This window comes from Macrosteles quadrilineatus, unplaced genomic scaffold, assembly GCF_028750875.1.
Source record: "Macrosteles quadrilineatus isolate MER2022 unplaced genomic scaffold, UCM_ALF_1.0 Scaffold_2__2_contigs__length_208266976, whole genome shotgun sequence".
NCBI classification, from domain to species: Eukaryota; Metazoa; Arthropoda; class Insecta; order Hemiptera; family Cicadellidae; genus Macrosteles; species Macrosteles quadrilineatus.
This window is the reverse complement of record NW_026542595.1, coordinates 46,760,655-46,821,602: the sequence shown is the minus strand read 5'-3', so window position 1 is coordinate 46,821,602 and position 60,948 is coordinate 46,760,655. Positions and strand designations below refer to the sequence as shown.

The following is a 60,948-nucleotide window of genomic DNA, read 5'->3' as shown; positions in this document are numbered from 1 at the left end:
AACGGTGGCGCTATCTGTTCACATTAGATCAAAGCATCAAACTCAATTCCCTTTGTTTACAACTAAACATATGGAGGTAGTTTGAAATAGTTTGTAAGGTTAACCACAGACTGTATTACTTCCGGTGGGGCACACAGAAGATTTCTCAGGTGCCGTTTGACGTCACTAACTGCTGACGTCACTAACTGCTGCGTCTGAAGAAACAGACAATTTTATAATTTTCTATTATTAAATTAAACTGTCATAACCTAACCAAACTAACCAAAGGTGCTGAAAATGGAAAAATCGAATAAAAGGTTTACTAATCTAAAAAATAGTTTTTTCATAAAATAAAATTATAATTGCCTAAAAATCAATTTTATAATTTTTTAATTATAAAATTAAACTGTCATAACCTAACCAAACCAACCAAACTTGCTGATATGAAAATTGTTGATAAAAAGTTAGTGCCGCCGGCGGGATTTGAACCCGGAATATTTGGATTATCAGCCCGCAGCGCTATCCACTGCACCACCGAGGCCGATGGCTCATACCGTATCGTTGCGGTAATGGTGTTCCCTCAAAGTGACGTCAGCAGTTAGTGACGTCAAACGACACCTGAGAAATCTTCCGTGTGCCGTTTCGGTATTACTTCCAGAGTAAAGCCTATTTTTATTTTAACATCTGTTAATTTAAATAAAGAGTTTCTCCTAACAAGTACAGGGTGGGGCAGCATAACTTCCTTTTTTTAAAGCTTAATAAAACGCATTGTATGAGTCAGACAAACTTTATTTGGTTTTTACAATGTAAGTACATTCCTAAAGTTTTGTTTTACGTAGTTTTGAAGAGTAAATCATGCAGGTGTTGTCCCCCATTCTAGATACATTGAGTATACCGATTTTTTGCGATTTCTAGTGTCTTCCATTACCCTTTCAAGCATAGCAGGCGTCATGTTGGCAATTTCTTCCTGGATCTTGTTTTTTTTTAAATCTTGAAGGGTCCCTGGGCTGTCCACATAAACTCGGGACTTCAAAAAACCCCATAGAAAAAGTCGCAAGAGGAAAAATCAAAAGAGATTGAGCCGGCCATTGCAAATCGCCCCTGATTAACATAAGGCGTTTTGACAGTTCCTGCTCAATCACCATCTTTTATGGATGGAATTGTAGGTCATCATGGAGAATTCTCGTTACAGAACGATTGGAAAGTCCAAGTTTGAGGAGACTCATGTTTGAGCGCACAAGACAAAAACACGCTTCTGTTTGAGCGCGTGTCTTGGTGTTTGCAACATTGAAGCTCTCACTGCCTCAATGTTCTCAGTGAACTAATGGGACTCCAGTTTTTCGTTTTGTAGCACTTGCAGTTTGTCTAAACGTATTGAACCACATAACAATTGATTTGCGGTCCGGTACAAGGGCCAATGGGGCTAAATAAAACTGATTCTGAAAGGCGCGCTGGGTTACGATCACTGAACATCCACTCAAAAGGTAGGCCTGATCGGCAAACAAATGCTCTTCACTGTTCCAACGCCTCTCAAACGAGACTGCTAGCTCTTCGCTATGACATGAACAAACAAAATGGCGCACATTTAAAAAAAGGAAGTTATGCTGCCCCACCCTGTATAATAACAAGTATATAATAACAAAGTAGTGGATACATAGGGCTGCTGAGGAGTGACGTCACAAGAGCCATGTGGTGGTTAATTGACGGTTAAGCATCTGGTGGTAATGGTGCGTGACCTAGCACGTGGTGTGGTGGGTTACGGTATGGTGACGTCATGATGACGACATGCTGAGGTGTGAAAGTTAGGTGGATCGATATTTTCAAGGTTATTGTTGTGGTTTAAAAAAAACAGCATATCGGTAAAGGGATAAGTACCGATATGCTGATTTTTAAATTCTTTATTGAAAAATCAAAATTGACATACGAGGAATATAATTGTTTTCAAACTTAAACCTAATACAGATCTAAGCTAAACTAAACATTTGGATCATAGAGTTAGGTCTACTACAGTAACAACAGTTGTCAAATTGTCATCCACACATGTCGCAAGCGAAACAGTGTTTGCATTGGTAAGAAGAGTAAATTACGATTTTTTTGTCCATGCATATTATACACTCAAAGTTTGCTTCTTTTATTGGAAACATAGTAGGAATTTTGTTAAATTTGAGAAATTAGCTATATATACGACATAAAACTGTTGGAGATAACTATTTGTACATGTTACCTTTGCAATGTTTGCGATATAATTTGTTGTTAATGAGATGTTGTCTTTAGCTAGTTCCACTACAGACTAATGAGAGACCCATCATACACATTCTTTTATGCTGTTTATGATTGCTATCTGGTATACAGCAAACATTCGCAATTGAAATATTTCCACTTTTGTCTTTGCATTTTATAAGATCGTCAAGTGAAAAGTTTGTTATTATGTACATATTACGAAAAGTGTTTGGATTTTGGTTTGCAATGTTTCTGTGAGAAAACTTATTAAAAACCACTATTTTATTATGTCACCATTATAAACATAAATTCAGAACTAAACTAAAATATCACTTTAATCCTGCAAGGTGTATCAGCTATTTAACTGGTATGGAAAAGTAATGTACACAGTGTTTCTACTTCTTCGTGAACAGTTGGCGGTACATGCGGGCAGATCATTGTTCCACTAATTACAACCATGTGCCACATTTGCAACATAGTACCTTATATTTCTAAGACTTGTTTATTCATTCAAATCGTTATGTTTTTGAATGATTTTTTAAAATAACAAACATTTGGTATATTGCACATTGCTTAATGTTAGACGTACAAACGATCAAGCTATAAAAAAACAAATTCCCCACTCTTTACTCTATAATTTACTATTTATTTAAAGCAAATGTTGACTCTCATTAAATACTCTTGGTTGTATTGTAACCCAACGTATTTCTGTTTATCGTTTGTCCTTTTGTGAAACTGTTTGAATGTTTTTTTATTGCTAGTTGTAGTACAGAAAACTATTCAATTTAACTAATTTCACTGTTAAATATGTTCAAATGTTAGGTAAGGCTTCTTTCACCGTCAACCAGTCTTTCTAATATATCCATCACTTCCTTGCTAAATATGGATCCTTTTTACACTGGATGATATTATATAAGCATCGGTGCATGACCTAGCACGTGACCTAGGACATGGTGTAGTGGGTTACGTCATGGTGACGTGTCAGAGCTAGGGTGGATCGATATTTTCAAGGTCGTTGTTTGGGTTTAAAAAAAATCAGCATATCGGTAGTGGGATGAATACCGATATGCTGATTTTTGTTAATTCTTTATTGAAAATTTAAAATACACACAATATAAGGAATATAGCTGTTTTAAAAACTTAAACCTAATACAGATCTAAACTAAAAACACTTGGATCATAGAAATTATAGGAGCTCTACAGTAACAACAGTTATCGAATCTCCATCCGCATATGTCACAAGCGAAACAGTGTTTGCATGGCAAGAAGAGTAGATTACGATTTTTGTTCATGCATATTATACACTCGATGTTTGATTCTTCTATCGGTGGGGGTACAGCAATGTTGTTTGTTGGAATCCTTTTCTTTTGTAGGGCGTTTCTTTCGGTTCTGGATCTCATTTCGTTGACGAAATCTTGTCCTTTGTGTACCAATACGAACGGACACTTGGGAAACCATTTCGCGTGTTCTTCCCAAGGATCATCGATATCTTGCCAATGGTGTAGTCCACCACCGCAGTAAAAACAAATCGTTTGGTCCTTTTTTCCTGCGTAGAAGAATCCTGCTTCAGCGAGTTCGATTCTACATTCGCTAACAAAACTTCTCGTTCGGGCGTGTATGTACGAGTTGATCCTATCATTTTCTTTTGAATATTCAGGATGTTTTATACACCACGACATGTTACTTCGAGCTCCGATGAGAGTAAAGTGGATAGTAGTAGGTCTCGCATCGTCCTTTTATGCGGTAGGTACCTTATTTTCGTGGAATGAAAACCAGCTTCTGATTGGTTGATTACAGCAGACGTTGCAATGTTCAAGGTCATCCAAAGTAAATTTTAAAAAACAACATATCGGTATTGAAACAAAATACCGATACGATCTAGCTTTTATTTTTCCCATATTTATTTCAAACATTTAGATAAACATATTTACAATAAACATTATTTTGACTACGCTAAATTATTACATTTGCAAAAACTAAACCTAAGATACAAATCAAATGAAGGTGAGGTGTAATGAAGAGGGTTCCCGATGATGGTGGTGTAGAATGCTCCTGTTTTGACTTGTGGTCAGGTCGTAAATTTATGGAGTTATTTCGTACTGAAGGAGTAGATTGATTGTGTTTAGTCTCGTTGCAAAGATTAGGTGTAATGGTGTAGACTTCTGATTGTAGCGGTGGGGTAGAGCACTCCTCGTCGTAGTCAGACCCGTTGTAATCACTAAAGTTCATAAATGGTAAATATTGTCCATGCTCCTTTAAGAATATCCCCCTCGTTTGTTGATGTTCAAATATTAAATTCCAATCTAAATGATCTTTGTAGTTTTCGATAAAACTTTCAGAAAGGTTTTGATATTTACAAATTTCCTTCCAACAGCAGTTGTTGAAAGTAGGAATCATCTCTACGAGTATTTCTTCTGAGAACCGTTGTCTTTTTAAAACGTGAAACCAATTCACCCTGTGAAAGTACATCCTCAACATTTCTATAGTGAAAATGTAGTGCAAAGAAAGAAGTTCCCAGTCCATAAACGTGTCGAAACGTTGCACAAAACTATCGGATAACACTCCGTGAGGAAATCGAGGTTCTTGCGAGATTAAACTCCAAGCACTCACGTTGGTACCCATCGTGTTATCGTGAACCTTAGAGTGTGCAAACTGAACGCTGGAATACTGTGGCAACCCTTTTATGTGATTGTAACAAACTTAGGTGTAGTGATGTTTGCAGATTTAAATTTGAAAATTTAAACCTAGAGATATTTTTTTGTTATTCAGATGATCTGGTTTCATATGGTTTGAGAACCAAAGCTAGCTCATTAAGTAAACGTGTGATGTTACTTCTGTTTAAGCCAATGCTACAACAAACACAAGTATCGGGACCACAAGTTGCATCATCGTTTGACCATGGACATTCCTTATAATGCTCACCATATTTGGACTTTGTTTTTGCTGACAAACCATGCCTATCTATTTTTCTCTGGATTTCAATAATGTTTTTGATTATTCTTTCGAACTTCAGTACAGCTTCTAAATTCCAACTCACCAACCCTAGTGCAGGATGTGTTAAAACTCGATACAATTCGTTGTTCATGATGGGTTTCCTTTAGCTGGTTCTACTTCAGACTGATGAGCGACCGATGTTACACCCCCCTTTTATGTTGTAAAGTTCAAGGTCATCCAAATTTGTTAAAAAAAAACAGCATATCGGTATCAAAACAAATACCGATATGCTGTTTTTTTACTCTTTATTTATTTATTAAATCTTTTACAAAAGTACATTCTACAAACAGAACTTAAATCTAAGGACGTTGTGTCATGTGAAGAGATAATTCTGTAGAGTTGTTTCCGCTTGACCCACGAGACACCAGGTACAGGGATCCGGGTTCGATGCTTCTCAGATCTTCATTTTGTAGTAGATGTACAAATCGTTTAGGTAGAAATACTTGAAACTTCGGTTCATCCCCCGAAGTAAATGGTGCATCACTTAAAGAAACCACGATGGCATCCCCGATGGAAGTGTCAATCTTCTTGATATTGTGAATTGTATAATGTTTGTTTTCTTTTAGTTCTGAACACTTTTTAGTAAGTAAACAGTTTGATTTGGACTGTGCGTTGAATTGATCAACAAACGTTTGTAGGAAATGTGAACTCATGATTTATTTAGTTCGTCGTTGTTGCTAGCTTGGAGTCTAGAGTAATACTCATGCATTGTCAAGGTTTGCTCTTCGTATTTATACCCCTCGCTACCCCCACCACTCCTCATTGGCTCCAAAAAAGCTGCTAATCGGTATACATTTTTCAATGCGCACTGTGATTGTGTATGTTGTTTGTTTTTTACTAGTCGACATATATTTTCCAACTTGGGAGATTCGAAATTCTTATCCAATATCACGTCGTAAACTTGCCGAGTCGTATATGCTTGTATCCAATTACGTTTTTCTAATCCTCTTGTGTATACAGTTGTAAACTCATTACAAAAATGATACATAATATTTTCGAGACTCTTGTAGTTTGTAAACCCTTCACACCAATCGATACTATGGAAGTATCTCGTAGTCCATTTATTGGTTCTTTTCGTTTTACTGTTGAGATTATTAAATGCGAATGGAGGTTCAAATAGAAATGGAAAGACAATTCCTGTATTTAAATCTAGGAATACTAGTTCCTTTATGATATATTCATTTTTGTTTCCTCGAAAAGCTTGAAATTCCACTACACAAGGTTTTTCTTGAATCTCTTCAACTCTGTCAGCGAAGGAAATCTTCCTCTCCATATCGTTTTAAGATAACAACTGGTTTCCACACCACGGTAGATCCCTTTTTTATAGATCAGGCCGTACAGTTGTCAGCGCGTTGGTGTATATTTAACGTGGGCACCTTCCCCCCAGTAGGCCTACCCCACGTGATGTTAACATATTTGCTGTCCTGTTTACATCGGCTACAGCTTATCTGTTGTTTCCTTTTTTATTTCTTCTATTTTTCTCCGTCTTGCAAATTCATTACACCTTTAACATCACTCGTCTGTTCTGCTACTGTTGAAATTGTTTCGTGGTTTTCCTCCGTCACTTGTTCCTCCGTTACACTCACAGAACTAGATCCTTCTATCTTTTCTTCGTCGATGTTTTCCCTCTGTTCCAACGCGTTAACTTGTCTCCACATTTCCACCTCTTCTGGTATCCGGTTGAATATCGATGTATCCACAGGTCCATGCAATATCTGAACGTCGGGTTGTTTTTCCATCGTTTCCACTAAGTAATCTTTCACGACAGGGGAAGAAAAAACTAGCTGCCTCATGTATCTTGTTATCGATGATGTAGAACAACTCAATAAATAAAATTCAGAATTGGTAAGTAAAATTCTTTCATCGTGTTTGGTTAGCTCCCTAAATCTAACTTGCTGCTCCCCTCGCTGTTTAACAACATCTATCTCGATGTCGCAGTCTGAGAGCCTGATTGCAGTTTTTCTTCCAAACAGATTGTTCTCCAAATAACATTCTATCAAATGCAAATGTTTAATAAACGATTCCCAAGCATTTTCCGAAAACAACAAAGTTTTAGCACCATGGTTCAATAGCACTGTTGGAGAATAATCCAACGGTTTGTACATACCGATAGATATAATTTTTGTCATACATCTTGAAACTGGATATGATATACGAAGAAATACTTCTATCAACTTGTGTAGTGGCATTTCCTCTTCTTGTTTCCTCTTCCTTTTTCCGATTACCTTCGTTACGATGTTGGTGTTTACATCATTTTCTGTACGTGATTCTTCTTCGTTAAAAGATAAAAATTCAGATACTGCTTCTTTACATTGGTTTTTGTTTTTTTCATCTTTTAATAACATTGTTGTTGTTGTATCCGTTGCACACTGCGATGATCCCATCTTTGAAAGCGATGTTTTCCGTACTGAGAGTATGGATAAACTGAAGCTTTCCGATTACTCTGAGTTTTATTTATACCCTCCCGCAACGAGTGTTTCCATCTACAACACTACTTTTACAATTCCTTTTAGAGGTGTGTATGTTACAGTCTTATCATGCAGAATCAAACAATAAGCGGATATTCCTTCGTTTGTATTTTCATTCAACTCCAATTACAACTTTATATCCACGCTTGAAGATTTTACAGATTAATTTTGTTTGGAACAATCTATAACCACGACTGGAGCTTTTGAGACACCTAATTTGTTAGAGATCTTCTTCACTATCCACCACTACGGTCTTAAATTTTGATAGATTTTTTCTTTGTTCACCATCATACAAAGGTGTGATATAGCGTTTTTCCTCATTCCAAACAAACTTTGACCCCCTGTGTGTTATAAGCTTTCCACCAACTCGATATACGTGTGTGCGAAACTTGTAATCTCCACCACGATATGTTGCAAATCCACTCATACTTGTAGCTTTTGCTATTACTACAGGTTTTGAAGGACTATTTACAACCAAATCAAATTCAACATCACCACATTTAAATATATCTTTTTCGAAATCATATGTCAACGTTTGACTGACAGTGCTTACATCATCTTTGTTAATACCTTTGGCTACATGAGTAATTCTTTTATTTTTACCATCGTAGCAACATCCTTCTGGAGGAAAAACAGCTTCCTTGACTTCTTTTACTGTTAACTTAAGGTCATTATTGGAGGATTTCAAGTTTTCAGTTAATGTTGAAAAACCATTACTCATTTCCTGCAGTTTTTCCAACTTTTTATTTAGGTCACTAAGTCTTTCTTCCAATCCTTTCAATTCCAGTTTATTAATATAGTAACGGGTTAAATAACCTCTTGTTACTGCTTGACGTGCGGTTTCAGGATCCGACGAAACCCTAAACCGTTTAGTATCTTCATCGTCATAATCTTCGTATTCATCTTCCAAATCTTTTCTTTCTCGTTTTTGGGTGTACAGAGAGTGGCCAAACTTATCAATAATGTGATGTTTTATCATTGGAGATGTTTACTGTAGAGTATATGTAAACCAAATAAGTATAATCCGAGAACCTAGCAATACTTATACTCCAATAAAAATATTGGACAGATAAGAATGATTTTTCTACTTAAGCTATTTTTAATAAGTGTTTACTTGATCTTGTTCAAATGAAGACAAACTGTTATTCTCTCGTTTCTAAAATCAACTAGTCTGTTATCTTGATCCATAATTTTGAGCGTAATATTACTAATTGTCTGGGTTGTTAATGGCAAGTAAATGACAGGATTAGGTATTTCAACTAGTTTATAGCCGGGTGGTACAGCAGGAAAGAATTGATAAATCACATGAGATTGTTCGTTGTTTAGATATGAGCCTGTCGTTACATTACAAATAACTCTTATTGTGTTTACCTTAAAAATGTCTACAATGTTTTCAGAATAATAACTGATTCCGGGTTTAGCTACAATATTTCCAAATCCTAAAAGTTTTCCAATTGAATTAGGCATAGAAAAATCTACTTCCACAGTACATTTGATCATTGATTGTAAAGTATTGTTGTTAGTTCCTAGTTGAATGTAGTATTTCTTTTCCTTTGTTGTTATTTTGTGAAACTTCTCTTGTATGTAATCTCTTATATCCTGCACCTCATATGCACCTTTTGGAATAGTAATCACTTTATCACCATCAAAATGAAATTGGTTGTTTGTTTCATCAACGTTTGGTATTGAGTTGTACGATTCAAAACTAAGAAGACCTATTTCATATTCATCAATATTTCCTATTTCAATAGGTGGGAAATAATTTACGGAGAGCACTGAGCTCCTACCTGAAAGTGTCAGTGTCTTGGACATAACTGATGACTAATAAGCATAACAATATTTATTTATAGATGGCTAGTGCTTTTACTAAAAAAATGAAACATAAATTACCACAGATCAACATATCATCTAGTGGTTGTTGTCTATTATAATTATAAAATACGTTCTTGACTGGTTTAAAGTATTTAGAAATATTTTCGAAGTTCCTTTGAAGTTACTGATAATTCTGCTGCTTTTTCTCAAATACTACCATTACTAGAGTAATTTACAAGTTTCCAAGCTTTCTTAGCGAGTAGTTTGTCTGCAATTGATCTGTCTAAAGATTTTAAAAACTCTGAATACGTGATATCGTGTTGTTTGCACGCTTAATTTACGTTATTTTCCCTATATAGATGTTTTGAAAGCTTTGTTCCAGAACCATACTATTTGGTATTCTCTGGTGAAATTCAATTCCACAGGTAGCAAAATCAATAGCTTTAATAACTATGATCCAAACGGTTTCGAGTTAAAGTCCGGTATCCTCTTTTCTTTTTTCTTCTATAAATTGGATCAATATCGACTTATTACATTGTTCTTCGTTTAACTCTTCTGACTTCTGATGTAAACATTCCAGATATGATATTTGTGTATTTTACAGATCTATTCCTAAGTATTGATAAATTTGAGTTATATGCTTTTTCTGTGAAGGTTTGTTCTACTACAGATATTCTTAAACAAAACTAAAAGACGAAAACAGATTTTATCGGAAATAGCCGAAACAATTATAATAAAGATTTAGTATGTTGTAGCTACCCTTTAAATTCTGAACAAAATAGTAGAACCTTTGATTATATGGGGTGTTTTTTTTAAGTGTGCCACCATTGGGATCTCAGTAACTAATGATTCTACAGCAAACTTTAAATGCAGAAGATTCCCTTGTTTTTAAAGACATTCAAAAATTATTTAATAATATTTTTTGTAAATGGTCACCATTTTCCAATATGGCGGTCAACTTTGAAATTTCTTATAGGACACCCCCCTATATTTTATCATGTCTTCGGATAGAACATGCAATTTAAAAACTTTATCATCATTGACATTTTTTCGATAAACCCACTTGTTTAGGAGTTAAAGCCTATGGAACAATAACTTCCGATGTACATTTTACATCATGTAGCTCCTAAACAAGTAGGTTTGTAGCGAAAATGCGAAGTGTAAGTAAGTCAAATAAGTCCTAAAACTGCACCCACATTCCATAAAGACCATAAAAAACGTTAAAAATATTCATTCTATTATTTCAAAAATGGCGACCATTTTTTGCAAAATGGTGACAAACTTGAAAAGTGGAAAACTGTGTATATTTTATGGTCTTATGTATTTTATGTATAGCATTAACTAATGTTATATGGTCAATGGTAGAACATCCATTCCTGTAACAATTACGGTCCATAAACTATTGTAACTTAAATTATTATTTTCCTATAAAACTACATGAAATAAAAACAAAAAATGGATTTGATAAAAACCGTTTATGTTTGAATTACTACATTTGTGATCCTTATGGTATTTAAACAACATGGTGCAACTCCAACATAGTCGCTAGATGTCGATGTAATCGGTAGCAAAACGTATGTATATTTAAAAGAATAACTTATACAAACTGTTGACATTTTGTTTTTAAGACGCAAGAACTACAAAATGATCTATTCTCCACTCTGTATTTTTTTTAGTCTAGTGTTTTCATAAAATTTATTCAGACGGTTTCGAAAGCAATAAAACGAAAACTATAATATTAGTCAATGTAAATAGTTCAATTTATTGGTAAAAACTGTTTCGGCCTAATTAGGCCTCATCAGGTGGAGATAGACAAACAGCTTAAATATATAAATTGTAAACTGTGTAAATATTGGAAGTTTACAATTTAACATTTAACAGCTGTAAAATGTCACTCACACGACAGTTTTTTTTTGTTTTTTTTTGTGTTTTTTGTGTTTTAGCGAATTTCCCATATAGGGAATAAGCTATTACCGTAGTACTCATGGTAAGACCTGGACGCGGGACCGATTTTTTTTTTCGTTTTGAGGTCCCTAGAGGCCAAAAACACCATCCGTTCAAATTCATATATATATATATATTTATATATTTATATATATATATATATATGTGTCCGTCAGCACGATAACTCGAGCAAAAATGATCCGATTTTGATGAAATTTGGTACAAACGTGTAAACCTACGTTTATTTGAACGAGTTCGCGATCCAGCATGATCGGACCATGGGAACGGGTGTTTACGGGGGGTTTTATGGGGTAAAAATAGGTTTTTCCCATTTTTGACCCAAAAAACATAAAATTTAGCAATTTATTTTCAAACCATTTTGTAGAGCTTAAAAAAACAAATAATTTAGTATATTGAAGCGTTATTATGCGCCTAATGGTTACGGAGAAAATTCCAAAAAATTGTAAATTTAAAATTCCCATGTTTTTCTTATGGAGTCTACTGTTGTAGTTTGCTTGTTTATGAACATATTTTGATCAAATTTGGAAAATGTTTTTATTTCTTACTAACTATTAACATTTTACAAAAAAAAAACAGTTTTACCCTCCCTGATGCAGCAAACCTAAGTACTTGTTAAACTAATTCTATTTAAATCGGGAATAAATTTTATATTTTTAAGTAGACATTTCAGTGTAAATCCAATCAGTCAAATGGAAATTCGCTTAGTCTGCAGGTTTGCTGCGGCGGGGGTATTTTTAATGTAATTGCGAACATAAACCAACAAATTATCTATTACCCGCTCTGCGTTCTTTTCGCTTTAACTTTAGTATCAGTTTTAATCATCATCTACAGTTAAGGATAACACTCCTATGAGTCCAGCATTGACAGTATCGATCATAAAAGTTTGGTATTCCATTAAATCCTCTCGGAGAGACGCATTATATATTCGATCTTCGAATATCGGGGATAATGTTTCTTCACTAAAAATGCCAAATCGAAATATGCATCCAAAAAAAGGAGAACCATGGACTGCCAGGTCAAAGAAACTCTCACATACACCATCCATATTGTAAATCATCTTGTTGATCTGCATTGTAGGTGTAGGTGCCAAAGGGAGAATGATATCATACAGTTTAAGCTGTGCTTTTATACGTAACAGTGGAAGAGAAGGGGGTTGAGAGGAAAATGGGGGGGGGGGGGGGGGATTAATAGGTATATATGCTATGCAATTGGACGCAACAAGTTTTGCAACGTTTGATGATTTTTAATGCGTTTTACCACAGCTTTAAACTGTTTTAAAATATTTTTTCATTCCCGTATACGTACATTTTATTTGTAATTCAAAAATGGTGTGGTTTAAATAAATATTGTATAAGAAATGAACAACTAAATTTTTTAGGTTCTAATTCCATTTCTATCATCACTCAAAGAATACAAAACCAATACTTGCTAAGCATTTTTACTGCCATGTCAAAAGTAAAAACCCAAATCTTTAATTAAAATACCATCCTATAAAAAAATATCGGTTAAACGTTAATCCAGTATAATGATTCAATGCTTCACTAGAATTGTGATGTCAGTTAACAAAACCTGTATGACAATTATTAGTTATAACATCTTTTAATTAGATGACATACATCTGTCATTAGACCTTAAATGGTGAATGTAGTTTGGATTACTTAAATGTTATTTGTTCCTTTACTACATAAATAGATTCTAGGTCAAGAGTAGATTACTGGTCAAAATAGATTCAAACCAGACTAAAAAAATGTTGACCGAATGAGGTGAATCCATAACACGAACCACGGTGTTCCATCATTCGGTTAAATTTGCACTTACTTTTGCTGCATTAGCCTTACTTTTAACATGGGTATACAAATTATAAATGCTGCAGCAGCAAATGATTATTACTGTTAAAACAGCAAAAGAAAGTTCGACCAATGTCTCTTAATAATTAATTAAAAAATTGGTTAGTTTTTAAGTTACCTCTCTTAATACAAAATTTAAATAAGAATAGCAAACTCTTTCTGCAATATTGAAACACTCCTGATGTTAGTAAAAATTAATAAAAACAAATTTAAATGTTTCTTAAAAAATAGAAAAAATAAGATAAAATATATATGATTAGTCAACTTTTATAGATTAATTTATTGGTAAAAACTGTTTCGGCCTTTTTGGGCCTCTTCAGGCGGAGATAGACAAACAGCTTAAATATATAAATTGTAAACTGCGTAAAATATTGGAAGTTTACAATTTAACATTTAACAGCTGTAAAATGTCACTCACACGACAGTTTTTTTTGTTTTTTTTTTTGTTTTTTCTACTTTTTTTACATTTTTATACATTTTAAATATTTCATTCTAGTTTCTTGAATTGATTGGCAATCACTATTCAAATTTGAACTTATTATCATTTTTGTCATATTTAAATAATTTGTTTAATAGTTCGTTTGGTTCAGATGTTCTTAATGATTTCGGAAGCTTAATCCATACAGTTTTTTCTGCCGATTGAAATTTTGCATTACCATTTGCGTCGTAATTGACCAATTTATAGATAAAATTTTTATTTAGCTTGTGCAGCTTCTTTACTTTTTTCTGACTGTTATTTACAGCATTGTTTTGTGGAGTACTTGAAAGACTTGTTTGTATCATTGTTAATTTTTTTTCAATTTCATTAATCTTCTTTTTCAAATCTTCATTATTGTTTTTAGTTCGAAGCAAATGCTCAACTTTTGACTCCAATTCTTGAGAATGAGTCTGAATGTTTCTTAAGTTTTCATCAATTTTGCTATAATTTGTTTTAGGTTTTTTCTCTTCTTCTTTTTTTGTGTGTATGGTACAGAATTCTCCTCTCGTCCAAGTTTGGCATCTTTCACCTTTCTTAGGTTTTTTCACATAGATGTATTTACAAAGATTTTTTGTTGGTTGAGGGGAAATTACAATAATTTTTCTTTTTTCTTCTACCGGTTTGTCTTTTTTTGAAATTTCATTTGCTTTTTCTTTAGCCCTTTCATTTGTGGATTTAACGTCATCTTCATCTTCAGAAGATGATGATAAAACGAACTCGTTACTTGTAAATTTAGATTTTTTTTTGTCTGATGGTTTTTCTTCTTCTATAGTTACTGCTTCCTCAACAATAATATCAAGTAAATTTTGCACTGATGTGCTAGTTTCTACATCACTAACTTCTAAATCTTCTTCTAATTGAGTTTTCTTCTTTTTAGGAATTGATTCTTCAGCTTGTTCTTGTAGCCTCTTCATTGGTGCTAATACTGGCCTGGGCAATGTTCTTTTTCTAAGGCATGGGTCTTCATCCATTTTTATCGAAACGGAACGCTCTGAAACACAGCACACAATGACAAGAGAGCTACCTATGCTGTGTTATATATGATTCCCTCACTTCCCCCACCCTCAACACAAAGGGTTTTTATAAAATGTAAGGATTAAAACTCACATATTTCAGAAATCATTGTTTATCAAAACATTAGAATTAACTTAACTTATTAACTTATGTAATAGTTTAGTTTATCATTATTTGTTTCTTTTGTCTATAAAATGAATCTAGGTCAAGGTCACTCCAGACTTAAAAAAATAAAACCCGAATGAGGTGGATCCGTAACACAAACCACCGTGTTCCTCATTCGGGTTAAAAGTATTCTTACTTTTGCTGATTTTAACTTTATTTTAAATGATAGTATAATAAACAAATGGTGCACCAGAAAATGTTAATTAACAGCAAAAGAAAGATTACTCAGTGCCCCTAAAAGACTAATATAATTTACTGTAACAGTCGTTTAGTTTTTATTAAATTAGGTAATTTAACTTTATTATATTCGATTTGGATATATAATGTTTTGATAATAGTAATTAAGTTATATCCAAAAGCATAAATGACTAGTATAAATTATATCAAAGAACGCGCATTTGTAAAATAATCCTGATGTTTTTTTATTTGAGAAATTTAAAATCTGTATTTTGTATTTCTAATTTTAGGGTTTTAGACAAGGATTAACACTGTTTCATTCAAAAATAATTTTACTTTTGATGTGAGTTGGAACTATTCATGTTTCAAAGATCACAGTTAACGTACAAACTGCTAGAGCTATGTTTCCACAGAATATTTGCCCACATGAATTATTGTTTTACTTTTTAATTTTGTTAAACAATTTCAAAGATATGTTAGTATTTCTCTATGTTGATAAACCACTGGTCACTAAAAATCGCTAAGGATTTTTTTTAGATCCGCTGGGTTTTAGACAAGGATTAACACTGTTTTACTTTTTAATTTTGTTAAACAATTTCAAAGATATGTTAGTATTTCTCCATGTTGATAAACCACTGGTCACTTAAAATCGCTAAGGATTTTTTTTTTTTAGATCCGCTGGGTTTTAGACAAGGATTAACACTGTTTCATTCAAAAATAATTCTACTTTTGATGTGAGTTGGAACTATTCATGTTTCAAAGATCACAGTTAACGTACAAACTGCTAGAGCTACGTTTCCACAGAATATTTCTCACATGAATTATTGTTTTACTTTTTAATTTTGTTAAACAATTTCAAAGATATGTTAGTATTTCTCCATGTTGATAAACCACTGGTCACTTAAAATCGCTAAGGATTTTTTTAGATCCGCTGGGTTTTAGACAAGGATTAACACTGTTTTACTTTTTAATTTTGTTAAACAATTTCAAAGATATGTTAGTGTTTCACCATGTTGATAAACCACTGGTCACTTAAAATCGCTAAGGATTTTTTTAGATCCGCTGGGTTTTAGACAAGGATTAACACTGTTTCATTCAAAAATAATTCTACTTTTGATGTGAGTTGGAACTATTCATGTTTCAAAGATCACAGTTAACGTACAAACTGCTAGAGCTACGTTTCCACAGAATATTTCTCACATGAATTATTGTTTTACTTTTTAATTTTGTTAAACAATTTCAAAGATATGTTAGTATTTCTCCATGTTGATAAACCACTGGTCACTTAAAATCGCTAAGGATTTTTTTAGATCCGCTGGGTTTTAGACAAGGATTAACACTGTTTTACTTTTTAATTTTGTTAAACAATTTCAAAGATATGTTAGTGTTTCACCATGTTGATAAACCACTGGTCACTTAAAATCGCTAAGGATTTTTTTAGATCCGCTGGGTTTTAGACAAGGATTAACACTGTTTCATTCAAAAATAATTCTACTTTTGATGTGAGTTGGAACTATTCATGTTTCAAAGATCACAGTTAACGTACAAACTGCTAGAGCTACGTTTCCACAGAATATTTCTCACATGAATTATTGTTTTACTTTTTAATTTTGTTAAACAATTTCAAAGATATGTTAGTATTTCTCCATGTTGATAAACCACTGGTCACTTAAAATCGCTAAGGATTATTTTAGATCCGCTGGGTTTTAGACAAGGATTAACACTGTTTTACTTTTTAATTTTGTTAAACAATTTCAAAGATATGTTAGTGTTTCACCATGTTGATAAACCACTGGTCACTTAAAATCGCTAAGGATTTTTTTAGATCCGCTGGGTTTTAGACAAGGATTAACACTGTTTTACTTTTTAATTTTGTTAAACAATTTCAAAGATATGTTAGTGTTTCACCATGTTGATAAACCACTGGTCACTAAAAATCGCTAAGGATTTTTTTAGATCCGCTGGGTTTTAGACAAGGATTAACACTGTTTTACTTTTTAATTTTGTTAAACAATTTCAAAGATATGTTAGTGTTTCACCATGTTGATAAACCACTGGTCACTTAAAATCGCTAAGGATTTTTTAGATCCGCTGGGTTTTAGACAAGGATTAACACTGTTTTACTTTTTAATTTTGTTAAACAATTTCATAGATATGTTAGTGTTTCACCATGTTGATAAACCACTGGTCACTTAAAATCGCTAAGGATTTTTTTAGATCCGCTGGGTTTTAGACAAGGATTAACACTGTTTTACTTTTTAATTTAGTTAAACAATTTCAAAGATATGTTAGTATTTCTCCATGTTGATAAACCACTGGTCACTTAAAATCGCTAAGGATTTTTTTAGATCCGCTGGGTTTTAGACAAGGATTAACACTGTTTCATTCAAAAATAATTCTACTTTTGATGTGAGTTGGAACTATTCATGTTTCAAAGATCACAGTTAACGTACAAACTGCTAGAGCTACGTTTCCACAGAATATTTCTCACATGAATTATTGTTTTACTTTTTAATTTTGTTAAACAATTTCAAAGATATGTTAGTATTTCTCCATGTTGATAAACCACTGGTCACTTAAAATCGCTAAGGATTTTTTTAGATCCGCTGGGTTTTAGACAAGGATTAACACTGTTTTACTTTTTAATTTTGTTAAACAATTTCAAAGATATGTTAGTGTTTCACCATGTTGATAAACCACTGGTCACTTAAAATCGCTAAGGATTTTTTTAGATCCGCTGGGTTTTAGACAAGGATTAACACTGTTTCATTCAAAAATAATTTAACTTTTGATATGAGTTGAAACTATTCATGTTTCAAAGATCATAGGTCATGTACAAGCTGCTAGAGCTACGTTTCCGCAAAATATTTTCCACATGAATTATAACATCCCTATGCTTTGAATTCTAAAGTTTAAATATTACTTAAACAATTGACATAACAAAAGTACTAATACTAAATAAACTATTAGAAAACCTCATATGCTAAATTAATGTTTGTAAAACATCTTAATAACATTTATAAACTAAACATAGCTTACTTAACTTAATATTACCCATACGATTATTTGTTAGTACTAGCTACCCAAGCACATGCTATCTACAATGCAACATGCAGCTAAGTGTACATTTAGATTTTGCGATCCTCCTTTAATGCTCCTGGTAGGGGGAGGGACTTCACCTCAACCAATCAGGATCCAGTGTTTGATAATTATATATTTGTTTCACTATGAACGGTTATATTTTCGCAAATTTCAATTGTAAGACTTGATGAAACTAAACAAATTTTTGTTTGATAGCAATTTAGTTATAAATTCATTTAAAGCATTCTAATTTTTCCATGGGTTGAAGTCCAATCTATCACTATTATTTGTTAATATACGTAAACTTTTAAGATAGAATGGCTTCGTGTACAATTCCATTATTTAAATTTAGAACCTAGCCATAAATATTTTACGATTAAACTTAACAGGTAAATAGTAAGTAAGTATTACAATGTTGGTCAGACATTGCAATAATTCTTACATTTTACACAGTTCACCTTTTGATGTTCGACCTCAACTATCAAACGATGAACTGTGTAACAATGATGGCTTGCGCAGTCTCTTTATAGACAGTAGGCGTGGTTTTACTAATTAATGCGAGGGGCACTTCAGTGCGCAGGGTCACCCTATTGGTGTGGGCGTGGTCTACTCAACCAATGAAATGCGGGCATGGCGTGCATAACAATCCTAAAGATTGCATAGAATAAATTATACCGGTACAAAGATAGCGCACCTTAATCTTACAGTGAAATTTAACTTTACTTGTGAGTTACCATGATAGCAACGATAAAATATATGATATGTTTGCATTTGAACCAGGAGGTTTAAATAATGACGGTCAAATGTTAAGTATATTATATAATACTAGTGTACCTACCTATTGCTAGAATTCGAGAAATTGCAATGTATTCCAAGCCTTAATTTAAAACGAATAACAGTCGTAATTTCCAACTCAAAAATGATGTAATCAATCACTCGGATACAGTTGTTATCAAAAACTGAAAACACACGTTTTTGTGTGTATCATGTGTTTACTACAAACAGCTGTAATTATTATATAATTAATACGAAATACGCTACATGAAACTTTTGTCGGTTGAACTCCTCAACCATTTATAAACCGATTTTATCCATTGACGTCTCATTGGAAAGAGCGTGTCGCGTAGATTTACAAACTGGCCTTACATTTTTTGGTAAATATTCCCCCTTGGGCTCAGCCCCAGTAGCTTTTTTTAAAGTTCCCCGTGTTATCCTTATGAAGAACATAATTGTTTACATTTTTTGATCAGCTGTATAATTTAATTGAAGTTATTTATTTTTCAATTCCACAAAACGCATTGGGTACATTAAAGAAAGGATTGAATTAAAATATTTTACTACTTTGTAAAAAATGTTATCGCTATAAAAATTGACTGAAATTTGTAAACGTACTGACGACAACGGGTAGTACCACGGTAGGACTATGTAGACTACATTATTATTGACAAAGATCAACATGGACAACCTAATGTGGCTATAAGTGGGAAAGATTTGTAGAATACACTAAAAACCCAGATCAGCTTTTGAAAAATGATTAAATATTTACAAGAAATGATGATTGTGTGGAACTGTTAGGTACGTAATCTATGAGTTGAGTCTTTTTAAACTCATCGGAAATTATAACTTTTATTCGTTTTTAAATAAGTTATTTGTTTTAAAATACTGTAACTACTTTACTTCTTTGCAATTGCTCGATTTCGAGCAACATTTGCGCTAGTTATTACAAATTATTCGTCTGTTTAAGTAAACATAATATTTTCTTCATAAGAAATACATTGAGATTTTGATAACCTGTGGGGGTTAAGCCTGAGCACTTTTATTACAGGAATTGGTAAAATAGGGCGTCTACACAAAAAATTCTTAATTTTGATACTTCGTTTGTAAAAAAATCGTTCATTATTAATGGAGGAGTAGTGTTTCGTAGAAATCACCTTCACTCAGTAGGAGGGAATAGAGCTACAAAAAATAAACATGTGAAAAGCTCGTTACTCAAATATAAATTTGCATTGCAATAATAATAATAACATTTAGATTGTGTAGAATAAATAATAACCAACCTTAATATTAAAGCTTCTAGCAAAAAAAAGAAAATCTAACTATTAAACTTATGTCTATTTATATACAACAAATATTTACCTGTGTTAATGAAATGTCTGGAGAACTGCAGAAATTATAAACTGAAGTATACAATTGAATCTATCTCCAAACAAATTAACTATATAACTTTGCTTTACACTGTTTATTATAAACTGACTATAAATAATTAAAAACAATTATTAAAAGAACATAGTAAAATGATAATTACAAAACAATATAAATAATAAAATATAGTTTTATCATACACTCATAAACAACGGTTACTGGAATACGCTGGACAAACTAACGACAAACAATGACCACTGCAAAAGCTGGACAAATGAACAACCAAACAATGACCATTGCGAAAAATGGCCGTTGCACATGTGCCAACGGTTTTAGACAAAGATAGAACTATAATGCGGGTTGAAGTTTATCAATCAAACTTGGAGGAACTGGCGGACCCTTAACTGTTTAGTCATTTCTGTTCATACTCACCGTATGATGCAATCGCTGCACCATACAACCATTAGGCCCATAACCAATATCTCTCGGGTACTTACGCGTACCAAATTATTCATAATAACCTTTTCGACGACAATCCTTGATACCGGTACTTTTCCCTAGTATACACGGCCTCCCTACTTAAGAAATTAAATTACAAACGTCCAAAAACCCAGCATTTTGTGATTTTTGTCATATTTCATTCTGATGTTTAAAGACATACCAATCATTGTTTAGAGAATATGCATACATACATAGTCTATTAAATAACAAACAGTTGTTTGTATAAGGTTTTTTCAAACTGACATCAATAAGTTTACATTAAAAGTTGTTTACGAATAAAGCAATTAATAGGAAATAACTTTGTTTGCTGATAACCTTTTACGAGAAAATCCGAAACCAAGAATTTACTAACCTTGAGACTTGATTAACGCATTTCATTTGTCGGTCGTAATTCTTAACTATAAACGTTGGTTTTTGGTACTTGTTCTTTTCCTTATAATCGTTGGTAGCAGCAAGAATAATTTTTACGTACCAACACATCACTGTAATTTAAAAATTAGTTATCATCGGTGTTGCACCTTATTTTATACAGTCGTATTACAACCGTATTCAATTTTAATTGATGTCTTAACTGTATAAGTTTTGCTTTTTATATCTAGATTCCAAATTGTTAGTTAATGCTAAGAAAATGATAACTCATTTAAGTAACACATTTGTTCAGAAAACCATCATGAATCGTTTACGATTTACGTTATTTATGTATCAATAGTTCGTGGCCTATTTTGCCTAAATTTTATATATACTTTGTTATGCTTTAAACGTAGCAAATTCTCTCACTAAGTTCTGTATTTTTGTGTGTATGTCTGTTGGTAACGCAATAATTTCCTTATTTTTCAATGTCACGAAAAGGACAAGAGCACCTTGATAATGAAAATGTCAACCCTAATAAAGTGAATTGTGAGGTTGAGGTAGTACTTTAAATACTTTTAACCATTGTGGGAAGTAACTTTCAACTGTAGGCTTACCTTAGGACAATGCCTCATAGATCTAGATCTATAAAGCTTTTTAAGTTTAATCATTGGATTTAACATATAGACCACGTATTTCTATCCTTTCACTATTTAACAATTAACTAATGAATGTTTGCAATGGTCAAATAGTTTTACCTTATAATGTTCCAGATAGAAACGTTCTGAATACAAAACTTTAAAGATCTAGCTTGCTGCGATGTGTTTTACTTCAACGTAAAAGAACCAAGTAAAGAGTATTTTCTCAATGACAGTGGGGTGATTGAACGTTTCAGCTCTCTGGATTGGAACATCACGAAGAACGAACCGTTGAAACACATGCGGGTGTTACAGGGATCTTCACTAACTGGAGAAGCTACCGTTGAAACAATGAAATTACCAGTAACCGTATTAGTTTTGGTCTACACGCTTTGTCAATTCATTTTGTTTTCATTTGAATTAAAAGGATATTTTTCCGAATTGGTTTTAAAATAACAAACAATTTGCAAGTCAACAATTTTGTTAGGGATTGTACACAACCTCTTGATGACACGATGTAGCTTACGTGATAGTGTTAATATAAATATCTCGCAGTAAGTTTATATAATGTAAAAGATTGTTTGCTAAAAAACGCTAATTTGCTTTAAAATTAATTGTAGATAACAGTATTGAAGGAAGGGATTTTATTTTGTACACCTTGGTTGTTTATACAATACATGTAACAATACATCTATATTGTTTGATTGGTAAACTCGCATAAAGTGGTTTCACTAGAGACAGACAAATGGAATCCAACAATTCAAAGTTAAATAATAACAACATACAAGATAACACTATTTCATCCACTACAGATAATATTCCTTATCTGAGCTACAATAGAGCATTACATCAAGACATTCCAGAACAAATAAATATAATATCATCTAGTGTAAAAAGATCCATATTTAGCAAGGAATTGATGGATATACTAGAAAGACTGGTTGACGGTGAAAGAAGCCTTACCTAACATTTGAACATATTTAACAGTGAAATTAGTTAAATTGAATAGTTTTCTGTACTACAAATAGCAATAAAAAAACATTTAAACAGTTTCACAAAAGGACAAACGATAAACAGAAATACGTTGGATTACAATACAACCAAGAGTATTTAATGAGAGTTAACATTTGCTTTAAATAAATAGTAAATTACAGGGTAAAGAGTGGGAAATTTGTTTTTATATAGCTTGATCGTTTGTACGTCTAACATTAAGCAATGTGCAATATACCAAATGTTTGTTATTTTAAAAATCATTCAAAAACATAACGATTTGAATGAATAAACAAGTCTTAGAAATATAAGGTACTAGCCCTATGTTGCAAATGTGGCACATGGTTGTAATTAGTGGAACAATGCTCTGCCCGCATGTACCGCCAACTGTTCACGAAGAAGTAGAAACACTGTGTACATTACTTTTCCATACCAGTTAAATAGCTGATACACCTTGCAGGATTAAAGTGATATTTTAGTTTAGTTCTGAATTTATGTTTATAATGGTGACATAATAAAATAGTGGTTTTTAATAAGTTTTCTCACAGAAACATTGCAAACCAAAATCCAAACACTTTTCGTAATATGTACATAATAACAAACTTTTCACTTGACGATCTTATAAAATGCAAAGACAAAAGTGGAAATATTTCAATTGCGAATGTTTGCTGTATACCAGATAGCAATCATAAACAGCATAAAAGAATGTGTATGATGGGTCTCTCATTAGTCTGTAGTGGAACTAGCTAAAGACAACATCTCATTAACAACAAATTATATCGCAAACATTGCAAAGGTAACATGTACAAATAGTTATCTCCAACAGTTTTATGTCGTATATATAGCTAATTTCTCAAATTTAACAAAATTCCTACTATGTTTCCAATAAAAGAAGCAAACTTTGAGTGTATAATATGCATGGACAAAAAAATCGTAATTTACTCTTCTTACCAATGCAAACACTGTTTCGCTTGCGACATGTGTGGATGACAATTTGACAACTGTTGTTACTGTAGTAGACCTAACTCTATGATCCAAATGTTTAGTTTAGCTTAGATCTGTATTAGGTTTAAGTTTGAAAACAATTATATTCCTCGTATGTCAATTTTGATTTTTCAATAAAGAATTTAAAAATCAGCATATCGGTACTTATCCCTTTACCGATATGCTGTTTTTTTTTAAACCACAACAATAACCTTGAAAATATCGATCCACCTAACTTTCACACCTCAGCATGTCGTCATCATGACGTCACCATACCGTAACCCACCACACCACGTGCTAGGTCACGCACCATTACCACCAGATGCTTAACCGTCAATTAAGCACCACATGGCTCTTGTGACGTCACTCCTCAGCAGCCCTATGTATCCACTACTTAACAAGTATATAAAAATTGGAACGAATGGTGTTTTTGGCCTCTGGGGACATCAAAATGAAAAAGTAAATTGGTCCCGGGCCTACGTCTTACAGTGCCAGCTATGGTAATAGCTACTTCCCTATAAGGAAATTTGCTAAAATTGGGCATTCTCATGTTTTAAGTGTAAAAATTTGAAAAAAACAATGATTGAACCAATAATACTCTGTTCCAATGACCCAATCTTTCTGGTTCACAAACTCATCCAAATTTATCCCTCCCTACACCTTCAAGTCAAATTTTATAAAATCGGACCAAAATAACTTGAGATATTGCAGAGATATATTTGTTCAGGAACACACATATATTATATTTATTAAAATTTGAACTGTAGTGTTTTTAGAGTCTGTAGACATCAAAATGAAAAAATTAAATCGGTCCTGGGTCAGGTCGTGCCTCTTATGGTAATAGCTACTTCCTTGTAGGGAAATTTGCTATGAAGTTATATGTTCTACCCAAATGGAGCACAGCAATATAGGCTGGGGCTCTGAACCTGAATCAATCACTGAAAATTATAACTGTAATACAATAATGCCACATTGTCAGTGATCATTGGTCAACTCTCAGCAGGTGAACAAACTCTACAACACAGGGTAGAACTGTTTGATCAGCCAAATAGGTCAGGGGCCGGCCAACTACAGCATAGGGGTTTTTTTTTTTCAAGCCCTCGGTTACACTCCAAGACGGCACTGACGTAGTAAAATAGGTGTAGCACCACTGGCATAGACCTTGGACGGTTATTGTTCCTCAGTCCTGATAGCTGGGTCATAAACAATGCAACAAAACTGTCTACAAATTGATATTTGTTTTTTTATGGCTTCATCTCTTGCAATTGCACGGAAGATGATCGTTTTAGCGACCGAGGGAGATGATCACGATATGCTGTGATCGCGGGAGTAAAGCAATCGTCTTTAGTGATTTCACCAAAAGTTTATTGCCCAGTAAAGAATGATTGCTTTGAGATAAACAACACAAAACTTGAACAAGTATCTGGAGAAGATTTTTATTTTGGTGTGGATACAGTTAACACTGAAGATAGTTCTAAGCAATTAAGTTACACTTTCCTGATACATTTACTAACAATCTTAAAGGAATTGGTCTACCAATCACGACTTTACTTATGTGAACAGACATTTTTGTAATTGAACTAACGTACATTAAATACAAGTTGTATAGCTATAGACTGACCGGCTAGAACTAAAAAAAAAAAATTTATTATTATCTATTATCAAATATTGAGGTGGGGACGCCACCTAGGGTAGGTATGTATTTTAACCCAAATATGAGTGTATTCTGAAAGTTAATTAAATTTGGTGGAATGAAATTTGAACTATAAATAAAAAGAGTTGAAATTTTAAATATAATGCATAAAGATTTATTGCAGATTCTTAAGTTTTGTTCAATAAATTATATTAGAAGTTCATGAAGTAAAAGGACCTATTCCTACAAAAATGTTGCCGTGAATTAATTGTATATACTGTAACCCAACTGTTCATAAGTTTGCCGACTCCTGATTAATGGCATCACAAAAAATAGACGGAGATATTGTAGATGGTATTTTGGCTAAAACATTTTCTTACTTAAAATGTGTAAAGCAATTTGTCACCTGAGTTTTTGATTTATTTTTGCAGAAGCTTTGAAGATTACAATGTGTCAAGGCGGGCCACATTTTTGGGTGCTAAGTTAAACAACGGAAGGTTTTTAGATTGGTTGCGGCTTCTAGCACCTGACTGTCCTGTACACAAGTTAAAATCATTCAGTGTGGAGATGTTACTGTACTTAGCGAAGGAGACGGTTGCTCAGCTTGTAGACCTTGCACTGCTGCTACGGCGAGATGCGTCTGTGTCTCCACTGGACCCTTACAGTCGAGCGCACCGCACTACACTCTCATTCGAGACCTTCGGTACCTCTCAGCGACAGGTAATAGACATAACAGTCATTTTTTGTTGCAACAGAATGTTATTCATTTTTATTTATGATAAGTAAATTCTCTTATGATAAGTCTGAATCAACTAATATAATGCAGAAAGATGAACTCGACTAAGAATTGGGTAGGAGGTGCATGAATTCCCACGAAAGCCTTCTCTAAAATGTGCTCTTGTTAGTTGTTTTGTAGTGGCCTATTGTTCTTTAATGTGGTTTTTGTAATGCACTGCACTTAACTATGAGGATGTTTGCACAAACCAAATTTATATTTCAGCATCTGATGACTTGGTGCAAAGGTTAATCTCCCTCAAATCAGATCCCATCATACTTAATGGTGATTCGCCTATTGGGTCTGATGATGATTGGAGTGTCCAATCAAAATCGATCACCACTTACCATCTTTTTTGTGTATTTACCGTCTTGTGAGTAACAGTATAAGCGTAAATATATGTTTTAAGTGTTATAAGACGTTTATTTTATTTACTTTCCGTAAAATACATGCGTAAATATATCATATCTAAAAAATGCACAATTAAAGTATCTCTTACTTTAAAAACATCTATATTTGAAGACCTAATCCAAACCCATGTAAATCAGTTTAACAGTTATCAAAAACTTAAAATCTATAAATTAATACGCTACATGGAAAGTTTGTTCCCGATAAGGCTTTTTTTATTTTAAGAATACCCCCACATTCAGGGGCAGTTCTGAATAAGCTCCGTTTGCTTCTTGCGTGGAAAGTGGAGGGGGTAGCATCGCCATTCGCGTCACAGGCCACTAGGTCAGTTGGCGTCCAGCCGTGGTAGTGTAAAGGTCGTCTGAGTACTAGTTTATTGCCGTAGAGTGAAATGAAATGAAATAATATTTTATTTCCCAACTACTTCGTATAATTCATGGTATTTACATAACTATTATACAATCCTTAACTTAAAAAAAAAATAATTACAAAAGGATACTATATCTAAATGGCACAAAGAGAAAAAAAAAATACCTTATCAAATTATAAGGAAAAGGTCTACATAGGCAGGGGCCTGTGCGTAGACATGAGTTGCGGGTAATTTGTATAGTGGGAAATTTAATCTTGAGCGTAATTGTTAGCACGTCTTGTTGGATATAAATTTTTGTCTTGCTTGGAACTGGACTACGATATTTTTCTGAACTAGGAAAATCATGATTTCTCTTCAAAATCAAGTGATAGGTGGAGTGGAGGGGAGTGGTTAGTGGTGTATTAGTGGCGAGACACCTTTAGTCTGATTTTGATACACATTTAGTATGTTATAACCCTTTAAATTGTGAACAAAATGGTAGAAATCCCATTCCTGTAAAAATTAGGGTTCAAAAGTTATTGTAACTTATTTAATTTTCCCATAAAATAAGAGAAAATTGTATGTCAGAAAAAAATTTGGTTTTGATTGAAATTAGTTATGTGATGGTCCTTATAATTCTTACTAATATAGTGCAACCCCTATTGCTGTAATAATTACGGTTCAACAAGTATTGTAACTATTGTTATTTTCCCATAAAAAACAGAAAAATGGATTTTAAAAAAGGAATTAAGGAAAAAAGGAATGGATTTAACGGTTCTGGTTGAAGTCCGTCTGTTATGGTCCTTGTCGTTACAAAATAGTGCAAACCCCATTCCTGTAAAAATTACGATTCACAAGTTAATGCAACTTTTGTGATCTTACCGATTAAATATCATTGTTACTCTCATTGCTTACCCATGATTAAGGTTGTTGACAAGCTAATGGGAGAAAATATATGTCAGATTTCTGATACCATTTATTTATTACTTACCTTATATTGAATACTCCATTAACTGAATTGATTTATTCATGCAAGAAGACACTTCAATCTTTTTTATTCGGAATCACAAAGGTCCCTCTAGTGTTAATTTAAAACCAGACATGACTAAAAAAGCCCCAGGTATTTATTATGTTGTATTTCATGTAGCTATCTTTACTGTAGCCGATCTTCGCAAATTTTAATTTTTTTATAGTTCTAAATTGTTACAGCTGGAAGGATCCCCACCAATCACTCCCGGTGAAGTGAGGGAAGTGTTGAGAAGATATTACTCTACCCAACTCCATCCTTGGGGAACCTTCACGTGCAACCTAGACACTGCCGTCTTCAACAAGATCCTGGCCTGTTGACACATGATTGTTAACCTTTATTTTATACCTTCTACCTTCATGAACCAGTGTAAATATTGTAAACAATTATTTAAAGTATTTTACTATGACTTGTTTTTTATAATTTATAATTGTAATTTCCCACATGTAGACCATCACAGATTGGAGAAGTAACAAAACATGCAATAAGGTCTCCTATGATTATAGTAGTACCAGTACCATGGCGCATATGATAATTATTCAAGCATTCACCTAGTAAGTTTAGAACTTTAGAAGTGTATCAAGATGACCAGACGGTGGTCTATACGCTGCTACTACCAACAGCTTGATGTTAAAGTTAATAGCCACAGATACAGCAGCCAGCTCGCAAACACCTTCTTCAACAAACTCACTGCAGTGTAGAAGCTCACAATTAATGTCAGGTTGGCACCATATACCTGATCCTCCTCTCCTCCAAAATTTCCAACATTGTTATAGCTGATCTGCAGAGTGATGATTTGCAGCCATAGTTATTCAGTTTTGAATTAACAATTTCATTGCTGTTTAGAAAATGTTCGGTCAGACATTTGACGACTGGAGACTCATCCCCTATTAATAACTCGAGCTCGTCCGTCTTAGAAAAGAGGCTTCTTATGTTTTGGTGGAGAAATTTTATACTCAAACGCTGATTCCTAATCCTCGGCTGAGGAAAAGTGCCCAAGGGACCCTGGGAGGGTTTCAGGCTTCTCCTAAAAAAGATTTGCCAGAAGTTTTGCTAAGGCTAGTTTCCCCTTATGGTTCAAGTGTAGTCCGTGCCGGATGTATAATTGACGGGAAAAAGAGTTAACATGCATGAATGTAACATTTTTGTAAGTGTGTGAAAGAGATATTAATTGTGAATGGACTGAGGATATGGCACTATTTAAGGAAGGTTTGTTATGTCTGTTTGGTATACCTCACTAAAGAAAGAACTCAATATAGAATCAAAATCGTCACAACATCCAGAGTTAACAATATTGTTTATACCACTGTCCCACCGACAATAACATCAACACTTTCCTTGCCAAAGGCCTCTATCTTTATTTTCACTAGCTAATACCTGTTCCATCTTAGCATTAGGAATGACAGTACTAGATACATTAAATTTACTGTTTAGGCCAAAGTCATAAGTTATAATGTTTGCGGCATTTATAGCATACTGTTGCCATAAATTTTAATACATGGAGTTTTTGTTGAAATGGCTGTATAGGGAGCTACAGGTAAGGTTTTTTAGCGATTTTGGAAGAGGTGACCGTGAAATGGTTTCGTTTGTTCTTTTTGTTTGGATTTTGATGCTTCACAGTTATCCTGGAGTTATGGCAGGATTTATGGTAGGATTGTACTGGGCTTGTGTTCTCATGTGGAAGTTTCTCCAGACATAGGTCACCGAGGATGGAGAATCTGTTGGAAGTGCTTAGTCCAAGGGGAGAAATGGTAGGAGCATTGATTTTATCAGGAAACTTTGTGTTTTTGGCTCTTATATTTACAGGGTTGCCACCAGCCATGAAAACCTTGAAAATCTTGAATTATGCATGAATTCTTGTGACCATGAAAAAAGGCATGGATTTCTCCAATGGACCATGAATTTTCAAAATCAGGAACAATTATTCAACCAGTACCATTAAATTTTCCAAATAAAAAATATTTCATATTTTAAAAACAGTCCATAGAAACGAACACCATAAAAATACTGTGTGGAGATGATTATTTAACATGTTCCATGATCAGAAACAATTGCTTAGTTTATTTCAAGTTATCCAAAGATGCTGATGTCAGCTGAGACCTCCCGAGGACTGTAGGATGGTTCGAAAAAATCATCCGTAGGCCTACCCCCACGTATGGACTTAAATCACAAAAAACAGAAGTTTTAGACCATGCACTGAATTGAAACAGGGTGCGCAAAAAACCCTAATTTCCTACTCTGATGCCTGATTTTTTTAGCTTTTTGGATAAAACTATCATATCTTAATATGTTGTGGATTATGATAAACCATAATGTACATTTCATGACAATTATGTAAAGGGATAAAACAAGACTTTTTTGGCTGGGTGAGTGGGGTTTTTGTTTTATTCCGGTGGAAAGACTGAATTAGACCTAGACTTAATATATTTTACAATACTTCTCCAATATCTCAAGTAGAATAGCTGGACCTGTTTTGTTTTCAACTTTGTTTTGAATGTTTGTAAATCACTCACTATATTAGGTATGAAGGGTTATTCAAATGCAACACAAAAAGAAACTGCCTCTTTAACGTCAGTTTATGAAATCAGCAAAACTCAATTGTGTTGAAATTGTATAAGGCATCGACCATGAATTTTTTTAAACCACCAATGAAAACCATGAATTCTGCATGAATTTTATCATCCCACTATGGTGGCAACCCTGATTTCATATCCTTCCAGCTTTTTGAGATGACTTTCTTTAGTCTTGCCACTAAATGTTTAGAAGCACTTGTCTCTAAATTTGTTGCTCCGCTAGGTTTGTTTGATTTGTTTTAGTTACTTTAACAGATTGTTTCGATCTGAATACAGTAAAAACAATGGTTGAAACCACTCCCAAAAGTCATAATTACTGTCATATACAGAACAAAAACAGTACCATATTAGCTTGTTATTTAGTAAAACATATAATCCACATTCAACCCCATTATTTTGCTGGTAGCAAGCTACTGACTTAATTCATCGAACAATCTAGTTTTTTGCAAAAACATTGGCATGTTTGGCATTGATGCCAGAGATCATTGATGTCAAGATTGAAAGCCAGAGATTCCAGGGGCCCAAGGCGAAGTTCAATAGCGGGCCTCTCTTAATAACTGAAATACGGGTGAGCGGGGTCCCTGGAAAGCGTGGGGCCCCAGGCACCGCCTTGTTCGCCTATATGTAGGCCTCTGCTGAACCTGTACCATTACTTTACTATAGAAAACATAGTTATAGGCAGAATATTACTAGTGGGGTCGTATAGCTGCATATTGTGGCAGAATATTTCAGTTCTGGCGGAGAAGCTGCAATTTTAGGTGGTTATAGTATACAAGTTTCTGAACCTAAAACCGCCCAGACCCCAATTTTTAAGGACCTCGGTCGTCCGTAATGACGTCATCAAAATGGCGGCCGTAAGAGGATGCTGGGTCCCCATGAATTAGCTATAACGACCGAATGCCTGAACCGATTTTCATGAAATTTGGCACACAAGTGCTTGAATACATTATCTCGGCTTGGGTTGAAAATGGTCAAGTTTCATCAACTCATTTCAAAATGGGGGCTGTTCAAAACTAAAAAAATTATGAGGAAAATAATTGTGAATTGTTTCATACAGGGTGAGTTTTAAATGAGTTCCCCTCCTACTTGTTTATACATTTCTTAATATATCAACTCCGAACCACGTCAGATCATTGTAGAGTAGCAAGTACTTCATTTTGACTGGGTTTAAATTTTTAGCCGCCATCTTGGATCCGCCACATTGGATACAAAGTTATCTTTTCAAATGTAAAGGTAGGGTTGTGACCCACCGTTTCAAACAAGACTTTTACGCTGAATGCGATGCTGCAATCCGTTAAAAAAAATGTTGATCCATTCTTAAGTTATGAGAATTTTTTATAACTTTACTAGCTGACCCGGCGAACTTCGTATCGCCTAAGTTATAGGTTTCCCCTAAGACAGACCGATGGAAAGAAAGTACCGTTACGTTTAATTTTCAAGATGATCTCGTTCGCATCGCTCAATCACGTCCTGGTTGAAGTTCGTTCGCTACGCTCACTCACCTTTGGGTTGGAGCTCGTTCGCTACGCTCACTCACCTTTAGGTTGGAGCTCGTTCGCTGCGCTCACTTGCCTTCAGGTTAGCTCGTTCGCTACGCTCACTCGCCTCCAGGTTGAAGTTCGTTCGCTACGCTCACGCACCTTTTGGTTGCAAATTAGCTGTTGTCATAAATGTAAAAGAAATAATAGTGCTGCACCCTGTTGGTAATCCTTGTAACTTTAATGCTATTGAACATCATAGAACAGAACCAACTTGTTTAGTTGAAACAGCTGTTAAGATTCATTAATTCCATTTCTCATAAGGTTAACATGGGAAACTCCAGAGCCACTGGGGCGGAGCCCTTTTAAGAATTTCGAAACGGGAAATAGTTTACGTCCGATTCGCATACCTACAGAATTTACACACCAAATTTCATAACGACCGGTGAAGTCGTTCCGGAGGAGTTTGCAGACAAACACTGTGACACGAGAATTTTATATATTAGATAGATTTTTAGTCCATTATAACATCGTGCATTTACAAACTAAGGCCATAATCTCAAAATAGTGCTAGATAAAGATAAGGGGACACCACCATTCATTGTTGACCTATTTTCACTCGATTGTATAACGAACTCGTACGGAGAATGCCGAACTCACACGAACTCGGAACGTCTCGAGTCGAGTATCTAGTGCGGCCTTGGTCGAGTCGAGTCGACTCGTAAAGCTGACACGCTATTGGCCGGTACCGAGACGGCCGACTCGCAAAACTAACGAACTCGTACGGAGATTGCCGAACTCACACGAACTCGGAACGTCTCGAGTTGAGTCTGACTCGACTCGTAACTCGAGTTCGTTCACGGCAGTTGGCGGGTCGAGTAACTCGAGTCAGGAAAGTAGGACCCGACTCGTCACATCACTAGCCGTACGCAAATGCCGTGGCGCCACGGTAGCGTCCCACGGCCACAATCAGGCGTGTACTCGTGTAGTGTAAACAGTTTTCACCTACACGCGGCGTGTAACACGCCTGACTTTAGCCGTGGCCCCACGACAGTGTAAACACCGCAAGCGGTGTTACTGACTTAGCTTTGTTACTGACTAAGATCAGCGGTTTCATTAGTCAGGATAATTTATTTAAAGTCAAATGATCAGGAACAGCTGGGTCCAGTTTCGAACCATCAAAAAGCCACTTACTGACTTAAGACAACAAGAGTATGTAAATAATTGAAACCCCCATTAATGCAATATCAAGCTCAGCGCATTCCTACCATTCATGGCTATCAAATACAGAAATGTGTCAATCAATTGATACCAGTTAATACTATTTTGGTTAAAACATCCGTAGATCTTTCTTTAATCATGATCAGAAACAATCGATAAGATACTATTTAATATAGTGTACTTTCAAAGCAGTTATTCTGTGGACTGTGGATTCGACTTGAGATGAGAGGGAGAATGGAAGGAAGGAAGCTGTCGCAGTGAAGAAGCACTAGAGAGTAAAAAAAAACAAAGCTAATAAAGCATTGTGGTGTGACGGTGTGGTCTGTGGTGTTGGTTTGGTGCTGTAGTTGTACTAGTGCCGCCATTTTCCGAGTTGTTAAAGGTAAACAGTTTTACTTCATTGGGAACAATTTTGGCTATTTCATGTATTTGTGTTCCTTTTGTATTTTTACGTTTTACATTTTATAACTGTATGGAGCTGCCTATTTCCAGACAAAATACCGTCAGAAATAGGAACAAGTCTATCAGGTATTCCTCTTGCGGCATTGAGCCGGTAATTTACAGCAGTAACTTAACTTATCATTTCGTATTCATTCTTTACTTAACTTACAAAATGCCAATTACCTAAGCTTACTTTACTAACAATTTATACTAACATGTTAACGACTCAGTTTAATAACAATTGACCAGACTTCAATCCAAGGCCAATGCATTACCGCGGTTGCGGCAGGCTGGCAGGCTCATTGTAGTTTGTTTTTGACCGAAGTAGGCCTATGTCCTAGATAGGATAGCTGCCAAAGGAGCCCGAATTAAATAACTGAAAATAGAATGCATAACCTAGCCTAGCCTACCCTAAGCTAAGCCTAGTTCCTGGGCTAACATTTCCAAATAAATTAGGCTTAACTTACCCATCCTAGCCTTAATTGTTGTTTAAATGTCAAGTAAGTTAAACTTAACTTAAGGCTAGGCTTATTAGTGTGCAGTCAAGCTACGGTACTAAGTTAGACCAAGTTTAGCCTACCTACCTTGAAGTTTTGTACTTAGTATGAAACGTTCATTCACAAACTAGGCAAAAGTTAAAGTCATTGTAAATTTTTGTTTTTCCCATGCTTTTCTGTGGCTGATAAGTTAGGCCTACCTATCTACTGGTAATCTCTAGCCCAGGCCTAGCTAAGTAGATAACTACACCAGTTGGCTAGGTTTACAGTTTAGCAAATACCCTATTTACTGTAGGCTATTTACATTGGGATATGATGTTATTTTTATATGTCTACTTACAGTATTTTTAACGCTGAATCCAAAAATGCAATCAGTTTTGGTCGGAGAGATTCCTAAGTTGCCGTAAAACGAAGGTTAGGATTACGAATCTAAGGATAATTGAGCGGTATTGAAGGTAATGGTAATATGGCGTAGTTTGGACTGGACGGGTCCGTACTGAGTGAGGAGTGAGGAGGACTGAGTGAGAAGAGCAAACAACTGTTTATACTTGATCTAATGCGGAATGAAATCAAATCAATTCGTTTTGATTTTTGAAACCAAATAGGCCTAATCAGTTCTTATTTAGGCATGTGAGGAAGGTAGGTTGGGTTTTATGCGGATTCGTGACTGTATTAAGTGTTTTGAAGTGAGGTTAGATTAGGAAGGTAAAGGTTAGGTTATAATGAACCGACTCATTAATTTATGCAACTTCCAGACTGTTTTTGCACAATTAAATAGTGGGTGAAACACAATGAAATAACGATATCAAAAATGCGCAAGCAGTGCCTGTGCGACCAAAAAATTTAATTATTCGCAAACCGTTTAAGAACACTTTCAAAATTTTTATGACAAGTTTTCTATGTCTTGAACATAAAAAAAAAACTGTATAAGGTAAACTGCCCAAATACCGTGACCTTAAGGGATGTTGCTATACATTTTTAGTTTTACCAAAATTTTATGAATTTAAGATGAAACGTTTTAATACTGTTTTTTCTCCTATGAATTCCTGAACAAAACGATGTGGCTATGTTTGAATGAATACTAATAAACAAAATATTTAATAAGTAAAATACCCGTAGGCCTCATTTCATCATCACGGCCTAACTCCGTGATTCACGGAATTAATGCCGTGATTTTTTTTCCGAAGTCTGTGATGTGACTTAGTAAAACCTACCAAAAAATAGTGTTTGGCAGCTGTTTTATGACTAAAAAGTAACTAAACACAAGAAGAAAACTTTACGTAAGCTACCAAACCTTCAATTTAGTCTGCTGGGGCAGAAGAGCACATCACACAGCAAAATGCTACTGTTACTGCATACATTACATAGAGAAAGGAAATAAGTACACAGAGAAGAGAGCTGAACGTTAGCTTTATGTGTAAAAAAAATTTAACAAATCATAAATGTACAAGGACGGAAACGAAATTAGTTTACATAGATAGCTGAACGCTTTATGTGTAAGAGATAAACAAATCATAAATGTACAAGGACGGAAACGGAATTAGTTTACATAGATAGCTGAACGTTAGCTTTGTAAGAAATAAACAAATCATAAATGTACAAGGACGGAAGCAAATTAGTTTACATAGATAGAAGAGAGCTGAACGTTAGCTTTAAGTGTAAGAAATAAACAAATCATAAATTTACAAGGACGGAAACAAAATTAGTTAACATAGATACAGTAGTAAGATTAGGCCTAATATTTACATGAACACATGCTGTACTTCATTTTAAACAAACAAATTTAGAACCTAACTTGACAATAAATTATGCATAGGTACACAAAAGAACAAAAATTAGATTAGTAAGTATCGGTATTTAGATTAGATTAATGAAGTTTAACCAAACCAAAACAGACTTAAACTTTATATTACACTACGTATAACACCACACTTTTTGCCCATACTGTGATGAGGCATCCTCAGTGGTAAACCTGAGACTAGAATGCCAGGGTGAATCATTGTTATTTTACTCATACTGTGGCATGTGAGAGGGGGTTTTAATCTCCCTTAGAGGCAGTCCCTGGAATGTACATGACTCATGCAGGGAGGTCACATTCCATGGATTGCCTGGCGAGATTACTCCTCTCCCACATGCCATAGTATGAGTAAAATAACAATGATTCACCCTGTCCTTCTAGTCGCAGCTTTACCACTGAGGATGCCCCATCACAGCAAGGGGAAAAAGTGTTGTATTGTACGTAGTGTATAATAAACTGAATAGGCGCGACTCTCACTGAAAAACTGAGAACCCAGTGATGACATCGACTGCTTTAGCCTACTAATGAAAACAATATACAACAACGCCTAAAAGATAAATAATCTACATGCTTAAAACAAATCACAAAATACATTAAGCGACTAGAAATAAATAAAAATCCACATGCATAAAACTGAGCAACAAGACAATTAATGGGACTAGAAATAGGTAAACAAAGGAATAATTTGAACATCTAAAAAAAAAAATTTACATACATGCAAGGGATTATTTTACCATAGATAAAACATAGTTATGTTTGATCTATGATTTTACGAAGATGGAAAAACACATTAAAATGATGAAAAGTCAGTAGGCTTAACGTCAGGTAGCCCCATCGGTCGAAGTTTGGTTCTCTTAATATGCGTACTATTTCCTTGACTGGAACATTGTCCACATCATCGTTGATTGGCCACTTGAACTTCTTTTTTTCCAAGAACTTAACCGTTACACTTTTTGCATTTCCTTTGCCGTTAATTGACAAAATTTGTCCCACATATTTTTCGGTTCATCGTTGTTCATATATGGCACGACTAACCACTGGCTTTGTCGGAGATTGTCTAGATCTAGTGGCAGAGGTGTCTCTTCCACGGGAGATTCTTCTAGGGCGTGCACTCCTTTTAGGTCTTCCTCAACGTCGTCGCCTTCTTCGGACTCGTAATCAGATCTTCTCTTTTTTTTAGCCCTCAATTCGTCCATTTCCTTTCTTGCTTTTTGTCTACCTTCCCGCAATCGTTTCCTTTCCTCCTTCTCCTTTTCTGTTCTTAATTTATCTTCTTCTTTTTGCTGATAGAAATTTTTCCAATTTTTCCATCCGCAGACGTTGCCGCGCTTGGAAATTTTAGTCTATTCCTGATGGTTTTTGATTTTGGTGGCTTCTGTTCAGGCCAGTAAAGCGCGTCTTTAAATGTTGTCGTCATTTTTGCCTTCATATTTTGCGGGGTCAAGGTCGGTTTTTTGGGTGAGGATTGATTCGGTGTTTCCGGGGGGATCATTATGGAGTTTTGGTCACACTACGAATTAGGGGTCTGTGGGAAATTGGCAGGTGAGCTTAGGTTTAAAAGAAAAGATTGGTTTGATAAGTTGGATAGGTTGAATGAGAGGGGAGAGGGAATATCAATCGGAGAAGAGGTTGTGGTATCAAGATGGGAACATGATGGTTCGGTGTTTAGATATAAATCTGGGTTTGTCGATTGTCTCAACAGTGGATTTTTTGATGCAGGGTTGATTTGTTATGTGTATTTTTTTTTACTGTAATTACCGGCACTTCAAGTTCGATAGGGAAACTAATATCTTCATTCACAAGAAAGTCAACAGCCACTTCCGTCCCATCGGCAGTTACGTACGCCTCTACCACGTCTTCTTCTTTTTCTTCTTCTTCTTTTGCAACTTCTATACCATGTGGATTAACCTCAGGTTATCTCTCTTCATTGGGCATCCCATCAAGTCCTTCTTTGTAGAGGGAGACTTCTTTTTTTATCTCCAACCACACTCCATGGAGAGATTTGTCTTCTATTTTGACGTTGTTGTCTTGGAAGGTCTTAAGTCTCTCCTTCCCAATTTTGTCCTCAATATATGTCAGGTGGCTACGCAACATTAGCCATTGGCTGTAGGGTTTTTTTGTAAACCACTATTGTTCTTCACCAGCTTCTTGAAATCTATGTCATCAGGATTGAGAGTTGACAGCCCAGTAGTGATGAAGCCACTGGTTATAGCAGTGGCTATAGATAACCCCCCCCCCCCCATAAAGGAAAAAAAAACCCCCGAATAACCTACTCCATAATGAACATTGTTCACAGAGGGTGGATCAGAAATTGTTGCGGGTAGTTTCATAATCTTTGCGAATCAAATCGGGGATTTCCAGTGGCAATTACGTGGAAAGTCATCATATTAGGTTGGCAACACTGCCGCTCATGCGCTGTAAGTTCCCGCTCAGACTGTTCTGGGTCTGGCACGTTTTCCTGTGCTTGTTGCCTGTGTTCTATGTGTTACTTGTTATTCAGTGATGATGTGTTCACAATGTCTAAGAGGAAAGCATCAGCATAGCAAAGCTTGATAACAGATTTGTTTAGAAAGCGTATGGTAACTAAAACTGAGCATACTGAAAGTGATGACAGTTCCTGATAACAAACAATATCATTCTGCCTTGCTTACTTTGCGACGACGCGTGGTGTAGGGGCGGGTGGGGGAGGGGTATCTGGTGCCTGGGGAGGGTCACTCTTTCCACCCAATAATTTTACCTACAGTCAGGGGCATCGCACGAAAAAAGTATTTCGGGGGAGACACTGAATTTCCCAACTATTTTACTCGAACTATATTAGGCTACACGAATTTCACAACTATATTATTATCAAGTTTTAACAGTAGCCTAAGGATATTATTTTACGTTTAAATCTTCTTTACAGCTGACATACACAAATAACAAGAAATTTAGGGCTTTCTCACAATATTGTTTTTGACTGTCAATCTTCATTGTTTATTGTGTCTTAAGTGTCTCAACAAATGTCTCAACACACTGTAGGTCTACTGATCAATAATACATTAAGTTTTCAGCCTGTCAAAATCTATTTGAAACAAAAATTCACTAGATACGGCTCTTCACGCGTAGCACAGAAGGCAACAACAACAACTTAATGACAATTTGTTCGTTTGTTGCGATGTGGTTTTGATTTATTAGTTACTTACTATTTCCTGATACCGACCGGCCAGAGACAGCCTCATTTGGGTAGATTTTTGGAGTTCTTTTGAACGTTCTTTACACCTCTGGAATGCCTGAAAAAGTGAGTTTTGAGTTCGAATTTTTCGGTATTCCATACCCCCCAGGCCCCCCGGTATTGGGCCTCCTCCATCCCCCCCCCCCAAAGCCATGTTCTAGTTACGCCACTGGGTTAAAGCGTTCTTATTGATGCCTTCTTTTAGAGATTTGTCTAATAGAGGAGCAAACTCCTCTATTTTAATCTTGGATGCGCCTGCCTCCAACCGCCGTTGCTCGACAGTCCTTTTCCACGCCGACTTAAGTGGATGAAAAACAGAGACGTCCATGCGTTGGAGAATGTGTGTTGAGTTAGGGTAAAGGGAAATCAGCTCAATCCCATTCTCTGAGCAGATTTCGCTCAGATGAAGAGTAAGGTGGGAGGTGTGCCCATCTAAAAACAGGACGACAGGTCTGGGAATTTGATTTGCCAGCAACCAAGTGTGAAAGATATTTGTGACAAATTCAAAAAATGTCTCCCTCGTCATCCAGCCATTCTCTGATTTACCAAAGCCCCAGGTGCTTGGTACCTGCTGGACGATATTTGATGGTACTCTTTCGTATGAGTAGACGATCATTGGTGGTGCCAAGTCACCTGAGGCATTTGCTGTGAAAAGGACTGTGAGACATTCCTTTTCATCGTTTCCTGTGATCGTGTAAACCTGTTTCTGACCTTTCCTTACGTATACTTTTTTTGCCTTTAGGGCATAGGAAGAAGGCAGTTTCATCACAGTTGAACACCCTCCTGGGGTTATCGAAGATGGTCATCAGGTTCTTGCCTTCTAGGTATTCTCTTATTTCTTAAAACTATTTCCTGATGTGTCCCTCTGTGACATTTGCCCTGGTGGTTGTTAGGGTTTGTGACACTCTGGCCGAAATTTCAGGATGTCTTCCTGTAAATAGAGCCAACCATTTATCCCCAGGGGCGCTGTCGGAAAAGGGATTTTCTCGATCCAAATTCTTCATTAATTTCTGGACGCTGGTGAGAAGCTGGTCTTTGCTGATAGGGAAACCAGCGCGTCCAATCGCAATAACCCAGTCGACGATTGTTTGCTTTTCTTCGGGAGTCAAAATAGACGGACGTCCCATCTCGCAGAAAGTGGCATACTTTCCACTGATCTTGTCCTTCAAAGTCTGCCTGGGAATGCAGAACTGCTTTGAAGCAGCGGAAACCGTCATCCCATCTTGCACTGCTGCGATGGCCGCTTCCAAAGTCTCCTGGGAGTAAGCTCTTCTGGATGCTTTCGGAGTACAGTAGACATTCTATAAAAAAAGAAACACAACTTTGTAGGAGATAAAAAACAGTGACATAATAAGTGTTCATTATATTCTTGAACACACAGTTATATACATTTGAATAAAAACCAATCAATAAACTCACTTACACATTTAAGATGTAGTATTTTTAGCTATAAACAACAATATTTAAACTAATTCAAAGTTAAGTTACAAATCAACCGAACCACACAACACAATTAAGGTTTGTTAGGTGCACATATGTTACTCAATTTTTAGCGTTAATTAATATTTTAATGAAACTATTTTTTTACAATATCTGTAAGTACATAGAAAACCACTAATATCTTTATATTTTCAAACATGTCATAGCTTAAGGAAAATTCTGCAAAAACAATGATTGTTCTAGCTGGTTGGAGAAAAAAGTTATAGCTGTTTTTCACAATCCATGTCCGTCAAATTTGAAAAAGTTAAATTTAAATATATGATAATTTTTATAAATTTGTATTAGGTCTATACTCTAGAGTGACCTATATATAGTTTTTTATGTTCAAGACATAGGAAACTTGCCTTAAAAATTTGAAAGTGTTATCTTAAATGGTTTGTCAATAATTAAATGTTTTGGTCGCCCAGGCTACATTTGGTTGTCGATTCCGAGGCCTGAAATGGTCAAAACGGTGTATCGAAAAAAAAATTCATATAAAAAAAGTATCAGCAGTATCTTCGAAATATTTTGCATTTTTACTTAGGGCATAGGAACGAACATTTTCACAAAGTTTCATCAAATTCTGAGATGGAGGGTTTCATGACCCGGATGATTTGACGTGGAATGACTCTAATGCTAAGTTACACGGGGTGCCAACTATTGGTAAAATCCACAAATTTATGTGTAAAAAAACTTACTGGTAGACTAAGTTACATGTGCAAACTGCTACCTACATTAATAAAAAACCCCTGCTGCAGCAAACCTGCATAATTATTATTTACTTTACTAAGAAAAATACTTTAAATCATAAACGAAATAAGGTACATTGGTATAATCCGGAGGCCACCCTTATACAGCGCTTCAGTGGTTATGCTAGGTTGGGTTATCTTTAGTTAAATATGTTTGTAGGACTTTCCTCGTTTCAATATGAGTCTAACGATACCAGATGATGATTCATAAGTTACTTTCGCACGCCAAGTCGCCTTCTAGTAGGCCAAGGTTAGGTCGTTGACCGGAGCGCGCGCATCACCTGTAAAAATATATAACTTGTATCAGGGGTTTTTGGCGGGCGAAAGTATGACTCATCTGGTATCGTTCGATTCATAACGAAACGAGGAAAGGCCTTCTTAAACATATATTTGATAACTCAACCTAACATAACCGCTTCAACACACTGTACAGTATACCTACTTGGCGGAGTATAGCGGCGGCGATGCATTTAACTCAATCGCCGACATTGCTGCCGAGGCAGAACTCAAAGTCCGCTGGACAGTAAGACAATAAAAGTAGGTATGTTTTTTCCAATTAAACTTATGTAGTTATTTTCAGTCTTTGGTAAAAAAAATCTCTAAAATAAGGGGCCCCCGGATAATACCAAAGTGTCCAAAATAATGTATCCATCTATCTGATATTATTTTCAATGAACTTAATTAAATACATAAGGTTTAATGACACTGGGATGGTGGCGTCGTCCTGTACTCCAGCTACTACGAGGTCACGAATTGTGGATTTTTATAGGCATGCACTGTGGATGCAATACTCCCTGGTGTGGATTAACGTCTGCACTAGTGAGTACTACGACTATAGGCATTACTATCCTAATAATTGACCAATTCGTTAATACCAAGGTAAAAATGTGGTCCGGATTCCACTAAACTGTACCAGGTCCCTTAGTTGCCATTAGCTGTATGGGCTATTAAAAGCTGTGTCTAAGGAATATGTCAGCCTTAGTTACTGACTAGATTACGAGATAGCGCCTCATCTCCTTTCATACTTGGCTTAAAATACTTAATTTGTATGTTCACCATTTAAATGAAAAGTATTGAAAAATTAAATATTGAGTATTACCTAGGTTTGCTGCTACAGGGAGGGTAACCAAGTGACATATTCTAGTAAAATATTAATAGCTTAGTAAAAAATAAATCAATTTGCCAAGTTTGATCAAAATATATCCATAAACAAGCAAAATACAACAGTTTACTAGCCTAATTCTCCATAAGAGTAACATAGGAATTTAACATTTACAATTTTTGGAAGTTTCACTGTAATCAATAGGTAACTGTACAAAAACACTTCAATATACCTATACTATTTGTTTTTCTAAGCCCTTCAAAATTGTTTAGAGAGAAGTTGGCGAACTTTGTTTTGAGGGTTAAATATGAGAAAAACCGATTTTTACCCCCTAAATCTCCTCATAAAACCCAATTCCCCTGGTCCAATCATGCCAACGGGACTCATTATAGCGATTGAACCAATAACCCTTATGTTTGGCAACAAAATCCTGTTTGGTTAGTTAGTGGTTTTCATTTGTCTTGTTATGACAGAACCGACACTCGAGTCTCCCGAAAAGTATGTAACGAGTCAAACTCATAATTCGTATTCAAGTGGTAAACGGTGAATTATTTTACATGTTTACGGAATGCTTTCTATGGAAAATCCGGAAATGAGCAAGAGGAACATCGTGGATAGAGTTCGAGCTTTAACTGGTGCCAGCAGATGTACCATCGAACAGCTGAAAAAAGAATTTGACAACAAACCATTGGTTACCCTGGGGAAAAAAAACTCGCATGAAAACCTGCACTGACTTCCAAAAAACTGCCATCAGAAGGAAGGTGCATGAGCTTTACACGAAAAATATGCCGCCTACTTCAAAGACTGTCGTACAAATGATCAATGAAGATCCTCACCTAGACCACATGTCACTGATCGAACCACAAGACGAGTTCTCAACGACTTGGGCTTCAAGTTTGAAAGGGGACAAATTCTTATTGAAAGTCTTATCTTATTAAGCGTGAAGACATTGTGCAGTGTAGGAAGAAATATTTGATAAAAGTCAAACGATTTAGAGAGGAAAAGAAACAAATATTTTACCTGGACGAGTCTTTGGTGAAATACTGGCCATACTACAAAAAAGGCGTGGACACCTAAATATATAGAATCAGTAAGAGACTTAGTGCACATGAACGGTGAGACAACAGGGCTGCGAGACTTGTCGGGATGAGGGGGGCACCTTATAATGGTTCATATTGGCAGTAAAGATGGGTTTTTGAGAGATCCGGCCAAACCGTCAGGCGACATTGATGCTCATTGGGTGTTTAAAGCGAAAAATAACAGCAAAGATAGAAAACGCAAAATCATCACGATGAAATGAACGGAAAAGTTTTTTAGGATTGGTTCGAGGGCATCCTTCACTTGCTGCCCCCAAGACAGTGTCATTAATGGACAATCCCTCCAATAACAGTGAAACTCTATTTAAGATCCCGAACATGAGTTGGAGAAAATTTATATCCAGAACTTTTTTACGAGCCATTGGGTGTTTTTCAACCAAAGTTACTGTATGTTAAAGCAGAACTTTTAACTCCGATTCCAACTCACTTGCACTTAGCTGCTACAACCAACAACCTATAAAATAGATCAAGCTGAAGATTGTGGCCATACAGTTCTGCGACTTCCACCTTATCATTGTGAGCTGAACCTTATTGAACTGTATTTAAAAACTTGCAATTCTGTGTTAACATGCAATATAGCTATATTAAACTTAGGAAAAATCAGGAGACTTCCACCAAGACAAAATAGTTATGAAGTTCACATTTCGTCTATTAATTACCCCAGCCTTCCCTATGCCTTGGATCAAATATATAGAACTTAATTCTTTATAATTTTATTAAAGATTCTTGTGTTTTGTATCCATGGCTAAATTTAATGTTTTATTTTTTAGGCCTAGTATACCAAAGAGAAGGGCACTGTACGCTGTTGAACAGGTTACAAAGCAAGATTTGACACCTCTCCAGAGACTTAAAAAATTTAAGGTAAGTAGTTTAATCCCTCGAGTATTAAGCCTTGATCTGCAAGCAGTAGTTGGCATATTGATCTTAGATTCTGTCTTGTTGTATTCAACTAATTAAAAATGTATACATATTAAAATTTAGTACCATTAGATATGTTTGGTTGAAAATAAACTGATTTAATTTAAATAGGCCTACTTAACAATATATATATATATACAGTATATAACTATTTATGTAGGCTTATGTATTTTTTTTTTTTTAGTTTTTTAGTTTGTAAGCTAAAATAAAAACATTTCAATGTTAGGTAGGCCTACTCAAAGTGAAAATACTAAATCAAAACTTTTGTGTAGTGTGTAGCCAAATAATTGTAAATCCAGGATATTTATGGGAACTTGATACGGTATTCACCCAGGTTAATACTAAGGGGACATCACATCACTATGTGTAATCTAGGGGTAGATTGTTCTGGGCTTTTTTCAAACACATGGTGTTTGACCATACTCTGTAAAAACCCACACTATACAGTTTTGTGCACCATACAAACACACTAAGCCTGTGTTAAGTTTAGTGTACTGTATAATATATACCCACACTCCCTATTAAAAGCTAAGCTGTAGGCTAACTTTGTTTAGACATAGTGTTGTCCTACAATTGGAGGATGTAGTATTGACCACTCAACCATGAGATGTCCATATGTAGGGTGTGGTTCTCATCACCAAACCCCTCATTATCATGCCTTCCTGTCGTGTCCAGCAGGTAAAGGCCTACTTCCATGTAACTCGTTAGGTACAGTATTCCATCTGAAATTGAATCACTAAAAATACATTTTTTGTAGCTGTGTTATTGAGTTACCGGTTAGTTGTTGGCTATCATATTGTGTCCAGTTCTATTATTAAACTACACCCAATTGGAACAAAAAACCAGCTGTTTTAATCCATAACAAACTGTCAAATGCAAGTAGGCCTATAGGCTATCATATAAGAGTGATTTTGACCATCAACTGTAAAATAAATTGTAATTCCACTGAAACTTAAATAAAAGCCAAAATTAGTTGTAATTGTAAATAGCCTAAAACGTGAGTTTCCTTTACATTGCTTTTACAATCAAAATCAACTTTACTGAGCCATGGCCCGCTCCCCCGGTACTTTTTACCTAAAGTTCTTAGTTACTCTATTTGTACTGTGTAGTTGGCTGAATCAGTGTTTTTAAAAATAAATGAAATCATTGGAGTTGTAACTTTGAAGATTGTAATGAAGTGCAATGAATAAACCTTTGCTGTGAGTAGTCATAGAAGAAAAAAACCAGATCTTTACTTTAGGATGGCTGTTTTCTTGACTTTTTTGCTAATTAATTCCTAAGTTTTAGGCCTAATAGGTACTAATTTTGTTGCAGAAACTACAAGAAAAACAAGCCAAAGTACAAAAAAGTCACACGAAAGAACCTGGTGTAAAAAGAGTAACGTTTGCTGACGAAATGACTTCTGAAGTGGTTGCGGTTAATGGGTCTCACGAGAAAGACTTAGACAACGATGAAAAGATATTAAAACCAAGAAAATCAATCCTTTCAAATGATCATGTTTCACCATTGCAAAATGGTAACAATGAAAATGGATCTGTTTCTGATAATACAGAAAGTGAGGGTATTGAAAATGGTAATGATGCAGATATTCAAAATGGGGAGGCTAGTAAGTCTGACAAGAGAAGTCTACGACAAAAGAATTTGCATGAAAAAAGAGAAGGCACTCCAACCAGGCAGTCCTTGCCTAGGGAAACCAAAATTGTGAAAGAACCCACTCCTAAACCTGAGACACCGAATAAGAGAGAGAAATCAAAACCTAGAGGGACCCCTGCTAAGGTTAATTCCTCAGAAAGTAATCCTGATCTAAGTGTACCCAAGCTGAATGATGGACATAAGGATGGCTCTGAACGTAGGACTGCAGCCTCTGATGAACTTGTTGTTTCAAAAAATGAAGAAAGCATTGCCATTGTTGGTGATGGGATTAACGAGAGTAAAAATGTAAATAGTATCGCAGGAAGTGAAGAAGACGTCGTGAAAGAGAAACCACAAGAAAAAAGCTTTTTTTCTGCATTTCGAAGGATTAGTAGGTCTTCCTTGGAAACAAAAGACACATGTGAGGCTAGCAGTTCCAGTGTATGTCTTGATTCATCATCTATCAAAGAGGCGAATGTCGTACCCTCCGGAGAGATCAAAGGAAGAAAACCAATAAATTCTTTTTCCAGGTTCCCTGGGAGGAATGTGAGCATTACATCTCTTGATAAATCATTGAAGAGAAAAGCAAATGAATCATTTGAAGAAGAAGAAGAAGAAGATAGAAAAAGATTTGCTGGGGAAACTGCAAGCGGCTCAGAAAAATCACCAGGTATGTTCATTTGAAGTATGAGAATCCAAGATATGATTCAGTCATAAATGTAGTAAAAAAAGAAATTGTAGGTATATACCAAGGTGTATAAAAGAAGGTGTGTGCACGCGCATCCCCCACATCTCCAATCAGGCAAAATTTGACGTAGTGTGCAAGGCACAGCTCATGCTACAGCTGAGCTGTATGTTAGGCAGGAAACACTAGTCCACCGACGATTCCTCAACAAAGTAAGTTGTAATTAGCTGGCAATGCCGTTTTGCACTGATTTTGGATGTGGTAATTCAAACAAGAAAAGTAGTTGCTCTAAAGTTAAGTTTCATCGGTTCTTGAAAAAATCTGGATTACAAAACAAATGGATATATGCATGCGAAAAGACAAGGCAATTACTTTATTTAAAACAATATTATTAATTAATTATATTATGACCTAACAAATTTAAACTCTGTCGTCGTTAGGCCTACTGTACGTGATTCACTAACGATTGTGATTTTACGGAAGATTTCGGTGTGGTTTTTCCATTGTCACGTGCGACGCATATGGAACAGTTTGACAATGGCCACGCTCGTCTTAAAGCCTGTTGTCCAAGAATGCGGCTGTTGCGTCTGACGCTGAGGAATAGACGGTGGCGATAGACTCTCAGCGACTGCTAAGCATTGATTTCAATGGGAACTGCTCTGTGAGCAGACGGGATCGCTGAGGGCCAGCGTCTTTTGCAGTGTTGTGTCTGTGTACACCCGTATATTCCATACTATACAGTATCTTAATGTAATAGCTAACTTTTCTTCTCTTGTTAATGGACATGGAGTGCAATTGCATAATGTTTTGACATATTCTCTTCTTCTAGCAAGTCCTAAATGAACTTATATTGTTTCCTTTAAAAAGTAAAAAAAAAAATAACTAAACAGCCTCTTGTATGCATTAAAGTGGTTTTTAATAAGTATTTTAAAACATCCTTTCTCTTTTTGAAAACACTTTGAGTACAAAATCCATGTTCACTATCTAGGTTCACTAACTAGATCTAGAATTTCCTCTTCTATCTCTTCGATCATCAGGATCTTCAACACTTTGCTCTTAAACTCATAGTGAGAGCAAAATACACGTCTATTCAGTTCAACAGTTGGTTGCTGACTGTATTGAAATTCTTGGACAATGGTCCTTGAAGCGATCGACGCCCAGCGATCATCACCCGGCGATGCCCGCTCTGCTATGATCGCTTCAGACGAGATAGGTTTTTGGGGCTAGCCAGGGAGACTGGGGTAGAATGCCACACTTACTTACTTACTTACTGCTGGGGCGCTACAAATCGCAGTCGATTCTTCGCCTCATAGATCAGCCTCTTCCACGCTTCTCTGTCCGCTGCCATCTCCACTGTCCCTCCACACTGACTCACATCTCTCTTAACTTGGTCATACCATCTCATTTTTGGTCTACCCAGTGGACGCTTTCCAGTTGGTACAGCAGAAAAGCGTCCACTGGGTAGACCAAAAATGAGATGGTCTTGAAAAAAAAACAAGAATGCCACACTAGCAATACAAATTGTCCGTGTCCGTGATCTGCACTCCCCCCCCCTCCTCCTCCAAACTCACTACACAGTAAAGCAGTCAGGTAAAAACTAGAACTCTGTGGGGAAAAATCCCATAAGACGCAATGCCCCGCGACTTGTTGTACGTGCAATGCCCTTGGAATGTTGCACGCAGAGAATACACGTGCAATTCAGTTTGTCAAATTGGGTAACGTATTTACGGACTTTTTACTATATTGTGGCCTGCCACATATAATATACCGTTATCATTGATATATAACTGAAGTATTTATATATCGATGACCCAAACCCACAAGTAACGCCTGTGGAAAAAAATTCAGCGAGGTAAGATAAGTGTGGCCCCGGCCTTTAGGTAGCCATAGTTACAGTTACTGCTTTACTGTTATTTAATTAAAAGTTCTTCCTCGTATCAAATGTTCTTGACTACTGCCATACTAATGCTACTCTATTCAATATTGAATACAACGCTAAATTGGATATATAACACTAAATAGTTTTATATATTCAATGCTAATTTGTAACGAATGTCATTTGAAAGTCTTTGAGAAATTACAAGAAAACATATGATTTGGTAAAATAAAACTTGTTCAGCTCGCACGTGACGTAGCTGCGCGAACTGGACGAATTTACGCCTTGCTATGCTCACACCTTATTTTATACACCTTGCGTATATACTCCAGTAGAGACTCAGATTATCTGCCTTTCCGTTTTATCGAAACCTCAATGACCTCCATGCACTTACTTGATACTTGATGTCTTCATCTTTGACTGGATTTCCAGATGGATTGTGTCGGGTTATTTCTTAATTTTTACATTTGCATTTTGCCATCATTCTCGTCCAGGGAACAGATAACATAATGCTCGATGATTGAGTACCGGGAAATTGTTTGCTATTTTCACCCAAAATTTAGACTACCCCACCTTGTTATTTAAGCTATTGAGGTATTTAGTTCTAACAACGATGTTATGCCTCGGCCCTTTTAAAATCAGCAGATTTATTATTTCCTATTTAAATAACATTTTTTTTAATGAGCACTTCAGTTTGCTGCTACAGGGGAGGTAATGAGGTGAGTTTTTAGCGAATTTCTCTATAGAGAAGTAGCTATCGCCATAGGTGGCACGGTAAGACCTAGGTCCGGGACCGATTTACTTTTTCATTTTATGTCCCCAGAGGCTTAATGGCCCCAGGCCCCCATTGTGGTGTAGTGGCTAATTAGCAGTAGTTAGTAAGTAAAGTTAGCGGATTGAGTCTTTTGTGCAAGGAAAGTAGTAAAAAGAAGAGGAATTACTAAGATAAAGTAGAAACCAATAATTTTGTATTTAACATTTTTAGTATAGAACAATTATAGCAAACATTTATATAAATTAATTAAAATGTATTAAGTAATAGCCTATTGGTTTTCCTTTCAGATAGCCATAAATTGTATGATAAATTCAGTTCAGCTACACGAATTGTAGGGACCATCTGTAGATAGGAGAAAGTTATAATTTTGTATATTAACATTTTTTGTATTGAACAATTATTGTAGTAAATATTCATATATATTAATTAAAATATGATGCTCATTTTCAATATGGTTCAAAAGTATTTCTGATAAAATACTGGAGAGGGGTGAACCCATTGCTAGGCCATCTTTTTGGACATAGAAGTCATTTTGGAATCTGAAATAGTTTTGTTTCAATACAATTCTTGTGAGGTTAATGAGTTCATCTATTGCGTTTTTATTTGGCAGGTTTGCTGCGGCGGGGGTATTTCATTGAATTGTTGGTAGCTTAATATGAAATAAACAAAATTAACAATCTGAATGTAATATATTCATATACAGTACAAGTTAACTACAACAGTTTATTTACCTGTTCTCCATAAGAATAATATGTGAATTTTAAATTGAAAACTTTTTTAATTATATTTGTAACTGTTAGGCATACAAGAACGCTTCAAGATACTAATTTATTTATTTTTTTAAGTTCAACTAAATGGTTTAGAAAGATATTAAAAAATTTTATGTTTTTAGGGTCAAAAATGGGAAAAATAAATTTTTACCCCATAAGCCCTGTTCCCATAGTCCAATCATGCTGGTTCGCGACAAATGTAGGTACCTATATATTAGTACCAAATTTCATCAAAATCTGATCATTTTTGCTTAAGCTATCGTGCTAACTGACACACACACACATATAGCCTATATTAATTTGAACCGATGGTGTTTTTGGCCTCTGGGGATCTCAAAACAAAAAAGTAAATTGGTCCCGGGACTAGGTCTTACCATGAGACCTATGTTATTCCCTATATGGGAAATTCGCTAAAAAATCAAATAGAATCTTAAGTTGTAAAGCATATTCATACGCAACTCAATTTAAAATAGGCCTACTTAAAAAATAACAATTAATCATATTTCATAATTGTAAAATTTCATAACCATATCTGTCATTGAAAATATCTAGATACTATGTTCTTCATATAATTATTTTAACACTGTTAAACTAGCTTTATTTATTTTCTGATGTTTTCCCACCCTATCCACTATCCAACTTATGTGTCTGGCTTCACAGGGTGGAGTTTCTTCTCTCCATCATTCAGGGTTTGGTCCCCACCTCAGGCTCCCAAGACCTATCTACCTACCTCCACTCCCTTCCATAAGAGGGAAGAACAAGACTCCATGGCAGTCAACTATGATTCCAAAACCAAGTTGGACCTCGATGAGTCTATCGAAAGCGATGCATTGTCCTCACAACAGAAGGCCAATAAATGGTGTACAATCATGTAAGGAAATATTTTATCTTTTTAGAATAGACCCTAGTGATATACACAATCTCCTCAAGACTCTCATTTTGTGTTATTTAGTCTGAAACATCTATCAGTGCAATCTGTTATGTAGCTATGTTAAATTTATACTTCTCCATCTGAAAAGTTTGTAGCTTAATCCATATTTTGGCCAACAAAGTAAAATTGTTATTTTTGCTGGAACTATAACAGAAAAGTGTCTCTATATTAAAAAAAAAAACCAGTTTTAGAAACAAGATTATGCTGGTAGTTATTTTTAATCCCTATAGAATCGATAAGGAAGTTTTTTAAGAAAACACAATGGCCCAGAAACATTTTAAATAACTACTAAAGATGTTTAAGAAATATTCTGGAGTAAAACTTTTAAATTAAATATTAAACTAACAAAAATAAATGGCACATTTGAAAAACTGTTTATGGTTGTAAATATTTCTGCGTAAGCCTTTCTGCTGTTAAAATATGAAAATAAATTAAACACTCATTACAGAATACTTATATATTTGATAATTAAAATCAGAACTTTGGAAGTTAACAAATTTGTTTTGGAAAAAAGAACTTAACAGTTATACGTCAGTTTTGGTTTTATAGTTCTACATTGTATTGATTTTGTTATATGCTATTCATATTAACGAGAAAAGCTTCTAAGCTCTCTAAAAAGATATAGAACTAACTCATTTTAGTTTAAAAATAAAGATCTTATCAATGTCCGGTGTACTTTGGTACCTACTTAATATTGGTTTATTGTTTATATATTATAGGTAGTATTTTTTATGTATTTGTTCATGTATAAAACCAATTTGTTTAGTAATATTATCTTAAGTATATTAGTTAGCATTATAAAGAACATGTCTTTTGATATTGTACTTTTTGTCATGAGTTACAATGCCTGTATCAGTTTAATGGGTCTAAGATAGATTTTTCACTGTCTCTTCTATTGTTTCAACAGTTGAGTCCATTCTGTAAAACATTTTAAAAGAACTCATGAGAGGTTAATTCAAACTCTTACTTTGGTTATATTTTAATTAGTTGTTATTAATTGCTATTTGATCACGGATCAAGCTTAATTCAAAGTTAACATACAAAATGTGTATTGAATCCTTGAAATTATTAATAGCTCTATTAAAATGCACCTGGAATTCACTAAATTAAACTCTGGTATGCCGTGTCTCCATTCTCATATGAACCAGTGTTTGAAAATACAATTCTGAATAAATCAGTTTATGGCTTAAATTACCCAACACAATACATTCATATTTGTTCATATTTGTTATTATTTTGTTGTGTTTCTACCTAGAAGCAACTATCCGACTAAACGAAACCTTTAGGTATTAGGAGCAAGGTAAGGTTTCAATTAATTAGGATCAAGATCTACTCTTTGTGTATTATATATTTAGCGATAAAATATTTATGTTTAGTATTTATGTTGTAACTTTTTCACGAATTAGAAAATAATAGCATTAAGACTTGTGTTGTACTGGTCCAAAACATAAAAGAAAACAAATTAATTTATTAAGAACAAAATTGCTGTACCTGGTAGGTGTTGAGTGATTTAAGGCTAAGATTGTGTTTTATAGACATTGTAAAGACTTAGTTGTTTGAAATGAAAGATAAAATGAGATCTCAAAATGAGATTTCAAAGGTTAGGAAACCAAACATCACAATGGAAGAGGTACGAAAAGGAATCAAGTTGTATTGGAATATTTCCTTAACCTAATACAATAGTTTTACATAATAGTACAATAAACATAACCAATGCCATTAATTGCACCACCTATGGTCTGAAATGTGCCAATTTTGAATAATTAATATTAATATTATGATTTTTTGTTTGGAAGCCAAATAACAAAACACAACGTTCAACCAACTTGTGAGCTCGAGTTTAGAGAAAGTGATATTTTTTTATATTGGTTATTGATAAGTTATTTATGAAACATTTTTTTGTATCTCTTAGTGTTAATTTTTATCCTTCATTAATTAGATTAGTTGAAAATTAAATTATTCGTAATTAATTAGATTAGTCCAAATTGAGTTATTTGATTGATATAAAAAAATATGTCACTTATATGAAATTTTCCTTATTTATGAGTTAAGGATATTAACAAAATTCTATAAATTCTGGTATTGAACAGAATACTTTCTATAACTAATATTTGTTCAAACCAAAGCTTTGTTTTGTAATAAAATATGGTAACTCTTTATTTACATACATTTATGTTATTAGCTGTTTTATATTTAGAACAATAAATTATTTTATGAAGCCGATTGGTAATTGAAATTATCCTATTTTCCTGTCACATGGGTTAAGCTTGTATTTAAAAAGTTATGTATGAACTAAAGAATCATTACTTACCAGTTTTTTTTCTTCATATTATCAAATCAAATAATTAACTATTTATGTCCTGCATAACATTTACAGTGAATGGTAGTGACGCTTATTTTTAGGCGTAATATATATATATATGTACTTAAATGATGTACAATTGAATCATGACAGTATTAATTGTCAAACTCCTGTTGTAACAACACCATTTACTTGACTTATAAATTCATTGAAGGAATAACAAGGGGTGTCAACTGTCAATCATAAATATTTAAAATTTTTTACTCTCTTTTTAATTTTCTGGCGATCTATTAAAACATTTCTTTTAATTTTCTTGTAAAACTCTGATTTATGTATTCAAAATTCAGATTATTCTGTGTCTAATATGAGCATTATACTTTCAACCTAGCTTAATTCTATCACATTTTTCCTCAGTTTTAATGTGTTATTGCTCTGTGTACACCAATTTTATGTGCTATATGTGAGTGAATGAAACGTAGGAAAAGTAAATAAGCTTCTGGGAATGTTTTTCCCATCAACAAATTAGCATGATTTTAGTGATTTATTGCTGGACCACTAATCTTTGTTACCATCAGAATGTATGGATTTTTAAACTAAATGCTTACTTTTAAAAGACTATCAATACAACTCATGTTATCATGAACCTTATAATACAGAGGAGCCTGGTAAATTGCTCTGTTTACACTGTATTCACACTACTAATCATACTGTATTGGCACTGTTGGTTTTTTGTGGAAAGGGAGTTAAGGTATAGCTAGCTGTGGCTAATTTGAGCTGCTGGCCTATCTTGTGCTTTAAGTAAATCCCTACAGATGCAAAACACTATTTTCTCTTATTTCCCTTTGCATCATTGCCACCTTTCATGGGGATGTAAACCTTCTCAGGGCTAGGGCTGGACAGTTCAGTAGGTGTTCACAATCTTAATTGACCCATTACCAATTAGGCTAACTAATATTCTGATATCTTAGAACCAAAATGTCTTTTCAGTTCCCCGTGCGGTTTCCGGGTTAGAATAGGACCGCAGCCTTTCCCGGCTTGTCGTAAGAGGCGACTAACAGGGACTGTTCACTCTTCAGGCCCCCAACTTTTTCTCCTACCAAATCTTCTTCTTAGGTTCGGTCCTAAAAATATTTTTTCTGTTCTTTCTACAACCCATTTTGGGAAATTCTTTCTTTTGTGGCACACTAGGAGGCCCTGAGAGTGGTCATCATGTGTAGTGGGGCTGATGTGTGAACAGAGGCATGCACCTACAAAGGCTAGGAAAAGCAGCTATTAAGGGCTGGGCTACTCTACGGTACTGTTATCTGGCAGATAACCTGCATTTTCAATTATTAAGCTATCCTATTTCATTTGTTGGTTTGACCTGCTAATAACGTTCAAAATAATTATTCATTGTAAAAATATAAATATTTTGAAAATACACCAGACAGGTTTGACAATATACGAACCTTTCAGTTGATGTAACTAGCAGAGTTAAGAATATCATCATGGCTTTACATAAGTCTGGAAGGCTTCTTGCTATGGTATTGTTTTCTATCATGAGAAATTCTGCCAATTCCCTTTTGGTTGTCATTCCTCTACTTTTTATATCTTCGGACGCAATGTTTTTCAAAGGTACAACTTGCATTTCCAAGACATTAGACACGTCTGCCTCATATTAAATACAAAATCTTTAGGTAGATGTTTTAAACTTATTTTTTGTTTGTTCAGTTATGTTCTTTGGGCAGAGCCGCATTTAGCCATCGGCGCCCCTAGGCACACAAAGCAGATGTGCCCTGCAGTAATATTGGTTGCGAAACGTAAATAATGTCACGATAATTTTCCTTGAGTAGAATATACAAGGATAATCCGTTGATATTTTAAATCGATCAACTCCTTTAAAATGTATAATATCATATTAAACTTCGCAGTAATTGGAATGTAACCTGTCCGTAATACTACACCTCTAATGACTAATGAGATTAACTGATCAATGTTAAATACCTTCCGTCAGAAAATCTCAATCTTGTAAAATGTAGAAGTGGAACATTTACAATACCATATTGTATCCAAAATAAATTATGTCCATGTAGCCTATTGAAAATCAGAAATAATTACTTCATTATACATAATTTGAAAATATAATTGATGCAAAATTAAATTTTGAGATTCATTATAAATACATAGCATAACAAAGTGCAATAAAAACTTAAGGTACAAAAAAACAATCAGTTCTATGAAGTCAAGTTCTTATTTTAAGACAGTTTTCTTCGTTGCTTGGACAAATTCATGTTACTTCTTCAAAGTCAAGGCTTTCAGTTAGGTCAGATTCTATGGCCATGACAGAAAGTGCATTGAGTTTGCACTGGCTTAAGGAGTTACGTAAATGGTTCTTCACGGTTGTGTGTTGTTTTTTTTGTCTAATTTTTACTTTCTCTTTCCTTTTCTGAATTTTCACTCTTCAAATAATACTTGAATTTCACTTGCTCATCGTCCAAGTTGGCATCAAAATCCAATCCCGATTCATCAGTTAAATTGTCGTTATCATAAATTCACCTATTGCATCGTCTCTGAGCAAAATACTGGCACGATTCAACATTGTTTACTAACAAAGCATATAAACAGAATTACACAACAGGTTAGTAAACAGGGAAGAATAACACAGCTGACTTTTGGCAGTCGCTGCAGGGATGTCATTCCTAAGTTTCAAGTTTACAGCTTTGCGCGAAGAGAGAAAATACAGCTGGATCAGTTTGTGGTTTCCAGTTTAGATTTTCATTTTCAGTAATACCTAAAAAATTCACATTTTGCTGCAGTGGCATTTTAGATTTTGATATTGTAATTTTATCTGTTTTAAATTGATTATCAGAACTAAAATCCATAAGCTGAGTATTATCATCATTCATAACCAATCCATTCACCTGGAACCAATCTCTGAGAGCTTGTATCTCCCTGTCCAGGGTTTGCCGCAGGGAGTGGATACTGGGTGCTGTACATCGCACCATTGTATAGTCTGCATACTGAAAGAGTTCCATATTTTTGAGACTTGAGGTAGTTCATTAACTCTTTTAAAGTCAGAACTTAAATAGGAACTTTGGGAGCTGTGGGACATGAAGTCAAATTTGACGTCGAGCTGTTTTCGGTTCAAATACAGGATGTTTACAGTTTCTCTTCCGTACAGTTATTTTTCTTTCAAGAATGTCAAGCCTAACTGAATAAAACTCACTAACAACACTAATAAAACACTAAAATATTATCCAGAAATATTTACACTCAAAAACTATTTACATTTGGTATGAAACTGGAGGTAGCAGTTTTTCTTTAGCATCGGTGCTGTCCGAAACAATAGAGGATGGATTCCTCTTTGGCACTTTTTGCAGCAGTACCTTGATCTTTTTCTTTGGCCACCACTAGCAGTACTGATTGGACTACAAACTGCACAGTTCTTTTCCAATCTACCAGGTAAATTATCAATGCCATACCCATCTCCGCTGCCACCTGCCATAGGCCAAGGCCACACTAAAAAAAGTTTCTTTAGTGTGGCCTTGCATAGGCTGTTCATGTCCGCTACGAGTCGCTAACCACTCTTCAGCCAAGTCATCAATTATTTGAGCTGTATAGTCATATCTTGGCAAAAGTTCCTAGTATAGAAGGTAGCTATTTAAAACCATTCTGCCCATGATGTTGATCTCAACTTTCCGCCAATACTTTATCGTTCTTCTTTCATCGATGTAACAATAGATCATCTGGTCAAAAGTGTCTTATGTCGCCCATATACATATTGTATTTATCAATAATTTCAGGTTTTCTGTAAGTCAACACTCCATTATTCCTCTTCTTAGTTTTTTCAACTGTTTTGGCTTTGAATTTGGTTCATAGCAATAACACTGGGTTTTTCTGGTTTTTCTTTTGGCGGTAACTTAACATCAGCACCTCCTTATTCAGCATGTAGCACTATTGCCCTACAGCTAGCTTATCCTTTATCCTATTTGGGATTTCTTGGGTTTTTCTTCTTATTGTTCCTGTGACATAAGTTTCTTTTGAAAAAAAATCCCTTGCTAAGGGTAGTGACATGAATAAATTATCCATGAACATGTGGTAGCCTTTATTCAGATACTGCCTGATTTCCAATAATTTAACTACCACATTATATGCTAAGCCTTGCTGGTTATTTTCTGTTAATTCATTATCTGTTTTACCCTTATAGCAGAAAAACCCCAGGCAATAGTTGGAAACTGAATCACAGACCATCCATAGTTTTATTCCTCATCTATGGTGGTGTTTATTCGGGAGGTACCGTGTCATCGTGTGGCTTTTCGTTCCGATTAGGCTCTCGTCTACATACAACTCTCTGTGTGGAACATAATACTTCTTAAGTGTCAATGTCAAATTGAGGGAGAATCTGAAGGATTTTTTTATTTGTTATTTTATAAAAAGTTAGTATTTGTTTCCTAGTATGTTACTCTACAACATCCAGATACTGGTCAAGCTTAACACGTTTTATTTTGTATTTTTAATACAATTTTAGGTAATCAATCCAAAAAAATGTTCAGTAGCTCACGTAAAAAAAAATTAAAACTCATATAAAAGAACTTTTTCTTTTCAACCAAGTGGTTTATTTAAAACTATAAACGTTTTTCTTTCATTTTGAATAAAAAAAAAAATATTTTCCCCCTTTATGCTTTTTTAACAATTATTTGGTCATTTTCTATGAATTAGCAAAAAACTAAAAAATGATTTTTCAATACAAAGAAGAAATAATTTGTTTAACCAAATTATACCTTATAAATCATTAGGTTTTAGTGTGAATTTTACAATTTTGGAAAAGTTGTCACGAAAAATGAAAGCGTGAGCGACCTGACGCAACGTGAGCTACCTGACAGCGCAACGTCAGCGACCTGACCAACATCGGCAAATTTGAGGGCCGTGGAGTAAGGGCAGATTTACGCGATCGCGGCGGCACTAAATAAGATTGGGTGAACTTAATATACACCTAATTCTTTAAAAAACATTAACTTAAATTATGAAAACAATATTATGACGTCTTACCTTTAACAAAGGAAGATTTAACAAGGGAAGTGTTCCCATATTCGTCTCTTGCACAACTCCTTCATTTTTATGTACAAACAGTCTATTTACAGTATATATTTACAAATCTTGAACACTTATAAAATCTAGTTTGTTAATGGGACAGGTCCCATAAATTTGTACAAAATTCTGTCTCCATTCACAATCATTTTTGGTTTTGGGAGAATCCCAGAATGAGATCCACTGATACACAAGACTCATCACTTTCATTCGGGAAAAAAGAGCTGGGTCACAATTAGAATTCTTCATGAACATTTTTTTTTCTCTCATGGGGCTGGGGTATTATTACCCCTTGCTACCTCGACCTACAAGATCTTTTGTAGCACCCTTTTTGTTTAGTCATCCAACCGAAGTTTTCTTGCGAAGCCAATCAATTGGTGCACACCCATTTCTCGTATTTCAGTAGGCATCGGGAATGCCTTTCCTAGGTGTTTCAACATTTTCTGGAGCCATATTTGCTCAGCTGATTCTTTTTCGTAGAGGCAGAATCTGCACTGGTCTGCCTGTCTAAGCCCTATTATCTTGAGGTACTTCCTTACATAGCCATGCCCTGTAAGTAGACCTATCAAGAGGCTTATTTCTCCTTTTTGGAGGTTGTAGATGTTTCTCCATTCCTTACTAAGAGGATTGATGAGCATCTTTGATTGTCTCAGGCCTGGGGTATTTTCCCAAACCTATTCTTGTTGTCCCTTTGCCCAGGCTAAGATTTTTTATTGGCCGTTGCTCACTGGGACTCCGCAGCATGGTTCAGGCCCGACGAGTTCGGATTTTGCCCCCTCGCCTGCCAGGACGTCAGCCCTTTCGTTGCCTTCGTGCCCAGCGTGACCTGGGATCCATGCAAGTTGGACCCTGTTGTGTTCGCTCAGGGCCTTGAGGGTGTTCCTGCAGCTCTGCACAACTTAAGATTCCACCACGCAGGCGTCGATTGCTTTGAGAGCAGCTTGGCTGTCTGAGAGGATAAGCACCCCTCTCCTCTTCAGGCCTTCATCCAGCTCCAGTCTCGCACAATGCTCTATTGCCATGACTTCCGCCTGGAAGACAGTCGGCGTTTCGCCGAGGGCCTTTGAGAGGTGGGTTCCAATCCCATACACTCCCAAGTCCCGACCTGCCCTCCCTCCGCTATCCGTCTGTGTAAAACACCATCGCCGACTTTCCTGTTTTATCCCTTACCTTCTGCCATTCTCCTCTATCTCCTATGGCCACTTGGTAGAATTTATCAAAGTCGTACTTCCTTATCATAAGATCTGAGACCGTCATCTCCATGTCTAAACTTGGGAGTTCCCTTAGAATTGACATGTGAACCGTACTTCTCGAAGGAGATATTTCTCCTTTACTGCAAGTCTTCAGAGCTGTTAATGCTGCCCTTTTCTTTATATCCAGCCCGAGTGGGAGTGCGCCTAAAATTGACTCCATCACCACTGTCGGGCATGATCTTGTTGTGCCACATACCCCTGTGCAAGTTAGTCTTTGCAGTTGTTGCAGCTTTGCAGCTGCCCCTGTTTGCTCTGCCTTCTGCCACCACACCAGGGCTGCGTATTCCACCATAGGTTTTACTATGGCTTCATATATCCACCAGATCAGTCTAGGGTTGAGTCCCCATTTTTTGCCAAATGTTCTTCTGCAGGCGCCCATGGCTCATGTTCCCTTGGCAATGACATGGTCTATGTGCCTGTTCCAAGTCAACTTCTGATCTAAGTATACACCCAAATATTTAGTCTCCTTGACTGACTTGACCCTCACTCCCCTAATTTGGGGTGGGGAGATTATGGTTCTCCTTTTTCTCGTGAAGGTCACTATTTCAGTTTTTGTGGGGTTGATTGTCAAACCCTTTGTGTTACACCAATTGTCGATGAAATCTACCGCCCGCTGAGTAAGGTCCTCAATGGTATCTTTGTGTTTCCCTCTCGCGGTCAGCACTAGATCTGCAAATGCCTGTAGGTCAATGCCTGTTTGTTCAGCTTCTCTAAGCAGGCCGTCAACCACAAGTGACCACAGCAGGGGAGATAAAACTCCTCCTTGGCGGACACCCTCTTCTGGCCTCGACTATAACCGACGAGTCTACGACCGTGGCTGATATTTCTCTGCTTTGGAGCAGAGCCATTATCCAGCACACTATTTCTTGAGGAATTTCTCTGTCTTATCAGTGCTTCCTCTATTGACTGATAGGACACATTATCAAAGGCTCCTTGGATGTCCATGAAGACTCCTGCTAGGATTTCCTTGTGATCTAATGTGTCTTCAATTCTCACTACCAGGCTATGAAGCGCTGTTGTAGTCGATTTGCTCCTCATAAAGGCATGTGTGTTCACATTCAGGCTTGAGTTCATGAGAATCTCATCCCTCACATGCCT

The 60,948-nt window shown here is 35.3% G+C and overlaps 3 protein-coding genes across 4 annotated transcripts; 2 read left to right on the top strand and 1 right to left on the bottom strand.

Annotated features, from left to right (window-relative positions):
* Positions 1 to 3,356: 3,356 nt before the first annotated feature.
* Positions 3,357 to 3,878, bottom strand: LOC128984149 (baculoviral IAP repeat-containing protein 7-B-like). The gene has a single exon (XM_054403438.1). The coding sequence runs from the start codon at positions 3,876 to 3,878 to the stop codon at positions 3,357 to 3,359; it is 522 nt and encodes a 173-aa protein (XP_054259413.1).
* An 8,563-nt stretch (positions 3,879 to 12,441) lies between these two features.
* Positions 12,442 to 28,404, top strand: LOC128984148 (transcription initiation protein SPT3 homolog). The gene is made up of 4 exons (XM_054403437.1): positions 12,442 to 12,511; positions 24,783 to 24,855; positions 25,868 to 26,156; positions 28,178 to 28,404. Exons 1-4 carry the CDS (start codon positions 12,442 to 12,444, stop codon positions 28,313 to 28,315), a joined length of 570 nt encoding a protein of 189 aa, XP_054259412.1. The 3' UTR covers positions 28,316 to 28,404.
* A 5,157-nt stretch (positions 28,405 to 33,561) lies between these two features.
* LOC128986937 (THO complex subunit 2-like) lies at positions 33,562 to 53,402 on the top strand. Of its 2 annotated transcripts, none has more exons than XM_054407554.1 (4): positions 33,562 to 33,649; positions 44,412 to 44,502; positions 45,874 to 46,861; positions 50,958 to 53,402. In XM_054407554.1, exons 3-4 carry the CDS (start codon positions 45,955 to 45,957, stop codon positions 51,170 to 51,172), a joined length of 1,122 nt encoding a protein of 373 aa, XP_054263529.1. In that variant the 5' UTR covers positions 33,562 to 33,649; positions 44,412 to 44,502; positions 45,874 to 45,954; the 3' UTR covers positions 51,173 to 53,402. The 2 variants fall into 2 exon arrangements, with proteins under 2 accessions (XP_054263529.1, XP_054263528.1); XM_054407553.1 differs by lacking the exon at positions 33,562 to 33,649 and adding an exon at positions 33,656 to 33,795.
* The last annotated feature ends 7,546 nt before the right edge of the window (positions 53,403 to 60,948 follow it).

Excerpts from the sequence above, each read along its gene's own strand:
- LOC128984149 (XM_054403438.1), bottom strand. The coding sequence starts at position 3,878 with ATGTCGTGGTGTATAAAACATCCTGAATATTCAAAAGAAAATGATAGG.
- LOC128986937 (XM_054407553.1), top strand. The coding sequence starts at position 33,740 with ATGGAGCTGCCTATTTCCAGACAAAATACCGTCAGAAATAGGAACAAG. Across the intron at positions 44,503-45,873 it reads AGAGACTTAAAAAATTTAAG|AAACTACAAGAAAAACAAGC; the intron begins GTAAGTAGTTTA and ends ATTTTGTTGCAG. Across the intron at positions 46,862-50,957 it reads CGGCTCAGAAAAATCACCAG|GGTGGAGTTTCTTCTCTCCA; the intron begins GTATGTTCATTT and ends CTGGCTTCACAG.
- LOC128984148 (XM_054403437.1), top strand. The coding sequence starts at position 12,442 with ATGGACTGCCAGGTCAAAGAAACTCTCACATACACCATCCATATTGTA. Across the intron at positions 24,856-25,867 it reads CTGTTTGATCAGCCAAATAG|AAGCTTTGAAGATTACAATG; the intron begins GTCAGGGGCCGG and ends TTATTTTTGCAG. Across the intron at positions 26,157-28,177 it reads TCGGTACCTCTCAGCGACAG|CTGGAAGGATCCCCACCAAT; the intron begins GTAATAGACATA and ends AAATTGTTACAG.